Here is a 72,089-nt window from a genome sequence, read left to right as displayed (position 1 = left end):
ACAAAAACAAAATATGTTCTTTAGTCTCTAGACCAACCCCACAGCTTGGTCAAAGAGCCAAAACCGAGGGTGGACCAAGCTTCCAGGAGGGGGTGAAGGATCTCAACGGCAAACACCCAAATCGAAAATGAGCTTAAAGACTCCTTGCCTGCAGAGGCATACTATTATCCAGATAAGACTCAAAAGATTGCAAGAGTTTTGATTTTAAAAATTGGTTAGTTAAACACCCATTTGTCGTATTGACAAAAGTCTGCTCATGAACAAACTTCCAGTAATGAGATTTCATTGTATTCATATCAGCTTTGCTTATAGTGTCTGGTTCATCCCATAATCACTGTAAACCCAGTTTTCAGAACCAGTCAAAAACAAATTTAAACCAAGGTATCTGCAGGGCATTGGGCATAGCAACCAATTCTTCCAGTGAGTATTCCTGCAACTCAGGTGTGATCTGCAAATGGATCCAGTACCTCAAGGGATTTATTACTGATAAGTTTGAAAGGCGTTTCAAGGTCAGATCGTAAAAAAAAGTGCTACCAGGGGAGTAGTAGCTAGGCAGGCAAGGAGCAGTCTTTTGAAACAATTTTCGGCAGTAGCTAATTGTCTAGTGTTTACATAGCCCCAAATAAAGCAGCACTCTACGCTTTCGTGCAATATACCTCAATAGATGGTGGGACTGATAGCGAAAGGGTAGCCTTAAATAGGCACAAAATTGTCCCACTCTCATTCTCATTGAGTTGAGGATCCCATGTTAGGCTCTCGGAAATCCTTACCCAAAAAGTCAATGCAGTTGACTTTGTCCAGGAATTCTCACCCAACTTTCACATTATGGGCATGATTATGACCCTGGTGGAGGGGATTACTCTGTCGCAAATGTGACTGATATCCAGTCCGCCGTGTTACAAGTTCCATAGGATATAATAGAACTAGTAATATGGTGTCCAGTCACATTTGGGAGAGAGTAATCTCCTCCCCCAGGGTCGTAATCAGGCCCTATATGTTGTTTTGGTCCTCCTGAAAAATACCACAATTTCTTTTTTTTTTCGTATTCAGCTCCAGGCATCAGGACCTACAAAAACACTGAAATTTATCAACTAGGACCTGGCGTCCCATGGGGGTTTTAGATATTAATTGGGAGTCATCTGCAAATAATAGAATGGGGATCTGTCTATTATTTAGGGCAGAAGAGTCATTCTGGCACTCTAATAATTGATGTGCTACATCATTAATATAAAGGGTAAACAAGGTGGGAGCAGGAAGGCATCCCTGTCTTAGCCCCTGTTCAATTGGGATGCGATCTGTTAATTCCCTCTTGCTACCCCATCGAACCTGGTTATAACTTTCTGTGTGTAATTTGATTACTGAAGCTACCAGGTTTTCAGGGAACCCGATTTTCAATAAAACACTCCACAGTTTACTACGTGGGAGCACATCAAAGGCTGCACTGAGATCTACAAAGGCTACATACAGTTTCTCTTTACGTAGCAATACATACTTCCAATAAAGGGTAGCTAGCCTAAAAATTTGGCCTGAAGTGCCGGTCTTAGGTCTGAAACCAGCCTGGAGTGGTGACCAAATTTGCTTTCCCTCATCCCACAGCATAAGTTTTGCAAATGGTCAATAAAGCTAATTGGCCTGTAATTTGAAGGCAAATCAGGGTCACCCTCGTTTTAAACAGGAGTAACCTCTGCACCCCTCCAAGAATATGTGACCTGCCTCCTTCAGATGTTGCATTAGAAACAAGATTAGTATGACTAGCCGAAATTCGGGGTTCAGATTTATAAATTCACCAGGGACCTTATCAGGACCAGCTGCCTTCCCGGGCTTTAAGAGGGAAATTACATTAGGGGTGTCATCTAGTGTAAAGACCACTGTTTCCAGAGCCTCAGAAGCTACCACTAACACGTCATTGTTAAATGATTGAGGCCCCCGCCTTAAAGAATAGCAACATGAGTCAGACTCCCCATGGGCATAGAGTTTGAAGAAGTGACTTATCCAACAGTCAGGTTGAATATGATAGTGAAAAGAGCTAAACCTCTAACTGCTACCATGTCCGGAAGATCTACCATCATTCAGTTTGGCTGCCAACAGCATATCCTGCCAAATACTTTCATTCCAAGTTTTCTTAGCTTTTGAGAGGGTGAGTTTATAGTTCCTCCTAGCTTCAATTACCTCTGGTTGTCGTGGCGGCTGCCACTGAACAGAGGTGCCAGAGTGGGGGGCCGGGGGATAAAAAAGAAAGAAAGAGAAAGAACACTTACCTTTTTTCTATGGACAGAGACAGATTTGTCTCCTCTGTCCTCTTCCCGGAAGCACACAGGCTTCCAGACTCCCCTCCAGTCACGACGCTGCTGTCACCAGCATGACAGCAGCGTCATGATTGGTGTGAATGCCCTGCTTTGGCAATCACAAAGGGAGTGGCACCCTGTGCACTTTCTTCTCAAGGCTGCAAAATACAGCCGGGTGGTGAAATGCAAAATGCTCATGTCTTTTTTGCCGCTCGAACGCGGCCGGCCAAATACACATGCGCAGTTATGGTGCCCCAACAACTCCTCCCTCCAGCCCCCTCCAGCCCCACCCTGCCTTAACCTGGCTCACTGAAAAATAAAATGATAATAATGTTTTGTTATTTTATTTTTTTTCTTCCCCTTTTGCTGAAAGCAGGGGGGTGACACTCCTCTGCCTTAGCGGTCGAGCTGCCCCTGTCTGGTTGTGAGCAACATCTAACTGCAGGTCTCAGGCTTGCTTTAGCAGCTTTACTCTCTGCATTAAACCACTTAACCTCCCCAACTGGGACTGAATGTTGAAAAGTAACATCTTTGCAGAAGACCCATTGTAACACAGAAAAAATGATTTATGTATCTTTAAAATCGGAATATCTGTGCTGGGGACATTTACAAAATCAACTATTGAGGGCACAAATGCATCATAGATCTTTGCAAGCAGTGTAGAATTAGATATGACATACGGCCAAGAGACCCTTCTATGGTTGCTAGCTAATATGGGCTCAGGAACAGATGTAGATCTAATTCAACTAGTCCTACTTAGGTGTCTACCAGAAAGTTTTCAAAACTAGGGAATTATGACCACTGTCTGATTGAGTTTCCACCTTCATATCTTAGAAATAATGACAATAACCTTACATCCAAGAAGACATAATCAAGTATACTAGTATAAAAACCATGGTTGAAAGTAGGGATTCTAGGGGAATTAGAATGAGCCCAACCATTGCAGGCCCTAATACTCCGACCCATAACAATAGAAATCAGCTGTAGGGCCACATGTGTGATTCTATGTCTTATCTTCTCTTCTAACTGAGGAATGTTCCTTCTGTGAGATCAACTGTGTAAGAGAATGGTTTGAAATAGGTATTAAAATAACCTCCTACTTGGAGTTCTGCTGGTACAATCCAAGTACGCCATCTAAAAGGGCCATGGTGAGAGAATCTACTCCCAATGGGACTGGCCTAACATAGATGTTTAGGAGCGACAGCTGCACACCCATTGGAACCTTGAGCAAAACCAACCAACAGATCCTCTCAATCAATCTTTAAACCTTCATGACTACACAGTAAGCCATTCTTGATCAGAATAAGCAGCCCCCCACTTGCCCGTCCATTCTTCTTAGAGACCTTAGCTTCAGAACTATAGGTCGGGAAACCATTATTACACAACTTAGTCGTGGCCCATGTCTCCTGTAGCATACACACATCGAATTTTACAATATAGTTTAGCCATTCAAAATCCAATAATTTCATTTTTATGTCAGCCAGATTACAGAAAATTATGGTAAGAGTGAAATCATGCCTTACACTGGCTGGTGGTGGGTAAACTACAAGGAAATACATTCTTGAGCCATCAATACAGTCAGATAATTTACCTTCCAATCAGCCCAGCCCTTTTCTTAAGAGTGTATCATAAACACTCAGCCCCTGATTCATTTCCCCTCAGGTACTGGATCACCTGCAGTATATACAGCAAAGTATGTATTGCCATCATTCCTCCCCTCACTTAATAACGGACTGGTGTAGAAAGTGCAACTAATGTTGAAACACTGACACATGATTTACTGCTGGTCACCTGTGGTTCCTTTCCTGTGACTAGATCATTCTTTATCAATTCAGCTGCAATGTCACAGACCCCAATGCCAGATTCCAAACAGTTGGCTTCAGTTAAATGCTCTGAAGAATCATTAGGTCAATCAACAGCACTCATATTCAGAGTTGCACATTTTAGAACCTTGGAGGATTTCAAATAACTAACATTGCTATCAATTTTCTCCACAGGAGGGCCATCCCAAGGAGGGAATATTTGTATCCTGATAGCAGTCTGAGATGATTCAGCAAGATGCCTAGTGCTCACTTTAAAGTTAATACGGTTTTCTACCAGAACATCATCCATAAAAGTTACAGAGATAAAACCACAGCCAGAGGAGCCTATATAGTTTTGATTAACATACTCAATTTCCGATCTATCTATTGAGGGACAGCTCCATGTTGACTTCAAATAACAAATAACTTTGTTCATTAATGCAGCTGTAGTCTCATAGGATCGATCAGGTATCTTAGGCACATTTGTCAAAAACATGGTCAACCTGCTCCTGTTAATAGCACAGGGTCGATAGAGATGACCTGGCATTCCTAGGGATTGAAGGGGCTGCAAACTTGTGACCTGAGGCAACCACGTCCCTTGAAACAACCAAATAGATGACTAAGCCCAGACCGGAGGCCCATACCTGGAATTGTGAGAATGGACATGCTGTTTGATGTAAAATCTTCCCTGATAGAAACCATCTGAGGGTTTGTGAGCTGCCCGCCGAATCACCTGGCTGGTTATGCCCTCCTGGTTGGAGGTGGTGTTCATCCGCCCCTGCCCAACATGGAACCTACCCTGCAAGGTCTGGCCTGGACTAGGGGCACCCACAGGCCCACATCCCCCACCCGGATACCACCCCACCACGCGCAGGTATTACATTTTGAAACTGTACCCCTTGTGGCTACTGTGATGCCCTCAAGCGTCCATCCAGCTCCGGATAGGCCACCGCCAGTATGCGGGCCATCAGGGGGGTCAGGGTTCGACGGGCATCCCTTCCTCGTTGGGAGGCCATCCCCAGCTGGGCCTTCGCCGTCTTCCTTGCCCAGCGTCTCAGGTCCTCCCACCATTTGGGACAGTGGGTCCCCCGCCTATCATAGACCCCCAGGGTCCGCACGTCCTTGGTGATGGCATGCCACATACCCTTTTTCTGATGGGCATTGACCTGCAGAAAAAGATACATTGAAAAAGGTATCAGTCAAACCGTCCGGCATGTTACACTCATGGCCCACCATGGCCCTCACATCCCCTTACGCACAGACATTGCCCACCATACAGGCCTTCACACACAGCACCCCACGCAATCATGCCCCATGCATCATGCTCACAGTGTACTCACCTGTTGGTCTGGAGGCCCATACAGTATTGAGGTAGGACCCCATTCACCAGTCTCTACAACTCCACAGCGGTGAAGGCAGGGGCCCTTTCCCCAGTGGCACAAGACATGGTCGGTTCCAGACACAGGTCACAGCAGCACTTGCAGTGTAGGTCCTCTCCTGTTGAAGGTCAGGTAGCAAGTGAGTGAACAGATAGAAAATGGCGGTCACGTCTGCGGCGGTGCGTACCGTCACCACCGGCGTACATCACCATTGGCCACTGTAACTGCAATGCAGCGTAGTGTTTGGAAATGTGGAGTACTGACCAGCTGCTCCCTGTTTTGCCCCCTAGATTACAACCTCTGCAGATGAATAGTAGATGGAGACATCCCCCGTGTACAGACCACTGATGGACTTGTCAACAATGGAGGACAGGCACATTATCCTCACCTATAGACTTGACAGGGCCACAATCATAGAGCTGTGTGCCCAACTGGAGCCTGACCTGATATCTGCTATCCGTCACCCCACCGGGATCCCCCCTTGTGCAAGTCATATCTGTGCTCCATTTCTTGGCAACTGGCTCCTTCCAAGTGACAGTGGGCTTGGCAGCAGGAATGTCACAGCCAATGTTCTCAATAGTGCTGACCAGAGTGTTGTCTGCCCTGATTAAACACATGCGCAGCTACATCGTTTTCCCCCAGGTGGAGGATTTGGCCACAGTGAAAGCTGACTTCTATGCAATAGGACATATCCCCAACAGTACTGGGTCAATTGATGATACACATATTGCATTTGTCCCCCCCTCCGGAGAAATGAACAGGTGTTCAGAAATCGAAAGAGCTTTCACTCAATGAATGTGCAGATAATGTGCCTGGTGGACCAGTACATCTCCCGGGTCAATGCTAAGTATCCTGGCTCTATGCATGATGCCTATATCCTGAGGAATAGCAGCATCTCCTATGTGATGGCTCATGTCCAGAGGCACCGGGTGTGGCTAATAGGTGAGCCTTGGTTCTCACCCAGTGGATGTTGGTGTATGGGTATGGTGTGGACCCTAAGAGTTAGTGTGTGTCTAACAGGTGTCCCTCGATAATTGCAGGTGACTCTGGTTACCCCAACCTCTCATGGCTACTGACCCCTGTGAGGAATCCTAGGACAAGTGCAGAGGAACGTTACAATGAGGCACATGGTTGAACAAGGAGAATAACTGAGAGGACATTCGGCCTCCTGAAAGCCAGGTTTTGGTGCCTGCATCTAACAGGTGGATCCCTGTGCTCCTCACCCAAGAAGGTGTGCCAGATAATCGTGGCATGCTGCATGTTGAATACCCTTGCCTTGAGACACCAGGTGCCTTTTCTGCAGGAGGATGAGGCTGGAGATGGGTGCGGGGCAGTAGTGGACCCTGTGAACAGTGAAGATGAGGAGGCAGAGGATGAGGATGAGGACAACAGAACAGCTATTATACGACAGTACTTCCAGTGACACACAGGTAAGACGCTGTAACTTCACTTTGCATTGACAGTTTTGTATTTGACATTGTACATGGCAGGCAGATTCTCCCACTTATATGGCCACTTACTGTACCCTTTGACATCATAATTTTCAGATATCTGTGCCCCACTCTGGCACCTGGTGTGTTGACTGCAGCCAACTACAGGTCATTCCTATGTACACATTACTGTACAGTTGTATTGCAGTGTTAAAACCTTGTTAAACAAATACATAGTTCAATCATTTGACATACTCAATACTTGTATTTTTTCAAAGTGTGTTTATTTAAGTGCTAAGAGGTAGAAGGGGATGTGAAATGGGCTGGGTGATGATGGAGGAAAGTCCAGGATAGAGTCCAGTCTATTTGTATCACAGATACATTGTCCAAGGGGGCATAGGAAGGGGAGCAATGGCAGTTCAAGGTGGACAGGGTGACAGAGTGGGACACAAGGGTGACAATCAGGAGAGTCTTATTTCTTGGTGAGGGTCTTGGCAATGTTCTCTGGCTTCTGCCTGGATTGCAGGGACTGTTTGTGGGGTGGTTCTCCTTCTGCAGGGGGAGGGCTGCTGGTGGCCTGTTGGTCCTGTGGCGGGGACTCCTGTCCACTAGCGGCAGTGGAGTTGGAGGGCTGTTCATATGTGTGGTTAGTGTCAGGGGCCCGGTGGTGTGCCACTGCCTCCCTCATGGTGTTGGCCATGTCAGCCTGCACCCCTGCAATGGTGACCAGATTGGTGTGGATGTTCTTTGGGTCCTCCCTGATCCCCAGGTATTGTCCCTCCTGCAGCCGCTGGGTCTCCTGCAACTTGTCCAGTATCTGGCCCATTGTCTCCTCGGAATGGTGGTATGCTCCCGGGATGTTGGTGAGTGCCTCGTGGAGAGTAGTTTTCCTGGACCTGTTCTTCCCCTGTCGCACAGCAGTCCTCCCAGCTTCCCTGTTGTCCAGTGCCTCTGTCCCCTGAGCCGTGTGCCCACTGCCACTGACCCCAGGTCCCAGATCATCCTGTGTTTGTGGGGTGGCCTGGAGTCCCTGTAGTGGTGGACACACTGCTGATTGACTTGTCCTGGGGACAGAGGTATGGGCCCGCTGGGTGGGTGCTGTGCTGGTGTTTCCTGAGGGGAGAGGTTCTGTGGTGGTATGGGACTGTGCCTGGGTAACCGACTGTCCGGAGATCCCTGATGGGCCAGGTTGGTCATCCAGATCCAGGCGTCCAGAGCTGCTGTCATCACTGTGGGCCTCTTCTGTGGGGGGACTGGATGTTGCTGGCACCTCCTCTCTGGTGACACTGGGTGGGGGACCTGTGGGGATGTAAATGCAGTGTTATAGTTTCTGCGTGTGACATCTTGTGCGTGGGTGTGTTGCCCTGTATGGTTGTAATTGCCCTGTCAGCTTTTCCTTGTGTGAGTAGTGATTTTGTGGGCTAGGTGATTCTCTCTAATGTGCATGCTTTAGTGATGGGTGTCCATGCAGGCTGTGATGGGGGTCCATGCATTGGTGTTACATGGAGGGCTTGGTATTGGGATGGGTGGGTTGTGATGGTAGTGTATGTGGGAGGTGGTGCAGTAATGGGAGTGAAGGTAGGGGTGGGAGTTTGTGATGGCATGCAGGTAGGGGGGGTGAAAGTAGTAAAGAGTTGACTTACCAGAGTCCAGTCCTCCTGCTATTCCTGCCAGGCCCTCAGGATGCAGTACGGCCAAGAATTGCTCCTCCCATGTTGTTAGTTGTGGGGGAGGAGGTGGGGGTCCACCGCCAGTCCTCTGTACGGCTATCTGGTGTCTTGCAACCAGGGAACGTACCTTCCCCCATAGGTCGTTCCACTTCTTCTTGATGTCATCCCTTGTTCTGGGGTGCTTTCCCACGGCATTGACTCTGTCCACGATTCTCCGCCATAGCTCCATCTTCCTGGCAATGGATGTCTGTTGCACCTGTGATCCAAATAGCTGTGACTCTTCCCGGATGATTTCCTCCACCATGACTCTTAGCTCCTCCTCTGAGAACCTGGGGTGTCTTTGTGGTGTCATGGGTGTAGTGTGTTTGGTGTGTGTGAGGGTGTGTGCGGTGATGTGTTGGGGTGTGTGCTGTGAGATGCGTGTACGGTGTATGGGTGATGGTGTTCTGTGGTTCTGGTTCTGGATCTGTGGGTGCTCTTGGTGTGTCTCTCTCTCAGTTGTCAATTGTTTTGAGTCGTAAAGGGTTGTGGGTAATGTGTGTGTGTTTTGTAGTGGTGTGGGTGTGGTGTGTGTAGTTTGAATTGTCCAATGTGGTGTAGTTTTGTATGTGTGTGTGTATTTTGAGCGCAGCGGTATGTACCGACAATGGTTTACTGCGGTTGAATGTCCACCACAGTGATTTGTGGGTCATAATGCTGTGGGCGTTGTTCTGTTGGCGTAACGGTGTGAGTTTTGGTACCGCCAGTTTATCACTGACCTTTGGTCTGGCAGACTTGTGTGTGTGTCTGTATAGTGATAGATTGCTATGTGTGTGTCATAATATGTGTAGTGGTAAACCGCGGCGGTATGTTGGCGCTAGTCGGCATGGCAGTAAGCGGTATTTACCACCAATGTCATAATGAGGGCCTATGTTTAGCTTGTTTTGTTTGGTGATCTTGGCAAGCGGAGCCATGTAGATGTTGAAAAGCGTTGGGATGAGTGATCATCCTTTGGGCGCTCCGCAGCAAGTGTCTTTAGGTTCCGACATGAACGGCGGTAGTCTGACCCTCTGTATTCTTCTGGTGAAGAAGGACCTGTTCTAATCCAGGGCTTTGTCTCGGATGCTGGTGTCATGCAGTCTGTCACAGAGGGTGGAGTGGGAGATGGTGTCAAAAGCAGCGGAGACGTCGAGGAGGATGAGTGTGGCCGTGCCTCTGTGGTCCAGTATGATGTGTATGTCATCGGTGGTTACTAAGAGTGGGGTTTCAGTGCTGTGGTTGCTTCTGAATCCGGACTGGGATGGGTCTAGGATACGGTGTGTCTTGAGGAATTTGGTGAGTTGGTGGTTGATGGCTTTCTCCATTACCTTGGCTGGGGAAGGGAGCAGGGAGATGGGTCTGCAGTTCTTCAGCTCTCTAGGGTTAGCAGTGGGTTTCTTGAGTAGCGGGCTGATTTTGGCGTGCTTCCAGTCTGAGGGGAATGTGGCGGTCTCGAAGGATCGATTGATGGTTCGACAGAGCTCTTGTGCTATGGTGACGCTGGCCATGTTGAGGATGTGATGATGGCATGGATCTGAGGATGCTCCAGAGTGGATGGTGTTTATCAGTCTTTAGGTGTCCTCTATGGTGATGGGGGTCCAGGAGTTAAGTATCTGGTGAGTTGCTAGGTCCGTGGTGGTGAGTGGTGCTGGTGGGATTTGGGTCCCGAAGCCTTCGTAGATGTCCTGGATCTTACAGTGAAAGAAGGTGGCAAGGTGACTGCAGAGGTCTTGGGAGGAAGGGATGGAAAAGGTGTCAGTGCCAGGGTTCGTGAACTCTTTGACGATGGTGAAGAGCTCTTTGCTGGTGTGAGCGCTGGTGTTGAGGCGTGCTTGAAAGGCAGCTTTTTTAGCAGCTCTGATGTTCTGGTGCTGCATGGTGACTGCATTTTGTAGGCTGTGCGAACTTCGGTTGATTTGCTGATGCTCCATTTATGTTCCAGTCATCTGGAGGAGCATGAAACTGTGTTATATTGTGAACCCCAAGTCCTCCCTCAGTAGAAGGTCTATAGATCAATTTATGGTGCATTCATGGTCATTTCCCATTCCACACAAATCTCCTAAACTATGCTTGTAAGGCTCTTAGGGCCAGATGTAGTAAAGTAACATTTTGCGACTTGCAAATTGCGAGTCTAACCGACTCGCAATTTGCAACTCGCAAAATGGGATGCAGAAAGGTGTCTCAGACACCTTCTGCGACTCGCTATGGGGTCGCAAAGACCCACCTCATCAATATTCATGACGTGGGTCGCAGTTTGCGACCCCATAGCGAGTCCCTGCACTCACAGGGATGGTGGCCTGCTGTAGTCAGCAGACCTCCATGTCTGTGACTGCTTTTTCAATAAAGCAGTTTAAAAAAAAAAAATTGCAGCCCGTTTTCCTTAAAGGAAAACGAGTTGCAAAATGAAAAAACTTCTGAAACCATTTGGTTTCGTTTTTTTCGGCATTCACAAAGGGGAAGTGGTCCCGTGGGGACCCCTTCCCTTTTGCGAATGAGTTACCACCAGTGTGACACTGATGGTAACTGCGAGTTGGTTTGCGACCGCATTCGCGGTCACAAAACAACTCAGCATGGCGATGCGGTTGCAAATAGGAAGGGAACACCCCTTCCTATTTGCGAGTCGCATCCTCAAATTGCGAGTCGGTACTGACTCGCAATTTGAGGATGAGCATCGCGTTCGGCCTTTTGCATGCCGCAAACTGCGTTTTTCACAGTTTGCAACATGCAAAAGGCTTCCTACATCTGGCCCATGGAGTGTTGAAGGTGGCTGCAGTCTTGTGTTGTTTTTTTGAAATCCAACATATTGTTGTTGTTGGAACTTGCAGTTAGCCATTAAAGCAAAACATAAATCCCATACCTTTAGGAAGATAACAGTTAGTGAACACCTCACTTGTCGCCACACCTATAGGCAAGTAGAAATCAGGAGATGTCAGATGGGTTGGCTCTGGCAATGATCGAAAGGGGTATTCAAAGATAGCAGGATGACAGGTTGCGGAAGCAGGCCTCCCTATCTTTGCATTCTCCAGTAGGCAGTCCTGCTTGTCCCCTCACGTCTAATGAAGATTGATTATCTTGTGTGTTAAGGTCTCATCTTTCACCTAGTGTGGTAATTGCTGTTTGTTGAGCCCTATGGAGGTACTTGTTTTCATTTTTAATGTCGGTCTGCAGTTGTACAAGAAGCTTGCTATATCTATGTCCTATGGCATAGCTCTCTTATTTATTCAGCATATAAAGATTGCTGCTCTGCAGTTCAGCTTTGTATTAGATCACTCTGGGGGTGATTCTAACATCGGCGGGTTACTCAGTGAAGGGGTGTGATACTCATCCTCGTCAGGGTTATAATGTGGTGTGCCAGGAAAAGAGCTAGACCACCAAAGTCCTTACTCTATCTGTCTTAGATCTCTTATATAAGCCCAATAAACAGATCTCTGAGGTGGGCTTCCCGATAGCAATAGCTATTGTATCAGACACCTGATTGCAACTTGCTATTGTTAATGGCCGCTGTTTCGATAGAATTTACACCAACCTGTAAGCCTAGGTATGGGACTGATGCTTCAGTCTAGAAGATTGGGATTTTAGCACATAACCTTTGTTACTGGGTTTGGGGTTTGGGTATTGTAAGATTAAGAATTTGAAATTTCTGTAGGTTGATTTTAAACAATGATATACCTCTGAAGTACTGAAAAGCATCAATCAGGGCCTATAAGAAGTGAGTGGGGACCATAATTGCCATTATCATATAATCAGCGTATAAGTTAATGGTGCGAAATTCCTCACTGAATCTCACCCCAGTCATAAGTTGGTTAGACCTAATATATTGATCCATCAGTTCCCTACAGAGAGCAAACAGGAGTGGTGACAGTGGACACTTCTGTCTAGTTCCTCTCTGAATGGAAAATGTTTTGGAGGAGGCTCCATTCACTTGCTTAATTGCCCTGAGATATCATTAATCACAAAGGATCCAGCGGCAGAACCTTTCTCAAAAGCCAAAGTGTCTCATGGTGTGTAGTAGATATGGCTAGTGGACACTGTTGAATGGCTTTCCAGCATCAATTGCAAGTAGTAGAGCCTCCTTTCCAGGTGTGTAACCTTGTCTATGAGATGGAGTATGCGCTTGATGTTGTCTCTACAATTCCTATTCAGAATAAAACCTGCTTGATATGGGTCTACCAGGTAAGGCATGTAAGGGTTGAACGTAGTGGCAAAGAGACTGGTGTAGAGTCTATTGTCAGTGTTATTCAGAGAGACTGGTCTGTAAGACCTACAAAGCTTCCTATATTTCCCAGGTTTGGGAATGTCTGCTATAGATGCCATCATGATGGATTGAACACTTTCAACAAACAAATTAAAGAGTCTGGTAAGGATCGGGAATAAGGTCTGGCTTAAAGTCTTGTGGTCCATAGTGTAAAGCCATCCAGCAGAGGGATTGGAACAGTTTTAGATTAGGCATGGCCGAAAAGACTTCCTCTGGTTTAATACGTTTCTCTAGAGTCTCTGCTTGTCCTGGGGCTAGTTTAGTTATATGGGCACTCTCTAACTACGTGGGGATCTCTTCGACCTTATTTTGTTGTGATGAGCAGATGACCTGGTAGAAGACCCTAAAGGTGGCCATGATCTGGACCTCTCCAGTAATGTCAGTCCCATTTGAGCCTATAATGGAATTCACCATGTCTTTGGCAATTTTAGAATGCAGTCTTTGCGCAAGCAACTTTCTACATTTGGTCCTCTGGACATAAAAAGTATATTGTAGGTGAAGCAGTGCATATTTTGCCTTATCTAAGTCTAAGAGTTTGAGTTGGGTACGTGTATCATATAACTTTCCCCAATTTTCTGAGCTCCATTCCTTTTATGAATTATTTTTTACCCTTTACCTCGTCTTCTAGTTCCTGCCATCTTTCCATTGTTGTCTTGTTTTCTAGGGCAGATACAGCTATCAGTCGTCCTCTGACCAACATTTTTATTGTCACTCAGAATGTACCCATGATAATATCCTCTGTGCCCTTATTGTACACATAATGAATGATGATCACATTGACTGCTGAAATGTTAATGTTTTGTTAAATTCTGCTATCCCTTAACCTCCAAGGCCCAGGATCTCCCTCCCCTATCCCTCCGAACAGTAACAGACATCGCTGTATGGTCCAATAAAGGGCAATTTGCATGCCTAGTACACACCGCCCTTAATCAGTGCTGCTGAGTCTGGGGCTTCTGTGATATCTGTAACCACCTTTATCAAAAATGATTCCAGGTTCTCATCTGGGACATATACAGTTCCCACCGTAAAAGTTTGCCCAGCAAATTTGATATGACAAGCTCACATTGTGCTACTGATTTCACATACCTTGCCTAGCACTTCACTTTGAAAGTTTCAGAAAGAAAGTATGGCAACGTCTTTCTTTTTTTATGTCCCGACAAGAAGGATTGTTGAGGGAACCTACAGGATGTCATTCTAATCCTGAGAGAGTCAAGCAGACCATTGCCCCACCTCCTCCACCCCGTTTTCATTCAGCAAGAACCGTGCACTATCTTTTAGTCAGGCTGTTTAACTCTCTAACATTGAGGCTAATTATTCTGATATCATAAGCCCCGGGGCAAAGAATAGCATAAGCAATATGTATTGTCTCTCTACAGACTCTGAAGGAGCGGCAATATTGTTCCCTTTTCGTCAATGTATTTGGGTCATGTGGAGAATACTAATTGGTTGAGTGAGGTGTGACTAATAGGATATCCATGAGTGTAACATTTTTCAATCCCACAATATAAACTAGAAAAACATACCAATCGGATGTTTTATTCAATATAGGTGCAGAGCCTGTGTTTTGTGCTAAATGTGGAATATGGCACAGCCGATAGTCATTAGAGAAAGATATCCATTATCAATGCTCACCCTGCACCCTATCATGCTGTCTACTAGAGCAAGAAGTTCTGGGCTCCTGGGAGGTTCGGCCAGTCCACTTTAAACATCTGGTACCTAGGCTTTCATGTGTCCTGATGTTTTGAATTAGTCTGTCCAATACATTTCTGTGTCCCTCCTTCTCAGAGATTCAAAATGAGTTGTTCATTAGCTATTGAACTGCCCAGCAGCAGACAATGAGTCAGAATGAATGATCCCAGCCATATGTTATAGCTTTGCTTCTGAGATGGTCAGTGATTGGTTTAAACTTTCTCTGTCACTGTAAAGTGAGCAAGGAAAGGTCTTGAAACAAAAAAACTCCTGTAGCCTTGGAAGATAGGTAGATGCATGTCATGGGCCTTTCGAAATATCTCTTTCTTGATTTCTAAATTGTGAACACAGACTAAAGTTTCTGAGAGTATAGGGCCAATATTTATACTCTGTTAGCACCAGATTTGCGTCATTTATTTTGGCGCAAATTCTGCACAAACTTAATTCCATATTTATACTTTGGCGCTAGACCCATCTAAAGACCACCAGCCTCGTAATGAGGCCCTTAGTTTGGTTTTAAGATTAGATTTTTTAGGGGTCTCACATTATCTAATTCAAACTATTGCTGGCATGCCTGTGGAGGTCTTCTTCCAGTCTCGGGTTCAGAAAGATATAGACACCATTAATGCAAATCTCAGCCCCTGAGGTCGACTGGATCTTTGGACTTGACGAACAGTGAAGTAGTCAGAATCATTCAATCACAAATCAATAACATATAACCATAAACAATTGTTAAACGTCATGAACAATTCAACACTAAATCAAAACTCCAATCTGAATAAAGTTTCAAATCTTTATTACAATCCCAAAAGCAATGGCACATACATGGTGCGCAAGACTAAATTATACTCACACATGAAAACCATAGGCTAACCTAAACGTCTATTTACTAAACATCAATACTGTTAGACACTCCAAAAGAATGATATAGATTAGCAACAATAACATATGAACATTATAACCAGACTTCAAAGCAGATGATGGTGACATCAGTAAATTGTCAAAACACAGTTTTCACTAATAATTTCAGAGTTGGGCCATTCCTAACACTAACAGAATTGAGACTTGCATGTGTGGGAATGGTCTACCGCATGCTTACAAAAGCATAAATAAATGAAGACAAACAAATTTTGAAAAGCATCTACCTAAAATAACTCACTATAAAAATATGCCGGTGTAAGTGACTAAGCTAAAAAGAGAAACAAGAAACCATATTTATGACTCTCCCCATGGGACAGCATACAGGATTGTTCATTGAGACAGAGCGGTCACCATTTTCTGGTGTTGGTTGAAAAAAGCATCATGACGGTGCAGAACATGGGCTGCACACAAAGTTAATCAGCACTTCAGAATTAGTTGAACTTATTAGTACTGAAACTCCATTAGGCAATTAGGACTGTGATGAGAAAATTCATCAGAGAACTTAGAGAAGAGAATGGGACAGCAGACTTAAGCAGGCATAGAACTGATTTTCAGAAGAGCTGTCCATGGACTGACTAATAGGATGTCTCTAAAGGGAACTGCTCTGGATTTCAAAGTTCTTTACTAATTAAAATACGCAAAATTCATTCATTGGTTCATCAGGTGTGCAAATTCTGGACAATTCTGTAAATTTCAGCATCCAGTCATTTCAGATGGCACCACCAAGTTCTGATACATTCAGGAATTTTCTCAGCAAATGTGGGTTGTCATCTTCCTCCGGTTACAGGTTTCTGCCAAACTACTACATTTGCTAATATTTTTAAACTAACAGTTCCTTTCACACGATCCACAATAAGCTAATATTTTTTCATGAATATTAAAGATTTCCTATGCGATTCAGCAGCTAGAACAAATATTGTTACATTAGCTAAATTTGAAACATGCTCTTCTTCTGCAATATGATAAAACATTCAACATTACATTAGCTGCCTAGGAAAAGACTTTAGGTCAGAGGGGACAGAAGAAATGAGGAGTTTTCCATGACTGCTTGCAAAATAAACGTTCCAGGCCAAGTCATGTTAAGAAAGCCTAATGAACATTAATACAATTAATATATTAATAAAACCCTTTTGCACACTTTAATAATGAAATCAAATATGCAAAGCAAATTATTTTTTTTCAAATTTAATGTAGGTTTTGTAAAAGTAATTATAAACATTATTAGTTTTCTATGCATACAATTCATAATGAAATTCATTTATTTAAATGTGTGTTTCATTCATATTCATTTAATACTCAAAATACATTTTATTTCTACTGTTTATATCCTAAAATAATACTTTCAGGTTAATATTTATTAATAATTCACACATTTCTGAATGCAAAATATTTTCATTTTAAATGTGAAATCAAATACGATTGTTAAGCACAAATGTCCACCACAATTTAAACATGCATGTTTTCATTTCTACGTTTATTTTGTCTCAGACTTTTACAACTGCAGCATTGTTAGTTAGCATATGCTACGCCTATGCCACTAATTAATTAATAAAAACGTGATCTCTTTCACTAGGTTTTTATGTTAGCTCACGTCCACTTCAATGGGGCCCATGTGTGAATGTGGGGTGATGAGGAGCTGGCTTATGGGCTCCTGAAGGCCCAGTTCCAGTGGCTTTGGCATCAAAGGAGGGACCCTTCTGTACTCTGCTCTTAAGGTCTGCAAGATTGTTGTGTTTTATCGTAGCTTCACAACATTCCCGTGTGGAAGAACATTCCATTTATCCCTGATGAAGGTAACCAAGGAGAACCCCAGGGTCATGTTGGTGACATGCTTCACACAGTTAATAGTGATGAGGATGAAGCCACTGACCCCAGGCTCAGGGTTATCACTCCTGTCAAAGGAGTGATGTGAAGCATTGGCTCTCAACTTCCTCGAGAAGGCACAACATATCTATGGTGCCCTAGTTAAACCAAGTGGGTCGGGTATTAACCCAGCGGAGGACTTGATTTTCAATGTTTGTCATTCAGAATTTTCCATCTTCCCTCCATTGACTGTTGAGGAGGTTATGTTGGAGGCCAGTACAGTGAAATCAGGATCACCCTTGGACCCGGCCCCAGTAGGCATTCTGGGGAAAGGTGAGGATGTGGTTCTCACAGCCCTGACAGCTATATACATTTGTTCCCTGGAGAAGGGTAGAGTTCCAGACGACTAGAAGCATTCAATTATTCATCCTCTGCTTAAAAAACTTCACTGGATCTAGAGGTTCTCGGCAATTATAGCCCTATTTCCCTTCTTCCAGGAGCCAGCAAAATCTTGGAAAAGATTATAAACAGATGGCTTGTAGCTCATCTGGAAGCCAAGAACATCCTCCTCCCCACCCAAATGGGATTTTGCTCTGGCTGTAGTACAGAAGCTGCTTTGTTAACTGCTACTGAAGATCTGAGAACAATTATTGATCAAGAAAGCTCAGCTGCTTTGATCCTTTTGTACCTAAGTGCTGCCTGTGATACAGTGTAACATTCCACTCTTTTGCGACGCATGGAAAGAGCTGGAATTGGAGGGAGAGTTCTTGTCTGGTTGGCTACGTTTTTGGAAAAATGCAGCTTCCTGGCCAGTAAGGGTCCTTTTCTCTCGGACAAACATCAGTTGATGTGTGCAGTGCCTCAGGGCTCATCTTTGAGCCCTATGCTTTTCAATCCATAATTTTGCCCTCTTTCTGACATTATTGGCTCATTTGGCTTTAACATGGTATTGTACACTGTTAGACCTGACAGCCTTAGGGTGGTCACCCCTAACTTTTTGCCTGCCTCCCTCCCTCCACTTTTTGGACACTGTTTTTGCTGGTTGTAGGACTCTGCTACCCATTGCTAAAGTGCAGATTCTAGCTCCCTTAAAACATGATGAAATTGGATCCTACCCAATTGGCTTATTTAATTTACTTATAAGTCCCTAGTACAGTGCACTATATGTGCCCAGGGCCTGTAGATTACATGCTACTAGTGGGCCTGCAGCACTGCGTGTGCCACCCACTTAAGTAGCCTCTTAACCATGTCTCAAGCCTGCCATTGCAAGGTCTGTGTGCGCAGTTTCACTGCCAATTCGACTAGGCATATAAGAGCACTTGCCAAGCCTAAAACTCCCCTTTTTCTACATATAAGTCACCCCTACGGTAGGCCCTAGGTAACCCATGGGGCAGGTCCTGTGTAGAGAAAAGGCAGGACATGTACCTGTGTAGTTTACATGTCCTGGTAGTGTAAAACTCCTAAATTCGTTTTACACTGCTGTGAGGCTTGCTCCTTTCATAGCCTAACTTTAGGGCTACCCTCATATGCTGTTTGAGTTGTATCTTCTGATCTGAAAGGAGTAACAAGGTCATATTTAGTATGGCCAGAATGGTAATACAAACTCCTGCTGACTGGTGAAGTTGGATTTTATATTACTATTTTAGAAATGCTAGTTTTATAAAGTGAGCATTTCTCTACACTTAAATCCTTCTGCGCCTTCCAATCCACGTCTGACTAGGTTTAGTTGACAGCTCCCTTGTGCATTCACTCAGACAACCCCAAACACAGGATGCTCAGTCACACTTGCATACATCTGCATATTGAATGGGTCTTCCTGGGCTGTGAGGGTGAAGGGCCTGACACTTACATGTCAAAGGACAGTAGCCTGCCCTCACACAAAGGACTGCCACACCCCCTACTGGGACCCTGGCAGACAGGATGGAACTGAAAGGGGACCTTGTGCACTTCTAAGCCACTCTTTGAAGTCTCCCCCACTTCAAAGGCACATTTGGGTATTTAATCAGGGTCTCTGACCCTACCAACTCAGATTCTTCTGAGGTAGACATTCTACTTCATCAAGACACTTCCTGGAGAAGAAACCCTGAACCAGAACATGTAACCTGCCAAGAAGAACTGCCTGGCTGCCTAAAGGACTCACCTGACTGCTTTCTGAGAAGGACTGCTGCCTTTCTGTTGCCCTGTTGCCTTGCTGCTCTTTGGCTGTGCTGAGAAGTGCTCTCCAAGGGCTTGGATAGAGCTTGCCTCCTGTTCCCTGAAGTGTCAGGACCAAAAAGACTTCATCCCTGCAAGAAGGACTCCCTATGCAGCAAAAATGGACCCACAGCCTCCAAGAAACGACGCACAGCCTGAATCGTGTTGAGAAAATCACCGCACACTGAACCGGAACAACGCAGCCTGACTTCTCAAGGAGAAGATCAATGCAGCGCCAGCGTAGCGACCGGAAATTCGACACACAGGCCATTGGATCGACGCAAAGCTGAGCCAGAACGACACAGCCCGACTTCCTGAAGGAATCGACGCAGCACCTGCTGTATGGTAGAAATTTCTACGCAACGCCCACCAGATCGATGCAGCCCCTGTGACTTCGTCCTGCAAGCGCCGGATTTCAACGCATCATCCCCGGGCGTCTGAAAACCCTGCAACACGAAGAGGATCCCAGTCTACGTGCCGGAAATCGATGCAAAGTCTGCCCTGCGTGAAAACTCAACAACGCATCACCTGTCTGCGCCAGAAAAATCGATGCACACCTCCCCGTTTTCCATGCATCTCCTCCTCTGTGGTCCCTTGCGGAGAATTTGAACGCAAACCAGGTACTTTGTGCTTGCAAGAAACATTTGTTGCTTTTAAGAGATTAAAGACACTTTATATCATTCTTACAGTAATATTTCAACATATACTTATTGCATCTTAATCGTTTTGACCTGCATCTTACCAGATAAATATGATATATTTTTTAAAACACGCTGTGGTGTATTTTTGTGGTGTTCTACTGTGTTATTGCATGATTTATTGCACAAATACTTTACACATTGCCTTCTAAGTTAAGCCTGACTGCTCAGTGCCAAGCTACCAGAGGGTGGGCACAGGATAATTTGGATTGTGTGTGACTTACCCTGACTAGAGTGAGGGTCCTTGTTTGGACAGGGGGTAAGCTGACTGCCAACCAAACACCCCATTTCTAACATACGCTGACAATGTAAGCTATTAACTCAGCTGATTGTTTCATTATTCTCTGATGCTGACTCCACCTCTATAAGGTTAAATATCTGTTTGGAGAAAGTCTCCAGCTGGATAGCAGCCAGCTGCTTGAAACTTAACAGAGACAAAACATAGGTTATTATAGTGGGTAATAACCTCTCACTCTGGAACTTAATCAGCTGGCCTTCATCCCTAGGGGAACGTCCTTCCCCAGAATTAGAAGTAAAAAGTCTTGGCTTTATGGTGGACAGTCAGCTTGCCATGTGATCTCAAGTACAGAGGATGGCTGGCACCTGTTTTAGTTTGCTGCGAGCTTTGAGAAAAACCCTGAAGTGGCTTCTGGTAGTGGTACGAAGAATAGAGGTTCAGAGTTTGGTTCTCTCCCATCTTGATTATGGTAATTCTCCATAGATGGGAAGTCCACAATGCGTTACTGCAAGGTTACAAGTAATCCATAGCGCAGCTGCACAGCTCCTGATAGATGTTCCTAAAGTGCAATCAGCTCATCCAGTCCTTAAAGCTTTGCACTGGCTACCGATCAACTGCAGAATAGAGTCTAAGGATCTGTTCTTTGCTCACCAAGCCAAATATAACCTGGATCCACCCATTTTACAACAATTGATCACTCCCTATCAATTTAACAGAGATCTCAGGTCCAGCAGTCTCAACCTCCCAGTAGTTCCCAGAATCGGAAGAACTCGAGGGGGCTGTCGGTCATTTAGATTCTTGGGCCTAAATATCTGGACCTCTCTATCTAAGGACTTGAGAAAGAGAAGAACTATATTAGTTTTAGGAAGAAATTGTAAACGATTTCTTCTCCAAGTATGTGGAGCAGCTAGCTGTTTTTTTTTGTTGTATCACGTAGTGGTAGTAGTGCTGGGAAGCCCATTGCGTAGCCATGCACTTTATAAAATAAATAAATAGAAATAAATAGAAATAGATAAGCACTCATTGAAAACATCTTTGCCGGATGGTAAGTGAATGTAAAGAAAGTATAATTTGTCTGCATTCTCTATTGATATATATAATCTATTAGGCTGAACCTACTAATCAACTTTCCATTCAGTTTGTGGCTTGTTCAGTATTTACAAAGTAAACTTGAGTTCAATATTGTGTTTGAATGTAGGCTAGTATAGTTTCAAAGTCACAATTACAATGTTGAAATGTATGATGTGACGTTATGTTTAACAGCTGTTATTGTTTGTTTATACATGTTTAAGAATAGAATTGATAATAGAATGTCAGTCACAAAATTAATTATAGTTCTACCTAATCCTTCCGAGGTCATGTCACTTCCTTGGTCACTAAGTCATTGGTGAATAGTTTGGATTGTTGCACAGATACAAGTTTCAGAGCAATCTGCTGTGCATATTGCCTGACTGTTCGTGGAATACTGTTCTGAAATGAAAATAGTGCACACTTGCTCTCAGTCATAGAGTGATGCCAATGTACATGACTTTTATCAAACTTACCAGACACATGTGGCGTGTGTGCCAAAAGCTAAAACTCAGACCTGATATTATCAGCTGTAGCTGATATGTGGACGTTTTGGGGTGTTTATGATTGTGTCTGAGCATAATGTCAGTAGAAAACATGAGGACAGTCCAGTACTTGGCTGGAGACTACCATATGTGTTTCTAATACATTTAAAGGGACTTTTTTACTTGTATGTAACACTAAGTTCATATTGTCACAATAGTTATAATTACCATATCACTAACATTGGAACAGTCATATTCCAATTGTCATTTTGCCTCATAAAAGTTTATCCAGTTCGATTTGTACTTCCACATGTTGTGTCTTCTCTGCAGAATCTGTCTGAGGACGTTTTTGCACAAATTGTTGTGTATCCTTTTTACCTGCATGGAATTTTGGATGTCTAATAGTTTTATGTTATTTATTTTTTAATTTGTCAATGCACAATTAATGCAACTTTACGTATTAAACTTTCTTTAAATTTTATTTTATATAACAAAATGTGTTTTGTATGTATAAACAATGTGAGTAGCAAATGTAGTAACTTTGATATGAAGTATGTGTTTGATAGCAATTCAATTTTGTAATCCAAAATTATAATGGAAAGAGTTCATGTCACACATTATTTTTAGCCAACAATGTATTTATTTATGTTGCCAAAAATATTGTTAACAAATTTTTGCAGGCATTAATATTCCCAGAAAATTTGATGCAAAACTGTTCGATGCAAAACTAATGATGAACGAACAGGTGTTTATAGTACACTCAAAGAGTGGATGGAAAATGCTTGGACATTAGGTCACTGGACAGCACCTTTTGGATCGCTTGTTGGTAGGTTCTTTGGTGCTGTACTCAACAGGTTCAGATGAATCACCCCTCCTAAAGGCCAATGGAGCAGACTGGATGTCAACATAGGTGGGAGTGAAAGGTGGTTCCTTGAGCAGCAGTATCCCACTTTCTGTGGAGCTGCCAGCTCTAGATGTTTCTGTGAACATGCTGGCAGCAGATGGTGCTTTACCATGGAAAGCAGCAGCTAAATCACACACTTGCAGTCAGTAATTGAAGTCATCGTACAGCAGCCTACAATGCAGAGTAAACACTCATGTGACATCCAGATGTTTGTTCTGCACCATATGGATATCATGCTGGACCCTTGTGAGTTTGTTTAAGGCCCTTAGGTGGTAAATAACCTGGCCCACCAGATGCTACTGCCACTTAGCTGCACCCATCAGGTCCCTACTGAGCATAATGACATTTATAACTACTTTGTGAGTCTCCCTCTCCACAACAGGTCCTCCTCCATCTCTTTCGAAAATGCCCCGAGACTTTGATTGGATGGCCACAGTCTTAGTGTGTTCTGGCAGCCTGGCAGATGTTATAGTTGAGGTGGTCACAGGAGCCACAACAAGGGTGGGCACAGTTGTTGGGTTGAGGGTCACAGGAGGCTTGTTGGGGCACTGACATAGGTATTGAGGACGGCACTCTTCTGGATGATGCTGATTTTGATTCCTCAGGGAGATGTAAATTGCTTGAACATTGGCCACACAAATCTGACGTGCCTGGCTGGTCTTCAAAATCATCACCGTCAGCAAGGATACTGCTCCAACTGAAAGTTTGGGGCCTTGATTTCTCAGTGGACAATGCAATTGAAACTCATGACTGCGATCTGCCTTGATCAAATTTAAGAAAATAACAAATTAAAACTGCGAATTTTCAAAATGATAGTTGTTACTCTATAAATTGCTATAACATGCTAATCAACAGTTGTCCTTTATTGATAGAATGTCAGCCAGTTCATCAATGATTTGTCTCACCCTACTGATAAAATTCAGTGGCCAGATTTAAGTGATATAACTAAACAATATGTAAACTATCGATACAGAGTTAAGTGATTCAATTTTGGATTTTCACAGGACTTATCTTGGCTTGTGGCTCTCTGCTGTGGAACCTAGGTGAATTAGAATGTTCTGTCCCAAAGTCCATCATATTATGCATTAACAATACTGCGTGAAGAGCAACCCTCAAACACATGGCTGTCATTATTGGTAATGGTAATCAATCTTAGACTTCTTAGGGAGGTTAGTGTGGACATACAGCACACTAAGGCCCATATTTATACTTTTTGACGCAAACCAGCGCCGGCGCTGGTTTGCGTAATTTTTTTTACCACCGGCTAACGCCATTCCTACGCGCCATGCGGGGGCCTTATGGAATGACGTTAGCCGGCAGTCTGGTCAGATTGAAAAAAATTACTCAAACCAGGCCGCGCCGGCGTAGGGGAAAATGGGGGGTGTGCGTCAAAAAAATGGTGAAAGTCAGGTTTGAGGCAAAAATCATGCCTCAACCAGACTTGCACCATTTTTTGATGCACAACCCCCATTGAAATGACTCCTGTCTTAGCAAGGATAGGAGTCATGCCCCCTTGCCCAATGGACAAGCCCAGGGGACTTGGTCATTGGGCACAGTGGCATGTAGGGGGGCCCAAATTAGGCCCCCCCATGCCACTTTAAAAACAATACTTACCTCAACTTACCTGTACTTACCTGGGATGGATCCCCCCATCCATGGGTGTCCTCCAGGGGTGGGCGTGGGTGGCAGGGGGGTGACCCTGGGGGCAGGGAAGGGCACCTCTGGACTCCTTCCATGGTCAGAGACCATGGAAGTAAGCCCACAGGTCCCTTAACGCCTGCCCTCACCCAGGTGTTATAAAACAGCGCACATCAGGCTGTGTGCCATTTTTTAAGGCCCGCCCCCTCCTGTGCATCAAAATGACGCAGGAGTATAAATAAGGCTCACAGGCCTTAAAGTCATTTTTTGGGTGGAACGCTTACCTTGCATGTCATTAACGCATGGCAGTTTCCCGCATCCAAAAAATGATGCACACTGAGGAATTTTGACATCCGCGGGCTCGGGCGCCAAAGTTTAAGTGTGGTGCACGGTTCGCGTCGAATGTGTGTCAAAATTTTTGACGCAGATTCGGCACAAACAGAGTATAAATATGCCCCTCAGATTGTAAAATATTGGCAAGAATGCATTCAAAAATTTTGCTTTACAATGTTACCTTTTGACTTAAAACAAATCAATTGTGCAATATTGTAATATTTAAAAATCTCTAAAATTACAATCACTTTATGGTACGCAATATGGAGGTGTGAATCAAAGACATCTATGATTAGTGATTACCATTAACACAATCAACTCCCCCCAAATCTATGACAGAATTTTTCCCACAGAATGACAGTCTCTTGGCATCAGTTGGCAATGGTGTCTGATTCACTTAAAATCTACATTTGGCAGAGTTCTGTTGTGCAATAGTTGAGTAAGGCAGCTAAACAACTCTGGTCAGCAGTCACAGGCCACATTGCATTTCTCTTAAGTGGCTGATAATGCATCAATCTATTTCCAGTTAGTGTACTGTAGATGATCTGATGGACGTATATTGGTTTGCAGCATAAACTTGAGCACTTCTTGCATGTTTCAGGCCTCACCTGTTCAATTCTGTCGGTCAGGATAATGTGAGTCTCAGTAGTGTGTTACCTAGTTGCCAAAAAGGATCACCATTGCCATGACACCACTTTTCTATTAATTAGCAATTACTTATCATTTAAGTGATATGTGTTATTTCATTAGTTAAAATAAAATAATACAATTAAACTCCCAAAATGCACTGACATGGTATTTCAAAACCAAGAGCTGGATCATTTTTGTCCAGGTGGGATGAAATCATCACTTGTGTCTTCTACTATTGACAATTTGAAATATAATATTGTAGTGGATTGAGAAAGTTATTATATGTATGTGAAAACCATATAAGAGGCGCGTGGAGCTTACTTTGCTAGGACTAATTTAATAGATGTTGTTGTTACATGTGAGGTCATTTGTGATCCAAATGTGATGTCACATCTGTTTGATTGTGTTTTGAAACCGAGTTGTGTTAAGGGGAATGGTGTGGCGCAGTGAGTAAATGATAGTTTGTAGTTACAGAGGGAATGCAGTGCAATTTGACAGACATCAAACAGCATAACTTGTTTGAATAATTTGTCATTACTGGAGATATGTGTGTGTAAAAGAGCTAGTTTTTAAAAGTCTCCAAACCAAGTACAATCCTCTCAATGACTTTAGTGCAGCTTATGGACAACAGAGTTTCCTCTCAGGGCTTGACCATTAAGACTAATGCCTCTTGGAATGCCCTTCAAGTGAGGAAATAGAATATCCACCGCAGGCCATTCCACTTCTTGTGGATGTCCTTTAACCTCTTATGACCATCTGGTATAAGAGACAGCATTCCCCTTCTTCATAGTTCTGGCCCCATTTTCCTTCTCTGGCTCATGTTTGCTGTCAGGACCAGATCTCCAAAAACTTGGACTCAACCCTAATTATTGATCCTATTTTCAGTGAATCAGGGATGTCTTCTTCCAGACATCAACCTCAAGCTATATTTGTTCTGCAGCTCTGCTACTGGTGCTTCATGTTGCAAATGTTAAATAGTGTGGTTTGAGGAGTGTTTTTGTAGTGGGAGTTGCAGATGTTGTTAGTGAGTAGATTTTGATTAGGTGTCTGTTAAAGGACGGGTACGTCAACATTGACGGGCACAACAGCAGACAGAGACATTGTCCACCATTCATGTCCTCCATCAATGATGGAAGACAGGTGGATTAATGGCACAAGAGGGAAGACAGACCATCAGACCAAATCCTAAATATGGAGCACAGATAACTGTTGTCTGACAGATGGATCAGATCTGCAATGATGGAGGAATATCTGTTCATCCACCAAACTCTAAAGCAGGCCCTCTGGGCTCTATTTAGAGTCTGGTGGACACAGTAGGCCATATTAGAAGTGTCATAGGTGATAATGCAGTTATGATACAGTGGACAGAACATCCACCATGTTTGTGATGGAGTATCCTATCCCCTAAGCTCTGAATATGGCCTTTGGCTAGCAGCTCCCATTTGGTAAAAGCCAGGCACACTAGGAGAACTCCAAAATAGTCTAAATTACAGCAGCGTCTGAGCTAGCCTCAGAAGAGAATCTACACACTTTCTTAGAGGCTATCATCCAAGACTTACCTCGCAATCAACTCTGTCTCCTTCTTGCAGAACACACAGATAGACTGCATGCATCCTGTGGTGCTTATGAACTGTATGATTAATCCACAGACTTTACTGGCAAGTTTTGTTTTACAATATAGTGTAATACCCATCCTTGAAGAGAAAAATGCAGGAAACTATTTTTTTATGGATGGGCATCTCATTCACTTTCCACAAATAGAACAAGTAAAAGTACACATCAAAACCCGCAAGCTCAGTTAATAGAACATAACTTTGAGAGAGGCAAAACGCCACACCGCTTCAAAAGTTAAACAAAGGAAAACACACAGCAATAGAGAATGAATTCATAGTGTTTTAGTAACAGGGACAAGTGTTACTGAAATGTTCACAAATCTGAAATATTTAGAAGTTCAACAGATTTCAAAGCAACACACATTACAAACCCGACCCATGTGTGGTATGTGAAAGGATTTGTTAATTAAACACTTACGTTTCTCCGTCTGTGGGATTTACTTTTGAGCCCAACCTTTTCAACTTTGTGGTCACAAAGCATGTTCACTTAAGAAGTTACAGATGCTACAGTTTTGCTCTGGGACCACACAGTGTCAGAGCTGTACAGACAACCTAGAAATCAGCACGCCCCTTTGCCACAGTTGCAGAACAGAATCGCGTAGCAGAGGTATGCTTGAAGACAGATGAATGCCTAAATACAACCACTGTTACATCATTTTGCAAGACAGCTGTTTGTGAGCGTGTGTATTTAAGAATGCCTCTTCTCACATGACTCATAGTCGGAGTTACACCCAAAACTGAATCTGTGTGGTCCCAAAAATCGCTGTTATATGCCAAATATGATTTTCCCTTTTTTTCCTTGTTTTGGTCCAATAAAATGCCATTAACATATGCTTCACTTTAGAATAGCACGCCGCAAAAACGTAAACACTAATATTGGAATTACAAAATTTAAGAGAAACACTTAAGAGAAAAAGAACAAGTAAACAGAGGATTTCCCCTGATTATGAAGAACAGCCATTGTTGTAAACTTCCCACAGAATGAAGCAGGCACAGAAATGTTCAGTTAATACAGATAACCATTAATGCCTCTGAAAAGGTCTTCACGTCTGTTGTCATGTTACAAATAATGCTGGCCCATTAACCTGCTCTGTGTTCAGTCTGTGGAGGCATCTTCACTCTGTGGCGTTCCAGTAGTGCCGAGTTATCCCAGTGAGAGTTTTCATTTTTTTCTTGCTTCCTGCGTTATGCAAAGTAGAGCATTTCTGTCGGTACATTTAATAAGAGAACACTAACCCTACTCAAGAGGATAACTGTACTTTTACTGGCAGTACAATACTTTTCTGTGGAGCAGCTATGTCTTTCAGACAATACCAACATTTTTCCGCAGGGCTGCAATCCTGTTCTAAGGTTCCTCTAAAGTCCTCACCTGCTCCTGTGTTTTTTTTTATACAGTTTGTTAGGTAGATCAAAATGTTATACACTTGCTAGTGAATATTTTGGTGGTCTTAAGGTTGCACGCTTCATTCTTGATAGAGTCAACTGAACCTTTCACCGGCCTGAGGCACCATGAGCAGTTTATGGAGGTCTGTGGAGGTACAAGGCAATTATGCTTGGGTAAGTGTGATTTATCCTAGGCACCTCGTTTACCATAGTACCCCCCCCACACACACCCTTACCTGGGGCAGCAGATCAACATAAAGAAGGATAGAATGTCTGCATGGAAACACCACGGGTGCTATGATGAGTGGAAGTCTGGCCCATATTTATACTTTTCTAGTGCCGCATTTGCGTAATTTTTTGACGCAAAAGTGGCGCAAACTTACAAAATACCATTGTATTTTGTAAGTTTGCGCAACATTTACGTCAAAAAGCGGCGCAAATGTGGCGCAAATAAAGTATAAATATGGGCCTCTGTTTCATGAAGCCTGCCTAGTTGTTTTGAGAATCCACTGTCCTCAGCAGCACTACAGTAGGGGCAGCAATGAAATCTTGGGACTGATGAGTGATTGGCTGTAAACATATTGAGCAATGGGCTAATGCCTGGTAGTTGTGCCTCCTAGCCTCCCTCTCCTACTACCAGAGGTTTACCTTAGTATATATGCCAAATTAGTCACACACCCACATAACCATGCACCTGGCCAAAACAAACAACTTTTAAGACTGTTCTAAGGTTGAGTGACCCTCCTGTAAAAGATGAGATAAAAGGTAAACCATTTTGCTAGAGCTGGAGCCTACATTGCAGGCTCAAAAGTGTGAGTTTTTTTGCGCAGATGCCCTGGTGTAGACACTGCTGAACTACTAGAGGTTCCCCTCTGAAACTAACTTTCTTTTTTGGTGGAAGCCCAATGTAATTCACGCCAGGAAACCAGAGACCATTAGATCCCAAAAACTTTCAACACGTGATGTGTATTCAAAACACTTTAGTTTCAACATTATCATATATTGTCACCATCCGACTGACAGCGCTAAAGGCGGATCGACTAGGTGTAAAACAATACAAACTGAAATATACAAAGAATAAAGTAAAGAACTTTCCAAACCTGCTAAAGAGAGTTGCTGCCTCACAGGCCAATGCTTGGCAGCCAAGAGGAAGCCCAGGGGGTGTGCTAAAGGAGAAGTCCATATTTAAAGTGACCAGAAACTCTGCAAAAAGCCGCTCTTCCGATGGAGCCCATCGGAATGACCCCGAGGCCAGTCCATTTCAGGGCATGAATGCAACGGAATCTAATGTCCAGTCAGCGAGGCCATGGAAAGTACTACTCTCAATATCAGTAAATTCCACACCGGTTTACAATGCTGCCACCTTTCTCAAACCACCCCACTGTTCGATATTGCCAAAAAGCAAAATATTTGCAATAGATGGACTGCATTGATAGAGACATTTGAAGATTTCTGAAGATTTCGTAGCTGTACTTGAAGAGACTGATAACAGGAAGATTATCAAATACCTAAAAAATCTTGCTGGCGATGGTGTGAAAGAAGTTGTAAAAAAAATGCTAAGAACTGATTAAGTCACATACCATCAGATTAACAATGCATTGAATCTTATGGTCAAGCCAGCACCAAATGTCGATTATGAATAATATGTTTTTAGTCAAGAACTCCAAAGAGTTGGGGAAATAATCAACACATTTTTTAAAAGGCTCAACACACTCATGCAACACTGTAAGTTCAATGAATTTAAGCATGAGGAAGCCTTGAGGCTTAGAGTAATTGATGGATGCTTGTCCGATTTATTAGGACAACGAATGCTGAGAGAAACTCTTAGGGCCTGATTTAGATCTTGACAGAGGAGTTACTCTATCGCAACGGTGATGGATATCCCTTCTGCTGAAATCTAAATACCATGGAAAACAACCCTTCCACCGAGATCTAAATAAGGCCCTTAGTTTGAAGTGAATGCTGATGGCTGTTAGGGCTGAGGAACTTGCTGAGAGACAAGCTACTGACATGGATGCCAGAGGCACCCAGAGTGAGTCAGTCATGAGTGTGAAAAGTAATTAGAAACAAAGTGATGTCTACACACAAAAAGTTCATGTGAAGGAAAGTGCCCCTCCTTTGGTCTGATATGCAAAGGCAGTGGATAAGAGAACCATTTAGTGATGATGTGCAGAGTGCAGGGTGAAGGAAAAAGCAAGTGCACAACAGCGTGAAGAGAAAGCTGCTGCCAGAACATTCCAGAAGCAAGGTTCGACACGCGCCGTCAAGGCCAAGCATCAGTTGAGGCAAATAGAACCTGAACGAAGTCAATCGTCATCTAAATCATGATCAAACAGTTCTTCAGACTTAATAATAAGTGAAAGTGAATAAAGCAATTGTGCTATGTCAATGCTTACCTCTGAAAAATGTGTATATGTTGGACTAGGTGCCTGTGAGAAGAAAAGTCAGTCAAAGAAACATCAACATATCAAAATAACGAAATCATACAAATACTGTCCAAAAGATTAAACTAAAAATAAATGGATGGTCAATACCTTTCATCATCAATAGAGTTTCTTTGATAAATCTAATGTCTGAAGAAAAGTGCAATGAATTGTCTCAGGTACAGTGACTCACACCATCCAAGACCAAAGTATACACTTGGGTTGCATCAACACGCATGGAGAGCAAAGGTTCTTTTATGGCAACAGTGAAACATAAGAAAACAAAAATCAAAGCACCGATCCATGTACTTCAAGGTATAGCAGCAAGTGCCTATTTGCTTAGTTTCAACTCGGCTGCTAAAAATGGAACAGATTTCAGTGAATTACAATATGAATGCTCCTCACAAGGTAGCAAGTCAATTCTCTTCACTGTTTCATGGTTTGGGAAAGTTAAAGACTATGAAAGTTAAACTGCGTATTAATGAGGATGTCTATCCAGTGGTCAGAGATATAGAAGAGTTGCTTTTCACTTAAAAGAAGTTGTACAAAAATAACTTGAATCTTTGCTTAAGCATGACATTATTGAACATTCCACTGGTCCAACATCATCGGTTTCTCCCATAGTAGAAGTGTTAAAAAAGGACCATGAAGGAGTTATGCACACATGTGTTGACATGAACCAAGCGAACAAGGCAATTGAATGAGAGCGACATCCAGGGCCACACATTGTAGACATCATTACACAATTAAGTGGCGCCAGGATCTTTTCTCAACCTGATTTAAATAAAGGCTATCATTAGTTAGAACTACAAGAAAACTGCAGATATATTACACCTTTTTTTACCCATATTGGTTTGTTCAGATACAAGAGTCTTAGGGGCATAGTTATACTCTGTCTGTGCCGATTGTGCGTCAAAATATTTGACGCACAATCAGCGCAAACGTTGCCCCGTATTTAAACTTTGACACCCGAGCCCGCGGATGACAAAATTCCTCCGTGCGCGTCATTTTTTGGATGCAGCAACCCGCCTTGCGTTAATTATATGCAAGGTAGGCGTTCCCGTCAAAAAAATGGCTTAAAGGGCTGTGCGTCGTATTTATGCTTTCGGGCAAAAATGACGCAGGGCCGGGAGGCGGAGCCAGAAAATGACGCACAGCCCGATTTGCATCAAAAATTAACGCCTGAGCAGCAACAGGGAGCCATGGAGGTGATTCTCATCCAGCATGCACGCAGACGCAGAGCCCAGCAGCAACAACAGCAGCTACAACAACACCAGCAGGGGCCCCAAAAGCAGCGCAGAAGGCAGGAGAGGATATTCCGCCCAAGAACAACCCTTCAGGGCCTCAGGGAACACAACATCATACAGAGGTACCGGTTGAACTGGCAGGCCATTCAGCAGCTGCTGCGAAACATTGAACAGCAGTTGGCCCCCACTTTGGTGACACCCCGCACCATCCCTACAGAAACAAGCTGCTTGCCATACTTCACATGCTGGCAAGTGGCTCTTTTCAAACAACTGGTGCCCTGGTTGGCGGAATATCACAACCATCATTCTCCGCGTTTTTGCCCAAGCTACTGGACGCCATCATTCAACTGACACCCCGCCACATCTGCTTCCCTAACACACTGCAGAAGCAGCAGGAAACTAAACAGGGGTTCTAGGCAATCAGTGGCTTCCCACACGTCCTTGGTGCAATCGACTGCACACATGTACGCCTTGTGCCACCTGCTGCAACTGAACACCTCTACCGCAACAGGAAGCACACACATTCCATCAACGTGCAGGCCATTGTCGTTCACCAAGGATTGATCACCAACATCGTGGCTAAAAATCCTGGGAGTGTACATGACTCATACATCTTCCGTCACTGCACCATCAACGAACACTTCCAGGATGGACGGTATGGCAATGGACTACTTGTTGGTAAGTACAACAACCTACTTATTTACACACTGCACAGCAACCCTCTAGGACACACAACACATACACCACAACAGCAACATGTCGACAGGAACACACTGAGGTCGTGACATCGCTAGCCATGTTTCTTAAGTCACCATTGAACCTGTCACACATCAGAATTTACTGTACAACCTAATGTGAAGACGTCAATGAGTGTGGTTGCCTAAATGTCACCTTGCAAATTATAAGTGTCCCAATGACCTTTACATTAATACATTGCCTAAGTCTAAAGGTATGGGATGTCCAGGGTACTTTGATATGAACGTGTTAACAACACCTTCAATTTTAACTGTGCATGGAACTATCATCTCACCCCCAGTGAAGACACACGGACACCTGTATCACAAGTTACAATGCTAGGGAGGGCACACTGTACTAAAAATCCCAAAACATACTGCTGATAAACAGTTAGCAGACAAACACTCGTTCAGCCAAGGAAAGAACACAATGCAGATGGTATAGCCTATAGGCATAGGATGTCACATTAGTACACAAAAGAGTCACAGACAACACAAGACATCTACTGCCATTAAAGGTCTTTTCAATAGTGCCAGCTACATTAACATGATCCCATTCATTTTCTCTTGCAGCTGATCAGGGGTATGGCATCCAGCCATGGATTATGAAACCATTTGGCAACCCGAGTACAGCTGCAAAGCATGCATACAACGAGGCCCAGAGGAGGACACGCAGCATTGTCGAGCGGACCTTCGGCATCCTCAAGTCAAGGTTCCGCTGCCTCAACATCACTGGTGGTAGCCTCCTATATTCCCCCGAGATGGTCTGTAGGATCATCCTCACATGTGCAATATTGCACAACATTTGTATCAGAAGAAACATTCCCCTCCTGGAACCAGAGCCACACATGCCTGAAGAGGAGGAAGAGGAGGATGCTGGCCTGCAACAGGAGGGGGAACTACAGAACACAGCTGCTGGTATACGCAGGCGGCAACAGATTGTAAATAATTTCTTCTGAATATGATCACCTTCACCACTTTAGTTAACTAATGTAAATAAACATCTATTATAATCACCATATCATGGTCTGGCTATTCCTTTTAACACACCTTCATCTCTACTTATCAGAATAAGAGTGTTGCCTCATGGAGCATTGCTGAGATACTGAGTAGGACACAGAACATCCCAGAGCTAATGTGAAGCTTAACATACAATGGTCACATACACACACACTCTTAATGACATATATCATGTACATATCTCCTTTGAAAGCCTATAGCAGAGGACCACAACTATTTCACACATACATGTTGAAATTAAGGTCCAACGCAGCATATGGCACACAACTATGACACCATCACTCAATAAGGGGAAAACAAGCCTCATACATGAGGATGTCAATGTGCTTTGGCATCACTAACATGAATGTCTGACAAGACCCTTGACAGCAGTTATACCAACTGCATCCAATATTTGCAAGGAATATCTGTGACTAGAGTTCCATAGCAGCAGAACAGAGACAGCACAAGTGCCACACATATGACATGCATTGCGCACATGACATTCCATGTACATGTCAGCCCATTTCCTAACTCCTGACACACCCATGCACCTGGTCACAACCCACCTGTCCGAAGAGGTCCCTGGAATACTAAGATGTGTACCCTGATAATACCTCCTCTACAAACACAGACCAACATTAGCAAACCAGTGTGCTACACCCTTTCCTAAGGTATGCCATTGTCAAAGAACATCTGACTACATGGACGTCAGGTCAATTTATACACTGTCTTCTAGTTTCAAAACCCTGTTAGCACATGTAGATTGCTTCCCCTTGTGAAAATGTCTGTTGGCCCTTAGAATGCAAGTCTCACCTACAGGACTGGTGAGAAACAGATGCAGCCCACACCTGTGATCACCTCCATGCACACCACCCATTACAAAAAGCACTTCCCCTGATGATGCCTGGAACAGCATAGGAGTTGCCATTATGTCAAATACATAGTCAACCATTGATAGTAATTATGCCGTGTAACACAGCCCTTGGGCTCATTTGTCACCTTCAAAAACACAGGACATACACAGATTGACATGTCAACTGTCTAGCTTGTCCTCCAAACAGTCTCAGTCCGACCACTGATTATGTAACTTGTCCAGTAGCTGGCTCCTGAATCAACTTGCATTCTGTCAGCCTGACTGGCAACTGTCTGTGCGTCACACTAAAGTATCCCTGTGTCTACATATGTACCACACTTAGCGTTAGCAAACCTGCCATTCATCAGGGGGCATTGGGCATGGGCTTCTACCATGCATACACAAATACATTGTATAGCATCATCTGCCTTTTAACTGTACCATTTGAGTTAAATCCTCTTGGAAATGCAAAATTCATGGCCCATCCCTTTTCTGGGTTGCATTTATGCATGAATGACAAAGTGTGACAGTGTACCAGGGTCATAGGCAGGGATTGGGTAAGGGGCTTTCAGCACAACCAGCAACCTCTGATAATGTACATGACTAATACACAAATGTCAGAACCATGACAGTTCACACACAGCATCCCAGTGCGCACAACATAGTGATGGGCTGTGTGTGGTGAATATCTGCGAGAATAAACAGCACAGAGGTTATGATGTTCCCAGATGCAGTGGGAAGTGCAGAAGCCAACCTGTGTACAAATGTTGTAATGACACCTGCCGGAACATGACAATTGAGACATTATCTCACTCAGCACACCAAGGTTGCCCTGTTGACTGTCTCATTACACGTCTTTAGTGACAGGGTGGGACCATCCACATGTTGGTTCACATGTCCACCTCTACTTTACTCACATTGATCAACAAAGGATACTCAGTAGTTACAGGAATAGCTGCCACTGACTCATGATGAGTCCTGGTCCGAACTGTGACAAATTAAATCCCCAAAAATCTACAGGATCATCATTGGACCACACACATGAACAAGACACCTATGTGCAATTGATCACTGGAAATATGTGGACACGTGCTGTCTTGTATGCTGGTCCACCACAGCCACTTGATAGTTGGGGCTTACTTCTATGGCCTCAACTGTGGTGTCATCATACATATGAGATTGACCCTTGTCTGTATGTGCAAACAACATGGTACCCACTTCCTCAATGCATGTGTATGACTCACTGTTGGATTCATCAACTAGTGCCTAGGAAGCTCTTACCAATACTCTAGGATATAGTATGTAGAAATTGTGGACCTTTGACATGAACATGTGTCTGCCATCCATCTGGTGCATGCTATATCACATGTGGTGTCTACGTGACCCTAAAACTTGGAAGTATACTTTGCGGGTGTTGTTACATGTATGACTAACACATGCCCTTGCTCATTCCAATTTTTACTTGCATCTTAGGGTTGGACACATGGACGTCACATTCATACAACCAAATGTACAATAATGCTTCATGTGATGTACACACACACCTGGTCAACCAACAAATTAGTTGTCAAAGCACACACTTTGAGCCAAAGGCAATTAGATATTGTACATATGTGCGTCACATTGCTATCCTCTCCTTATGGCAAACATGCACAATTTGTGCCACACATATATGTAGGCCACACTTATGACCATCTATGACGTCAGCCAACTGTAAACATACTGTGAAGGATGTAGTGGATGATGTTCCTCTGCAGTATGATGTCACACATGTGAACATACACCATCAACACCATACTGTCTTCAATTAGACAATCTCTGATGTGTTCCAAATGTAAAATAACCAAAAAACAAGTAAAAATGCCCCAAACCAGTTAGTGCACTATAATTTTGACATCCCTAGCGGTGTGCGTCATTTTTTGTTTACCAAAACTGTATTTGCGTCATTTTTTTTGACGCACAGCAGTGAAATATAGCCCGCATCCAGATATTTGTACAGTCCATGTATCATTATGTGGATGCAGGTTTATATTCACGTCTGTGCGTCAAAAAAAATGACGCAAATACAGTTTTGTGCAACAAAAAATGACGCATAACGTGAAAAAGGCAGGACTTTTCATTCAGGAAGTGATGTAATAGGATATCCTGTTTACAGATCATGTACAGTGGTTGTACTTTCACTTTCACTTTGCAGTCTATGATCCTTCTAGATTGTGTGGCTGTGTAGAGAGTGTTGTCCAGAGATTTTGTGCTGTTTTTGTCCAGTGTGCTATCTGTAAAGTCCTTTTGTGAAATAAATTTTGTTTGTGTATACTGTAGTACTGTGTTTTGTCTACATTTGTCCATTTATCTTGTGTATTCTTGTTTGTGGGAGTCTGTTGTGGGTAGTGTTAAGTTGGGGATAGTTGGGCTCTTTTAGTGTTTAGGTTTACTTTTTTCTGTCTTTTTACCCCTACTTTCACCCATTTCCCCTTTCTATTTCTTTTACCCCTATTCCTTCTCTTCAATTAGAAGTATGTCTGGTAGGCTACGTCTTGGCAGGATGGGGGAAGAGGAGTTGGGGGGCTTCATCTGGCTGGTGACACATTTCTTGCCGCTCATGATCCAGGCAGGGGGCAGGGTCATACATGGGTACCCTACAGAGGCGCGCAGAATCCGGTGGGGAAAGGTGCTGCATCACCTGTAGCGTGTGTATGCCAGCCAGAGGAGTGACCACCAGCTTAAGCACCGGTGGGCTGACCTCATCACCAGGGAGCAGGATCTCTTGGACCACCTGGGAATCATGATTGGTGGCACTGTTGGTGAGTACGACTATTGTTATTGTGCACAAATGAATGCTCTGTAGTGACATCAGTGGATTAGTGCAATGTTTGCCAGCTAACTTGATGACTGTGTGTATTTTTGGGGACATATAAGGGGATCATTGATGCACTATGGCAAGGATCACAATTGCTAGCTGTCAGGTAGCACGTGCTCAGCAAACTTACAGGTAACTTTACCATGTAGGAAACTGGTGGGGCCTTTCAGTCAGCACAGCTAACAAAATAGGAGCCAATCATGTCTATATAGGGTACTATTGACAGAGAAGTACAGATGTACCAACATTTAGGCCAACTATGTTGACGCAATTGCTAGACTGACTTTAGAATCACTACATGATGCTGAAAATGAGTGCTACCTTCACGACAATTTATAATAGCAAAGTGGCTCAAACATTAGTACAGAAGTACTATGAATGTGTGGGATTATTGTGTTTCTTAATCTTTTTGGATAAATGTCAGTTCATGATTTGAATACATCGTGTAAAGGTGTAAGGCGCCCTCAGCTAACATCGTAAGATGTTTGTTGGAATCGGTTGAGCCACAATCCAAATATGGATGGCAGTCCAAGTGTATGCACATGGCTTTACATCTCCATGGTTGGTGCAAATCACCATAGCTGGCCCACATCAATTGACTATACTGTAACAACAGGATGGCTTACAGGAGTCCCTGCCCCCCCCCCCCTTCTGTACATTGGGCCTATGTGCACTAAATGTGTCATGGCCACAAGACATGTTTGACTGGTAATGCAGTCCTCAAGTAACCAGGCGTTGGATGTTCCACTTAGATGCACATGATGAGACGATTACACTCAATATTTTTTAGTGCTCACCAAGTATGGGGCAAGTTTGCAACCACATGTTAGTTAGGGCCAATGTATGTGTGCAGATTTGTGTGTAACTGTCACAGGAGACCCTGCTATGTACAAGTTGGCCGTGAAATATCAGATGCAGTACCATCATGTCTGAATGGCTGCCATTTACTTATTCAGCCTACACATTGTAAATGATACTGAAAATGTTGCACTGTGCACAGATTTTGAGCACATTTATTCCTTCCATACCTTACAGGTGGACCGGCGCCCTACACTGTGGTAGAGGTGGCGACATTTGAGGACCCCGACCACTACAGTAAGTGTTGATATGTCTGTTATGTGTTGTGTTTGCTGGTTATGGACTCGTGTGATTTGGACGCATAGCAAGGTGTGATGTTGTGGGCAAGTTTTTCACTTGTTCCATGAGTGGGAATGCAGTTTCACATGTTTTGAGTTAGGCAATGCGTATCCAATGGTATCATGTAGGGATTGTAGGACATCCCTGTAGGCCCCACTGTGAGTACAGGGGATAGTCATGTCTCTGACACTTGTATCACCAAGAGTCGCAATGGAAGTCAGCCCCTATTTAGCCTGTCAGACCCACATTCTCTAAGATTGGTGGAGCTAATAGCTTCCCAATAGACATCTGCTTCACTATTTACCTACGTAATTTTGAAACAGTTGGTAGAACTTCCTAGCATCATGTACTTCCACGTGTAGTGCATCAAGTCTGTGGAACCTGAGTGTAATGGCCTAGGTGTGCATGCAATTCATGATCATGGGTGTTCTAGCAACTCTGTGTCTGATGTAAGTCAGGCCTCACTGGAAGTATATGTTGTGTACTAAGTTCTGATTTTCCTGACATGTCTGACCCTATGAGTGCTCGAGGGTTTGCTGACTCCAAAATGTAGATAGACCTTACCTGTGGTGTGTCTGTAGAGACAAACATGTGTGGATTAGCCTATATACTCCTCGGTGTACATGTTGTTGGCAAATTATAGTTGTGTATCGACCGCCCCCCTCAAACACGGCCATGGGTTTGTGAATGGGGTACCTAGTATTGATGCTACCAGTATGTTACACATACCTGTGAAGAAGTGACGGTTTGGTTGCATACTAGTATACACACTCAGGTTTGGCACTTGGTACCATACTGAAAAGTCCAGTTACAACTTGCAGACCATGTGGCTTTAGTTTTGCTTTCCGTACACTGACATTTGTTGCCCAGCTCTTGGTGGAGGATATGCAGCACGATTCTTAGATGTTAACTGTCAGAACTCAGATTGCAAGCCAAGGCCAGTTGTTACCCATCTTGTGGGTTATGAATGTGCTTTGTGTGATGTGACCTTTGTTGTCTGGCCTGCCATGTACTTCCTCAGGGACATTCGATGCTCTGTATCGTGATATGAGCTGTTAGAAGTACAGTAGATGTATTGTCTGATTACCTTGCTGTGCTGTTTCACACAATGCAGTTACTAATGTGGCATATCTGCATTTGTCTTCACAGCAGCTAACATGACTCCAGACCAGGTCCGTGAATTTCAGCGTCGGGCCATGCGATACCAGCACATCCTGCTGGTGGAGTCAGGGTCCCGGAGGATGGCCCGGCGATATCGTCATGAACGTGCCTCCGGGGCGTGGTGAGCCTTCCCACAGGGTGGGCCTACTGTGCCCACCACAGACACCACAGAAACAACCACCAATCTGAGCCAGGTGGCCCCACCCACAGCTGCCTCTGTTCAATCTACATCTGCTGGACTTCCTGGCCCCAGCATTGCCACTGGTGCAGGACAGCCCACACAGACCTCCTCCACTGGTACCCAGACTGCCACTGCTCCAGCTGTTGACCCTGCAGCCTTCAATAGACTTGAAAACAAGATGGACAAAGTGCTGCGCAAGGTGAGCCACCTGAGCCGGGACGTGCAGCACATTAAACGGCGGGTCAAGGATATCAAGAGGACCCTCCGGAGGGCCAACCTCTAGACAGTTGAATAGATGGACATGATACCCTCCCCTCCCTCCTCTTTCCTTGTTCTTATACTTAGTGGGCTTAGGGGGCTTAGTGTTAGGTTAGTATAGGCTGTTAGTTTAGTCAGTGTTAGTGGGTGGGGGGTACGGGGTCCTGCTTCTTTCTTTTTTGATTTATTACATGTGTGGGTTGGTGGGTGGGGGGCTATGTTGGGGTTCTTGTGTGTAAAAAAAAAAAGCAAAAAACATAAAAAAAAAAAATATATATATATATATATTTATTTAGGATAGTATAGTATGTGTTTAGGTTAGTATGTGTTGTCCTCAATGTGTCCCATCTCATAAGGGGGGTGGGGGGTAGATGTTTAGTACGTTTCGTTACATGTGATAAGTAAGTGTAGCTTAGGTTAGTTAGGGACAGTTGTGGGTAATGAGTAGTCAGGGTAGATTAGGGTAGGTAAGAATTTTCCCTCAGTTTCCTCATCTATGGTTAGCTTTTAATAAATATTTGGTTACCCCTTAATAGTATGTGTTGAATGGTACTTGATCGTGGGTTTGGATTCCGTGTACATCTCTTTTGTACTATAACATCTGTGTCCAATGCTACACACAAAACCCAACTGAGCTGTACGATTGGCAGCTAACCCAGAGCTACCTTGCAAAGTGTCTACCCTTTGTTGCAACCACCAATCACAGTTAATATGGATGACAATCTGTTTCTGTTGATAAGTGTGTTTTCAAAGTCACTAACAGTGCTTCCAGACTTGATATTGGGGAAACAGGTTTAGGTCTGACTGCAGTGTGATGATCATGCACACCCTTATAAGATGAGTTCACATTGGCAATCTTGTATTCTTGTCTTCATGACCCTCATACATCATTTGTGACACAGTTCGGCATGATTACCTATTTGTATGTTAACTCAGGCACCTTCATTTGTGCAGTTTTTTTAGTGTTTACTTAGATTAGTGTGGCATGTTTCTTGTGTTATTTTTGCACGTTGACAACATTTAGCGGGCACTATTTGATTACTTAGTTATCCCCTGAGGAAGCATTCTTCTGTCCAACACAGCATGGTGGTGTATGGTTTCTCACTTCATCAGATTATTCCCTCAGGATGGGCAGAGTATGATGCAATCATGGTCACTGTGCAGATTTCTCTAACTACATAATTTCTTGACAGTTGTATTGACAAGCTACGTTATTTGACAGTAGGGACATTTCAATTATCTACTGCGCAGTTGATATGTCACATTATACAGATTTGTTGTGTGAGTGCTATTTATTGTCAAGTGCTGTAGTGCTATATGTACATTGTCCACGATTGTGAGTCCATTATAGTGATATCTTCCATTGTGATCCAACACAAGGGTTTACCAAAATACTTTTGTCATGCTTTGGTTGCTGTTTCAGACAGTGCAGAGGGGCAGACTTAGCCAATGAGTAGGAGAGAGACAATCACTGGGCTGGGTGACAAGTTATACAGTGGTTAGCAGAACAGTGCTTGAGTGCAGTTGTTGTAAGACTGTCATGTTTCAAAACGCAGGACTTTGTTAATAGTTGGCCATGTGGCAGGGACTAGTGCTTCCGGGTACTTTTCCTTGTGAATGTGATCTGTTCCATGTCTTCTTCTTCTGATGTGTGTGTTGCCTGCTTTGTCCTTGTTGTTGTTGGTTGTGAAGGGGCAACACACACCTCAGTGTTATAAGACGTGGAGTCAGACATCCCGGTCGCTGCTCCCTGTGAAGGTCTTAAGGGCAGTACTGCTGCAAGGAGGGCCTGCTGGTTCTTGAGAATAGCAGCCACATCACGATGGCAGGCAGCCAGGTCTGCCCTGAGGGGTTCAATGTTGCATTTGTGCACGCGTTGACAGGATTGCTGTTGTAGGTGTTGGGTCAAATGTATTACAGCTGTGCTGATTTCCTTCTGGGTTTTCTGCAGTTCCTGCAAGATAGATGTTAGGGATTGCATAGCTGCTGCCTGATCTGCAGATGACATCATGCACGAACGCACCCCCTCAAGGCTGGCTGCCATAGTTTGCATCCCCACCCGCACCTCCTTGGCCAGCTCCCGCTGTACTCCAACTACAGTTCTCTCAAAGCTAGTGCCTGTGTCGTGTGAGTCCTCAGCTGTATTGGAGCTGGCAGGTCTTACAATTGGGGTGGTGGGTGGATCCTCTGCGATGGCTGTTTGTTCTGTGCTCCTCCTTGTGACTGAAGGTGGGGTCTGGAGGGTTTCAAGGACCTTTTGGATAGTCTCCTGGGGAATGTTTATCGGCTCGTCATCCATGTCATCAGGGAAATCTGGGACAGGCATATCGGCAGGAGATCCATCTTCCTCTGCAATGAAACAGGGTACAATTAGTGTGTCTGTGTTGTGACAATGTTGACGTGACATGCCTGCCTTTTGATAAATTCACTTTGTGATCTTGTTTTGTATTAATATCTGCAGTCCTTCAGATGGGCATTGTTTCAGGCCTATGGCCCACCTGTGTGTCACATGTATGTTATTGAGTTATCAGACTTGTCAGCCTCATTGCCTCTAGGTGTTGGTTTATGCCAAATAGAGAATTGTCACCTTCTTTTCCTACTCGACCCTCCGTGTATATCCATTCTCATGGTGAGACCTTTCAATGGCTGTGGGTGTTCTGATGGCACTAGCAGCACACTTAACTATCAGGACCTGCCCCAATCCCTGATCGTTCACATTGACTTAAATGTAATTGACATGTTGCATATCCTATGCATGGCATAGTTATGATCTGATATGGATGTTGACATTGTTAATGTGTCCTGCTGATGTTAGGTGATGTGTGTTACATTGGATTGCCCTGATAGTCGTATCAGTTTCCTATTTCGTCCTCTGACTGTGCAGGTGTATTTCAGTGACCAGTTACATGTGTCCCCTCCTCAATGCTGTTGTCTGAGCAGTATAACTTTTGTGATGTTGCCTTGTTACCCAGGCACAGGATGGACCCTGACATATGCAGCATGGGTGTGTCCTTAGTGCTGTGTTGCTCCTATTGTTGTTTACTTTGGCTGATGTTTGTGACAACTATGGGCATTGACATTTGAGTGTACTGGGGCCTTTGTCTTGTTTCAGGAGATTGTTGCAGATGTCATCCTCACCCCCTAATTTAGGTATGTATGTTCCATGGGGAGGTTACTGCCATTGGCTACTTGAGCTGCACAGAGATCAGAGGTGGTAGTGGCAACTGTTGTCGCAGTTACATTGCAGTTGTCGGTTTGGCTAGAGGATTGCTAATAGGGCCCTAGTTAATGTAGGAGGTATGTTGGCTAACGAGTGCCAGGATGTCAGTTTGACGTAGTGGCCTTCCCTCCTGTCGTGGCTTTCCCTTTGCTCCATCGTTGGTATGACAGCATGCCCCCATGGGACTGTTGTTGGTGTTGTGTAATGGTGTGCCCCAGGTCTTCTCAAAACAGGCCATGCCCCCGTGCCGTGCCCCTTTACCCATGGTACTCCATGTATTAGATGACTTCCATGCAATGTGTAGTAGGTATTTCCCCCCCCCGGTTGCAGTTGACATTAGTGCATTTCAATTCCCCATGTGACTTACCCTGCATGTGCGTTGTGTCCTGGTAGTCTGCGCTGTCCTGTCCTTGAATCCCTGTGACGATCTCCTCAGGGATGACGGCTGCGACCATCTCCTCCATGTGGTCCAGGGCCTCCTGGTTTGCTGGACTCCCACCTCCAGTCTGCAGTACTGCCTTCCGGTTCCTAGCCATCTTTTCCTTGGTCCTGCGTTTGCAGTCATGCCAGCGTTTCTTGCATTCGATGACTGTTCTGCGTACTTCAGCCACACTGTTAATCTTGTCGACAATTTGTTGCCATATAGCCTCTCTCCTACTGATTGGCAACTTTGAGGTGACAAACAGTTGGTGCTGGTGTTCCGTCACTTCTTTAACCAGGATTTCCTGCTCCTCTGCACTGAAGCGACACTTTCTTTTCTTCTTAAAAGTGTCCTGGTTCTTGTGTGGGTCCTCCTGGCTGGTTCCTGGTCTGCTGTCATCTTCCTGGGGTCTGTAGTGGCATATGGGATCCATTTTGGCTCTCCTCTGGTGAAATGGCTGTGTTCGCTGTGTTTTTTGACGCTATTGCGTCAAAAAAAACGGCGCATATCCGGTTTGCAGTGTCGTAAATCGACCCACAGTCATTTCCGCCACGTTAACGTCGTTTTCCTTTACGACTTGACGCCACGGTGTGCGTCAAAAATAATGACTCCCACCTGTTGTTTGCACCTGCCGTGCGTCAAAGTATAAATATGACGCCCGCACGGCGCACCAAAATGGCATTAGCCGGTAGTAATATTTTTGACGCAAAACTGCGCCGGCACAGTTTTGTGTCAAAAAGTATAAATATGGGCCTTAGGTTCTCATTATGACATTGGCGGTGAGTGATAAAGTGGCGGTAATACTGCCAACAGGCTGGCGGTAAATAACGCCAGATTATGACCATGGGGGTGACAACTCCCATAGACAGCCAATGTGCCACACCAACCGTCAGGGCGTTAACACCACTCACCACAGCGGTAGCCGTCAACAGCCAGGCTGAAGACAAAGTACCGCCTACCATATCATGACCCAGGAAGCCGCCACGATTTCATAGAGTTTCCGTCAAAAAGTGATAGAAGTGACTCTCGAAAGACTTTGTGGTATTGTGACTACCAAGATGGCTTTTCGAGACTGAATTTGGTTTCCATACCCAGATGAAAGAGTTGAAAAAGGAGCTCAAAGCATGTCACAAATGCAATTGCCTGTCAACCAAAGTCACTCAACATAAGCTAGGCATGTCATAACTCCCTAAACATGCCTGGGAGAAAGTAGACATTGATCTCTTTGGTCCACTTGACAACATTTAATGGTGTTAATAGATTAATATTTACGTTTTCCATTGGTCGAAGATCTTTTATCCATGGTACCTGAACGAGTGATCAAGAAACTTGATGGCATAATTTCAACATGGGTTTTGCCTCCATTGTGAAGTCAGACAATGGTCCATACTTTAATAGCAAAGACTTTAAGGAATTTCTGAAGCATTTGAATGTCAAACATCAAAAGCTCACCCCCTTATGGCCACAGGCCAGTGGTATTATTGAGCATGTTATGGGTATGCTAGAGAAATCAGTGCAGCATGCAGAAGCTCAGTTTAAAAACAGTGCTGGACCCTACCCTATAAGCTAATCATATGACACCCCACTTGACCACAGGTGAAAGTCCTGCAACTTTAATGTTCCGGACAGAAATTGCAACTGGGGTACCCCAATTGACCACAGAAAGACATACTTAGGACAATATGATTTGTATAAAGGACTTGGTTTAAAATCAGAATATTAAAATTATGCAGACAAGAGGTGACATGTGAAAGACCTCTTGTTCCAAAAGCGAAATGTGGTGATCACTCAACAGCTACGGAAAAGAAAATCTGATGCTCCTTACGATGTTATACCTGTCTTCCAAATGACACATGGTGGTTGCCTTCAAACCAGAGAAGTCCCTTACTGGAGATTCTATTCACCTCAGGCCTCTGTTTCATCAGTCTTCTGATAGAGATGGTGAAAGAAAGACTGATTGTGAATGTTCAATGACTGTTGCTGATCCCTTACCATCATTGCCAATTTCAGACACTGAAGATGACAATTCATAGCTTCCAGTCACAAACTGGGATGACAGATCAAAGCGCCAAGAAGATTAACTGAAAAGGTATAGTTGTACATGTTTCAGTATAGATAGATTTTGTGTCTATCTAATGCTTTTTTTTTAAATTGTAATTTTTTATTTACGAGAGAGCGGGAGATGTAGTGTCTTGTATGATTTAGAACAGAACCTTTATGGCTCCCTCAAGGACTCAGTATCAGTGTGTGACATAATCGCTAGACCAGAATGTTTAAGAGTTTGCTTTAGCATGTGGAGGTTCACAGTTACACGCAAAGGATTAAAGACGTGAGAGTTACAGCTGTGTGTGGCCTAGTCATTCAGCAGGTACAATCCTGGGGGAAGACGTTACAGCAGAGTCACTCCTGACCTTTGCTAGAGTAAATCTTTGATCATTTCCAGGGTGGCTAAGGGCTTGAGAGGACTTTTTGAATATACCCAAATTCACCTTGGGCTTCACACTTTCCAACCCATGCTTAAGGTTCATGACTGCACAGCTGTACGCAGTTATGGTGTACAATTACCTCTATGTCCCGCAACCTTGACACAGTCATTATGACATGTGTGACTCCACCTCTCCAGGCAGAAAGAAACACAGGAGAATACTAAGTAAGCCCTACTCACTCTTCTGGGTGCTATATAGATGTCAGCTTACCCAGAATATTCCTGTTATATTTTTCTGTCCTCTGGGACAATGGACACAGGACGCACAAAGTGACAGCCTGTTTGCTGGACTGTGGCCTATTTTTCGCTGCATCGTGGGACTTTTCTTCTGAAAGTCTTACCACACTGGCAGTGGTATTTGACTTCTCCGTGGCTATTTCTGTTGGGAGGGCCAGACCCTGAGAGGCATGACAGCAAGTCCTGGCCACAGCATCTCTGTCTCCAGACTCATTCAGGTATGAGGAGCAGAGCAGGAGGTACTGTGCATGCATGTAGAGTCTGTCGGTTTCTCTCATGCGCGTCCTTTTGTTTTCACCAAGACCAGTAGGTGTGCCCATTCACAACCTTTTTAAGGGCTTGCGGCTTCAGGTAAGCATTTCTAGCATTTATTGATGTTTTCAGTGCTGCTTTCTTATTTGCTCTGGTTAATCAAGTGGTTCACTGTTACTCTGTTAATTTGATGAGATGGGTAAACAGTCATCCAATAGAAGGAATTTTTCTCCCTCCAGATTCAGATAATTCTCTTCTTTTTATAGAGGATCTTCCTCTTCTCGAAGGAAGTGCAAAAGCAGTGGAAAGGGGGATGAGGAGGAAAAAAGTTTAAGGGCAGTTTTAGAGACTCTTAAGGCGTGGTGGATGAGAATGTCCTGAAGGATCCAGCAGACAAAAAGATGGATGTCTCCTGATAAAAGGTTTTTGCAGGATCACATGTGGCTCTGATAGCGAGTGTCTAAGGTGCCTATACAACGCAATCTCTTATTGCTCACTTCAAGTCTCTCTTCCAGGCTGTTCAAGAGGAGAAAAATTGTCTTCCTTTACTTGAATACATTGAACAACTAATTGATCTGTTGTCAGACATTTCCAGGCATATTTAAAAGCCCCTTGCTCTGCCTTAACACCACCTTAGTAATTTCTATGATGGGCCCCATCACGTAGGTATGTGAATTAAAAATGTTTGGGGCATTCATACTTTGCTGATAGTGATTTATTTGCTGTAAAAGGCATATTATTTGGTATACCTCATAACATAATGACCGGGATGAGGCTGGGGAATGTAGAGGTACTGGCCCGATTACTTAATGGCAAGCTTCATCACTCTTAGTCCTACTCATTGGGCCACAGTCATTACAGGATTCTGGGTATGCTGCCATCTATATAGCAGACATACTTAGAATTTTCCAGTTTTTTCTTTCCATAGCGATGATTTCAGCTCCTGATGTAATGATTGTGATGAGGACAAGTAAGACTAAGAGTAATGCCCTGGTTACTGACCATGATATTAATTACTCTGAGCCCAGGTCTTCCTGTCAAGGTCTTCCTGTCAAGGTCCTTACAGAATGAACAGTCTTTCTGCAGGGACAGAACAATCACCTAGCCCACAAACAAAACACTTCCTCCAATATCGTGGGAGCTTACCCATAATGCAGACAAGGAGGCACCACATATCCTGAAATAACAAGCACAAATCAGAAAAGAAGTATGCACCAATCACCTCAAACTTTGGGACAGGAGTGTATCGGAACCAGAGCTGTGACAATAAGACCTGGACTTGGAGCAATTAAGATTACTGGTAGGTAACCAGGGCACTTTCCCCTCGTCCATCTTCCTGTCCCATCCAGTCCTAACAGAATGAGCCCAATTTTCAGGTGAGAGGTGTTTGGTGGACAAATAATAGATAAAGGGCCACAAAAAATGAGCTGCACAACAAAAGGTGTGACACCAGAATAAATTTTAATGGAAAGAAAATTAAGAAATGACATGCAATTGTCAAGAAAATATGACAAAACATGGGAGTCAAAGCCTGAAGGAAAACCTCCACCAAGAGCAATGTATACTTATTCATGAAAGTGTAGGGCGAAGCCCAGGTGGCTGCACAGTAAGGGGCATATTTATACTCTGTTTTCACCGAATTAGTGTAATTTGTTTTTACTCTAATTTGGTGCAAAACTAACTCTATATTTATACTTTGGTGCTAGACTCGTCTAGCGCCACATTTGTGGAGTTAAAGTCATTTTTTGGAAGTGGAGACCAACCTTGCCTTAATGAGATGCAAGGTAGGCGTTCCTGTGCAAAAAATGACTCTATGGCCTAAACGACATATTTAGGGGCTGTTGGACTTTTTTGCTGATGCAGGGTCATACCCAATCATTTTGCCTCCTGCCTCCTATTTTTTTCTGACCTGTTGCTGTTGGCTTTTGAACTCTGAGCACTTTACCACTGCTAATCAGTGCTAAAGTGCATATGCTCTCTGTGTAAATTGTATGTAATTGGTTTATCCATGATTGGCATATTTGTTTTACTGTTAAGTCCCTTGTAAAGTGCACTACAGGTGCCTAGGGCCTGTAAATCAAATGTTACTAGTGGGCCTGCAGCACTGGTTGTGCCACCCACACAAGTAACCCTGTAATCATGTCTCAGACCTGCCGCTGCAGTCTCTGTAAGTGTATTTTTACACTGTAAATTCGACTTGGCAAGTGTACCCACTTGCCTGGCCTAAACCTTCCCTTTTCTTACATGTAAGGCACCCCTAAGGTAGGCCCTAGGTAGCCCCAAGGGCAGGGTGCAGTGTATGGATAAGGTAGGACATATAGTAATGTGGTTTATATGTCCTGACAATGAAATACTGCCAATTTCGTTTTTCACTAATGCAAGGCCTGTCTCTCTCATAGGATAATATGGAGGCTACCTTTAAATATGATTAAAGTGTAGATTCCCCTAGAGAGTAGATGGACATGTGGAGTTTGGGGTCCCTGAACTCACAATTAAAAAATACATCTTTTAGTAAAGTTGATTTTAAGATTGTGCGTTTGAAAATGCCACTTTTAGAAAGTGAGCATTTTCTTGCTTAAACCATTCTGTGACTCTGCCTTGTTTGTGGATTCCCTGTCTGGGTCAGTTTGACAGTTGGGTTGTTTTTCACCTCGCACTAGACAGTGACACAAAGGGGGCTGGGGTGTAACCTGCATTTCCTGATTAGCCATCTCTGCTAGGAGGGAGGGGTGGAGTGGTCACTCTTATCTGAAAGGACTGTGCCTGCCTCTGACAATGCCGGCTCCAACCTCCTGCTGTGTGTCTGATGCCTTACCTGGGCAAGGCAGGATTTCACAAGTAGGTGTGAGTCCCCTTTGAAGAAAGGTGACTTCAAGGACTAAAATGGGTATAAGAAGGGCACCCAAATCTACAGACTTGAGAAACACATCTGGAACCAAGAGGAACCTCTGCCTGGAGAAGAGCTGATAGCTGAGGAAGAAGTGCTACCCTGCCTGTGACTGTGCTTGGTGGAGCTTTCCTGCAGTGCTGCTTCTGCCAGAGTAAGAGGTCAAAGACTGGACTTTGTGTGCCTTCCATCTTGTGAAGAAATCTCCAAGGGCTTGAGTTAGAGCTTGCATTCTGTTGTTTGAAGTCTCAGGGACAGAAAAGACTTCTCTCTGCCAGCACCTGGAGTCTCTGGAGAGACTCCTGCCCCGACAAGTGGTGCCCTATCCAGTCCCTGGGCCCTTGAAAGGAAAGCTGGTGGAATCCAAGGAAATCGACTTCGGACCGACGTCGCTGCTGAATCCGGTAACGCCGCCTGCACCTGACGCCGTGACCTTCGCTGGAACGCGACGCTCTTCGCAGGCCCGACGCCACAGCAGCCCCGCTGAAGTCCACGACTCCGTGGAAGTCGCCGCACCACGTCGTGACCGACGCCGCTCGAAGTGCACGGATTCAACGTTTCGCACAGACGCCGCGATTCCCGACTTCGCGCATCGGCTTGTTTTCACGCTTCACCAAAGGTACTGTACTTGGGGGTCTACACGACTCCGCGTCCGGCGCCACTGGTGTCGGCTTGTTGGGAACGACTCCGTCCCGACGCCGTGTTAACATCTCATAGAAGCATTTTTGTTTCTAAGCGCTATTTTTTTGTTTAATCTTTAAAAATTCATAACTTGACTTGTGTATGTTGGATTTTTGTCGTTTTGGTCTTGTTTTGTTTAGATAAATATTTCTTATTTTTCTAAACCAGTGTTGTGTCATTTTGTAGTGTTTTCATTAAGTTACTGTGTGTGTTGGTACAAATACTTTACACCTGGCACTCTGAAGTTAAGCCTACTGCTCTGCCAAGCTACCAAGGGGATAAACAGGGGTTAGCTGAGGGTGATTCTCTTTTACCCTGACTAGAGTGAGGGTCCTTGCTTGAACAGGGGGTAACCTGACTGTCAACCAAAGACCCCATTTCTAACATTGGTGATCAGCGGTTGGGATTTGGACTTGTATTTGTACTTGACATACAGTAATTAAGTGTACACTACTGTTTGAGTTCAGACCACTACGTGACCACATACTACTTGTTTGGTGATCTTCGATTTTTCCTCTTTGGGACTCTTTTTATTCTACTTCCATGATTTTGCTGATCCCTTGACTGATTCTTTTTACTTCATTGGGAACTTATTTTCTGCCTTTGGAACTTTGCACTTGTGACCATCATGGAGCTGTGTTTGAAATAGAGAAACTGAAGGAGTACTCAGTTGCTCAATTGAAACAATTCCTTAAAGATCTTGACTGTCCCACTGAGAGCTCCACCAGGGAGGGGGAGCTGCAAAAGGCACAGAGGGCCTGGGTGACAATCAAGAAGGCTGGAGGGCACACAGAGGAGAAGAATGTGGGTGGGGAAGTGCAGAGGATACACTGGTGTAGTGGAGGTACCTGTTACGCCTGGGGGGAGGGTCCCCAGGAGGGATAGCAGGGTGTCATCCAAGGGTCTGACTCCTGAAGAGTTACAGGACAGACAGGCAGAGAGGGCTCGCCGGTTCAAGGAGTTGAGGATGCAAAGGGAGAAGGAGTTGGAAGAAAGGAGGAGGGACTTAGAGATCAAAAAGAGGATTTGGGCTTATGAGCTCAAAATGAAGGAGCTGGAAGTCATGAGGGCTGAATCCAGCTGGAATGGCGGCAGCAACAATTTTATATCTAGTGCTGCTGAAGAAGTGCACATGCCCAGAGATGTGGTGCCCTACACCACACACCAGGAGGTTCAGGGGTATGAGGTAGCTCCAGTGATGTACAGGGTCCCTGAGGTGGATTGGGGAACTGGCATGGGGAGTCATATTCCTACTGGTGGGAGGGACACTCTACTGACTCTAGGTGAGAGTGACAGGGAGAGGGGTTCCCCCCAGGTAGAAGCCCTGGTTATGGAGTGTGAAGAAATCCCAGAAGAGTGTGGGTTGAGTATAAGGGACAGTCAGGTACTGTCTCACCAGTCTCAGGAGGGTGATGTGGGGTGCTTTTTCAAAGCAGAGTCACTGGATGGTTGGGTGAAGGGTACTTTGGTTAATTCATGTGAGGGGCTGAGTGATGTAATTGCTGGAGAGCATATGTCTAGTCCTTATTTTCCAGAGCTATGCCAACACCAGGTGGAGTGTGAGTTCCCTGACCCCAGGGAGCTTACAATGGAGGCAGACTTCTGGGTGAGTACCAGAGAGTCTGAAGAGGCATTTGGGGGTGCTCCTGAGAGGAGTGGTCTAGGTAGTTCCCAACCAGGTGAGGTAGGGAAGGATTGTAGTGTCCCAGGTAGGTCCCAGTGTAGTGGGATGGGTGAGGGACCCCATGTCCAGTCTCAGAGGAAAGGGAATGGGGATGGGTTGAGGCCCAAGGTGCCCGAGATCCGGTCCCAGGTCCTGGAGGGTTCCATGAGGGAACACCAGGAGGGGAGCCTAGCCTGTACCATAGGGCCATCTGTTGAGGGAGACCCCACAGTGTCAGGAGAACTTGGGGGGGCAGCTGTAGCCAGCGTCCTACCAGTTCTGGTGTCTGGCAGTATCACTCCTAGTGAGGGGGTGCAGAAGTCCAGACAGAGGGTTGAGAGGGGGTTGCGGACCCCAGTGGAGAATCTGGAGGGTCAGGGGTCAGCTCTGAGAGCAGAGCCCCACAGGAATGACCTTGGTGAGACCATTTCTGGGTTGGGGGGAATCCAGACTCTGTCAGATGGGCAGAGGTCAGGGGACCTGCGCCAGCCAGACTCTTGTGTGGCCCTTGGGGACAGTGTGTCCCTAGAGGGGGGTAAGTGTGCCCCCCTGGAAGTCCTGGTGTGCCAGGCAATGGTTCAACCGCAGGGTGGTGACTCTGGGTTGAATGATCAGGTTCAGGGGGTAAACTCTGACCTGGTGGGGGGTAGGTATTCCCCCCAGGAAGTCCTGGGTTGCCAGGCGGTGGTCCAGTCTGTGGGTACAGACCCTGGACTGGAGGATCAGGTTCAGGGCGTCCCCCCTGACCTGGAGGAAGGGGCTACTGCTAACAGTGCCCATCCCATGTTGCCTTCTGAGGGGGCCACTCCTAGTTGGGGTGTGCAGGACCCCAGAAGGGAGGGCAGGGGGAGGGAAGCCTCACCCCTGGCCCTGGTCCAACCTGAAGGTACAGACCCCAGGTTGGCGGACCAGTTGCAGGTTACCAGCCCTACACTGGTGGAAGAATTGTGCAGGACTGCTTCTACAAGCACCCTGACAGTTTTTGACTCTGGGGGTGCCGCTTCTGCAGGGAGGGTACAGAGCCCCAGAGTGGAGGACCAGGGTCAGGTTGTTATCCCTGACCTGGTGGAAGAGAGAGTGGTCAAAGGGTGCCAGGCACCTGGGGCTACCGCCACCCACTCTCCGCAGTCACAGTGGTTGGAGAGGCCTGAGGTCCGGCTCTCATCCCTGACAGTTGTCCGGGGCCACTGTGGCTTGCTGTCCTGGTGGACAGAGTTGCCCCTGGAGGGGGGACGAGAGTCACACCCCTGGGGTGGAGTGGGCAACACCACTGTGTTGGCCCTGGTGGTACTATCTGCCCATTGGGATACATCTGTGAACAAAGTAAAGTTAGGTGCTGCACAGATGGTGTCTGCAGATGTGGAGAAGGGTTCCCCATGGGTTAGCTTAGTGGGCCCTGAGAGTATGGACAGAGGGATCCAACTGGAGTCAGGAAGACGTAGAACTGGAACATGCCCCTGCTGTTGTGGGCCTGGGTCCTTGTTCTATCGCCCCAATCAGGGAAGTACATCAAGGTATTGATTGTTCTCCCCTGGCTTTAGGCTGGTAGGGGGTCGTGTTGGACTTTTTTGCTTATGCAGGGTCATCCCCAATCTTTTTGCCTCCTGCCTCCTATGTTTTTCTGACCTGTTGCTGTTGGCTTTTGAACTCTGAGCACTTTACCACTGCTAATCAGTGCTAAAGTGCATATGCTCTCTGTGTAAATTGTATGTAATTGGTTTATCCATGATTGGCATATAAATCAAATGTTACTAGTGGGCCTGCATCACTGGTTGTGCCACCCACACAAGTAACCCTGTAATCATGTCTCAGACCTGCTGCTGCAGTGTCTGTAAGTGTATTTTTACACTGTAAATTCGACTTGGCAAGTGTACCCACTTGCCAGGCCAAAACCTTCCCTTTTCTTACATGTAAGGCACCCCTAAGGTAGGCCCTAGGTAGCCCCAAGGGCAGGGTGCAGTGTATGGATAAGGTAGGACATATAGTAATGTGGTTTATATGTCCTGGCAAAAACAAGTGATGGACGGAATGCTGAACATTGTCAAACACTCACCCCCAGTCATAGATCTTGGTTTAATCCATCGTTCTTTTGCTCACCATGCCACCCCAGTTTGGACCCAGCCATATGCAAATCAGTCTTGACCCTGTTCCTCATGGGAACAGTCCAGACCGAACTGCCAAGCCAGGTCCTCACTGGACCGGAAACAAGCATCCTGGGACCAGTTTCGGGGTTTCACCCCTCATCAGCCAGGCTAGCTTGAATCCAGTGGCATGGGAAGCACGGGACCCACGTCTGGGCATACCCTTCCCACTTAGGGCGACAAAGAAAATACAACAAGTGATGGACAGAATGCTGAACATTGTCAAACACTCACCCCCAGTCATAGATCTGGTTTTAATCCATTGTTCTTTTGCTCACCATGCCACCCCAGTTTGGACCCAGCCAGGGGGAACAGGGTCAAGACTGATTTGCATATGGCTGGGTCTAGCACCAAAGTATAAATATGGAGTTCGTTTTGCACCGAATTAGAGTAAAAAAAATTACGCTAATTCAGTGCAAACAGAGTATAAATATGCCCCTTAGCGTCAAAAAATGACGCTAATCTGGTTAGAGTCATTTATTTTGACTCTAACCTGCCTAACGTCATTTTTTTAATGTTAGCCTACCCTTTGCACCAGCTTGCACCATTCCATAAATATGGTGCCCAGCTGGTGCTAACAAATGGCGCAAGCCGGTGCAAAACTTTTTGGTGCAGAACTGCGTTAGTGCAGTTTTGCACCAAAAAGTATAAATAAGACCCTAAATGTCTTTGAGAGAATTCCCTTTTAACATTGTCCAAGCGGAAGACATACCCTTGTTCATTTGCCCTGAACTGAAGAAGGACAAGCTACACCAGAAGCCTTATAAGCCAGCTCAATAGCTAGATCAAGCCAACTAGAAAGAGTAGAAGATGAGAGAGAGAGACCCCTCCCCGCTATGATATAAGTAACAAAGAGGGAGTCCACTCCCCAAAATAAAGAGATAAACTGAAAGAGCAAGAACATCATATGTGTGAAAATGTTCTTCTTCCAATTTATTAAATTAGATTAAAAGACTGGCACCACAATTTCGTTTTCACAATTAAATTTAAAGGTAAACTCTGTGAGAAACTGGGGCCAGGTCGAAACACAACCCTGTTGGACAAAATCAGAGGAAAGGAGGGGAAGAGAAAGTGGGGGTCATTCTGACCCTAGAGGTCATCGACCGCCAGGGTCGACGACCACCGAAGCACCGCCAACAGGCTGGCGGTGCTTCCTTAGCTATTCCGACCGCGGCTGTAAAGCCGCGGTCGCCCAGCCGGGTCCGGCGGTTTGCCGCCGGATTTCCCCCGGCTGGGAGAATCCTCCATGGCGGCGCCGCCATGGGGATTCCGACCCCCTTCCCGCCAGCCTGTTTCTGGCGGTTTTCACCGCCAGGAAGAGGCTGGTGGGAACGGGTGTCGTGGGGCCCCTGGTGGCCCCTGCACTGCCCATGCCACTGGCATGGGCAGTGCAGGGGCCCCCTAACAGGGCCCCAGCAGGATTTTCACTGTCTGCTTTGCAGACAGTGAAAATTGCGACGGGTGCAACTGCACCCGTCGCACCTCTGCATTCGGAGCCGGCTTCATTGTTGCAGGGCCTTTCCCGCTGGGCCGGCGGGCGCTCCTTTGGCGGGCGCCTGCCGGCCCAGCGGGAAAGTCAGATTGTCCTCCGCGGTCTTTTGACCGCGGAGCGGCCAAGTGGCGGTTCCCGCTTGGCGGGCGGCAACCGCCGCCTGCCAAAGTAGGAATGACCCCCAGTGTCCCTAACTCATCAATCCTTCTATCATAACAAAATAGCAACCAAAAATAGGGTCTTAATAAAAAGACATTTGAGTTCTGTGGACTGCATTAGATCAAAAGGCAGATTCACCAAGGCACGTAAAACCAAGGGAAGATCCTAGGCAAGGACACAACAATGATCCTTTGGTCACTGAAGTTAAAAACTCCAAAGAAGACGAGATGCCAAAGGGGCAATGACACAAACATTTTCCCCATGAAAGGCCTCAATAGTTGCTAACTGAGATTTTAAGGTGGAAACCACAAACTCAGGCAAAAGCCGTTGTTCAGAATGTCCAAAGTCCTGAATGGATCACATGAAGATGGAGAAAGATTTCTGTCTTCCACCATGAGGAAAAATGTTTCCAGTGACAGTCTTATGACTTCAAGGTAGAAGGTTTGCTTGACAACTGAATATTGTCAGCTACTTCAGAAGAACAACCTTGGGCTACCAGAGCTAACCTCTCAAGTGCCAAACCACCAGTTTGAGAAGTTTGAGGGTGGCTGGGCTGACATGAGGAGAGGTCAGAAGAGGAAATTCCCAGTGAGGGTAGATCTCCAATCTGAGCAGAAGAGGGAACTAAAATGTCCTCAACCATTTTGGGAGTACTAACAGCACCTCTACCTTGTACTCCTGAATATTCCACGACCCCTTGGGAATGAGGGGAAATTGAAAAAATGCATAAAGATGACCCCTAGGCCAATGGATTGAAAAGGCATTGACCACAAAGACTCTCCTTGAAGGAATCAAGCTGCCGAAGTGAGGAAGAAGAGAGTTCTCTTCTGTCAAAAATAGGTCAGCCAAGAATACTGAACCTGAGAACAATCTCCTGGAACACAACTTGAGAAAGACAGAGAGTTACAGAGGAAGGGAATATTCTGCTCAGGAGGTCAGCAAACCCTTTGTTTCTCCCTGGCAGATAAATTGCCCTCAGAGAATGGAGATTGACTTCTGCCCAGAGACCTATCTCCCTGTAGAGAGAAAATAAAGAAGAGGATGCACCTCTCCCTCCAGGTGATTGATGTAAGAGCAGACAACCATGTTGCCAGTCTGAACATAAACTGCACGATGCTGAAGGAAGAGAAGGAACTACAGAGCTTGCTGTACAGCCACCAGATCTCTCCAATTGGAAGATCAGCTCCAAGATTCTCCAAGACTGACCAGCTGCCTTGAGCCTGAGAGGATTGCCAAACTACACTCCACCCCACTTTGCTGGCATCTGTGGTGACAACTGTGAAACTGTGACAGGAAGGGGACAAAGACGAAAACTCCTTGCATAGATGCTCATGAAAATATTCCACTGCTGCAAATTCTGAAAAATCTGATGTGTCACCAGGATCCCAGTTATGGATACAGGTGGAGACAGCCCCAAAGAGCAAGGGCCAGAGTTGCTACCATGTCCCTCTGGCTCCTTAACCAAAGTCTTGCTGATGCTAGAATTTGGGAACGTAGGTCCATGAGATGACATATCAGCTTCATACTTCACATACAGACATACTTCACCTAAATCTGTTTGAAACAGGGCTCTGATAAACTGGAGTGACGGGTGTAGATTTGACTTTATGAGATTGAGAAGAATACCATATTTCATTTGCAGGGAGCAGACCTGGCAGATGTGGTCCTGAGCATGAAAGAAAGAAGAAGCAAGTTATTAGCCAGTCATTGAGGCAATGGTATACATGATTCCCATTAGCATGCAGAATACCCACCAAAAGAGCCAAAAGCTTGGTAAAGACTCTTGGGTCTGAAGAGAGACTAAACAGAAGCACTTGACAATGATTGTCTCCAACCGCAAAATAGTGATACTTATGATGGTCCTTGTGGATGGGAATATGAGCATCCAGCATATCCATGAATGCTAGAACGTCTCTCAGCTTGTTGAGAGGGAGGATGCTTTGCACAGTCACTATCTGGAAAGGCACTTGAGGTATGTACTCTTTACTCCCTTTAGATTCAATTCTGGCATGAAATCTCCCATTGTCTTTTAGACTAGAAACAGAAAGGAATTGTAACCAGTCTGCAGTGCACTTGGTGGTACTGGACAGGCGGCTCATTTGATAAGCAAGGTTTGAATTCCGTCTAGAAGGGCCTGATGTCGAGCAGGGTTGTTTGTGAGAGGAGTTTGGCAGAAACAAGGAGGTGGTATGGCAGAAAAGTCTAAGTAATCCTCTGGAGTTGTTTGTCTGACCTAGGTGTCTGTCACTGTTGACAGCTATTCTTGTTGAAAAAACAGTTGATGGCTTCTCACCAGCTTGTTGGCATAGTCATGCTTTGTGGGGGGCAGGAGAGGAAGCAAATTGGGCCTAGAACAGGGATTTATCAGAGAAATGTTTCCCTGCCATGACCCCTTCCATGAAAGGGCTGATTATTAATCCTTGGGTTCCCAAGAATGAAGGCTCTTTTAAATCCATATTCTCTCTGTTAGAGAAAGGGAAAACTGGTTTCATGAGTTTTTTTTATCTCTATAGACTTATTAACCACTTCCTCAAGTGCTGGACTAAAGATCTTGGAACCAGTGAAGGGCATTTTGGGCAAAGTTGCCTTCTGAATAGCATCCACCTTCCATTAGCAGAGCCAGATATGCCACCGGGCAGCAATAGCAGTCCCTGAGGCTGCAGCAGATGCACAGAGGTTATCAAATGTCACATCAGATAAAAAATGCACCTGCAGCTCCATCACAGCCAAAGAAGATGGGTCTGCACCCTCATCCAACAGTGAGGTTAGAGAGTGGAAATCCTTTAAAAGAGACTGAACAGCATATGTGACATATATTTTTGCCTGAACAGAAAAATTAGAAGCTAAATATGCTCTTTTCACTGCCCCCTCAACATTTTTATCAATCTAGTCCGGTGCGCAGTGCATCTTTGAAAACAACCATGGCCTGCAACGATAGCCCAGCAATCAAATTGTCCACTTTCACAGAAGGAGAGTACTCCTCTGAAAAACCCTCCAAAGGATAGAGGTTGGCGAGAAAGCAAGGGAAAGAAACCTTTTCCACTTCCTTCCACTCAGGTGAAAGGACCATTCGAACCTCTGAGTGAAGAGGCAAGGACTCTGGATTCAGGAAGTGATACTGAGTAAAAAAGTGTTCCTTATCTCCCCCAGAAAGTGGGACACTGAATTTCAGATTGTCCCTTAAATGTTGGAAAAACTGAGCTAGGTCTGCCCTTGCACAAAGTGGCCCTTCAACTCCTCATCCACAAATTCAATTGAGGCATCAACCTCTTGGTCCAATCTGGGATCTTTAGGAGGAGGAGGAGGAGGAGGAGGTAGCCCCTCCCGAGCATGAAATGCAGACTCCACAGCAGCATGGATCATTATTACAGTGTTGACAATGAAGAAGTGTTTCAGAAGAAGGACCTGGCTGGTAATCCTGATTCAACGCATTCTCAGCATTCTGAGTGGTCCACATAGTGAAACAAGCCATTTCCTTGAGGTGGTTGCCATATCTAGCAACCAAGTAATGTGGCTCCCAAACTCTGACGGGAGCCACCATCTTAAAATTAGGCAAACTCACGAGCGCTCAGTGCTAGAAGAAAACACCTGATTAGGACTCATGGACCCACTCAGGGGTCTCAATAGTAGGAATTTGGAGCATTCTGGCAGTCTTGTGCAAAAAGAATAATTCAGGGTTCAGGGTGAACCATCCTTGACACAGAGCTGCTAGAGCAAGCCCCGTACAAGGAGGAAAAAAACATCATAAATATATAAATAAATAAATAGTTGATAAAGCAAAATTAAAATGTAATGCTTATTTTACAGACAGTAGGCTAGGTAGACGTCCATGTCATACGTAGAAAGAAGGAAGAAAATGAGTTCATTCCTAGTTCCTCCATTTCAGGTCTTGGCTCTGAACAGTGCATGTGCTGTCTCAAAGAGACATGTTGTGTTTATTTTGTTGGCTTCAGTCCACCCATAAGCTTCTTATTTGTTGCCTCCATCTTTGCTCTCCTAATCTTTCTCCCCATTTTCCCATGGCATGCATATGCCATGCCTCTTGCTGCATTAAGCCCTCCCAAGAGCAGGGATTTATTACTATATTAATTCAATGGTCACCACTTTACCATCTGTTCTAAGAACTGCCTTTTTTTTTTTATGGAGGTCCTAACACAAGCATTCGTGTTTTCAGTTGTTCCGAGCACGTTCTCCTGCCCTCCTTCCAGTTCCTGAGAGAAGCATTTTAAGTTTCTAGAGAACACATTCTCCATCTTTCGTCTGATGTGCGTTTAGGGTTTTTGAATGTTTGCCAAACCCTGAGTTTTGGGGCTTTTAAAAACAAAAAATGCTTAATGTTATGACATATGCAAGAGTAAAGACTGGTTCTCTTCTGCTGTTTTGACCTCGGACATTTGTAAAATCGGGGTTCTTTGAACAGAAAAACAAAGGAATCAAGAGAGAAGCAGCTAACATCAAGATCTCTGGTGAGTTGCCCTATAAACAAAAATTACTTTCCACTCCTCCACCCTCTCTGAGAAGCAGTACAGCACTTTGTGCGGGGATCCCATGTTTTTACAACAATGTTTCAAAATGAAAACGGCAGTCCTTTTCCTTGCCCCTGTTTTAAATGTATGCATATGCACTAAATAAGTTTGCAACTTTTTTTAGGGGTGCTTCATTTTTCCTGTTGTTGCAGTCATCCCTCCCAACTCTCTCCATTGCTTGTTGCTGCCGTCCCTCCCGACAAGTTTCTTGTTGCCCCTGTCTCATTGCTTGTTTGTTCAGCTTTTCCAGAAAAGCTCACACACACAAAGCACCAGCCCCCTTCGCCATCCCTACACTCCTCAAGTCTTTGTAACATGATACAGTAGGCTCACTTGGCGTCTGAGGAATTTGGGTAGCCCCATTACGGTGGGTAGGCACCCCTTTTCTAACCCTCACCTGGCCTATTGGTAAACAAAGAAGGTTTGGTGCCAAAGTATTTTAAACTGTATGTTGGAAATGGCCCTTTCTGCATGTTTTCCCCTGACTTTTTGGGTTCTGACCTCCTGTTTTTGATCCTCACCTTCGTTTCGTTTTTTGCTGGCTTCAGGACTCTGGGCACTTTGCCTCTGCTGACCAGTGCTACTGTGCAAGTGTTCTCTGTCTAAATGATATTGCTGATTGGTTTATCCATGACTGGCATATCCGATTTACTAGTAAGACCATAGTACAGTGCACAGATTGCCCCCAGGGTCTGTAATCAAATGTTACTAGTAGGTCTGCCACACTGATTGTGCCACGCACAAGAGCAGCAGTGTAAATATGTCTCAAACCTGCCACTGCAGTGTCTGTGTGTGCAGTTTTAACCGCCAGTTCAACCTGGTAAATGTGCCCACTTGCCAGGCCCATACCTTCCCTTCTACTACATGTAAGTCACCCTAAGGTGGGCCCAAGGCAGGCCCATGGGCAGGGTGCAGTGTATTTAAAAGATAGGACATGTATTAGTGTGTTTTACATGTCCTGATAGTAGAATACTGCTGAATTAGGTTTTCACTATTGCAAAGACTATTTCTCCCATAGGGTAACATGGGGATTGCCTTGAAATATCCTTCAAGTGTAATGTCCCATTGGGAGCAGATAGAGATATGGAGCTTGTGGTCTCTGAACTCACAATTTAAAAATACATCTTTTGGTGAAGTTGGTTTTTCAATTGTAAGTTTGAAAATGCCCTATTTAGAAACTGGGGCCCATGTTTATACTTTATTAGCGCCGCATTTGCAGCGCTTTTTGATGCAAAAATGGCGCAAACTTACAAAATACCATTGTGGCCCATACTTATACTTTTTTAGCGCCGCATTTGCATCGCTTTTTGATACAATGGTATTTTGTACGTTTGCGCCGTTTTTGCATCAAAAAGCTGTGCAAATGCGGCGCTAAAAAAGTATAAATATGGGCCCCAATGGTATTTTGTAAGTTTGAGCTGTTTTTGCATCAAAAAGCGGTGCAAATGTGGTGCTAAAAAAGTATAAATATGGGCCTGGGCATTTTCTTGCTTAACCATTCTGCGTCTCTGCATGACTGTGAAATACACATCAGTATGACAGTTGGGCTGGTTTTGAATTCACTCTAGACAGTAACACATAGGGAGATGAGGTTTGCCCTGCATATCTTGAGGAGCGTTCCTGGGCTAGAGTGGTGGGAGGAGCTGGCACTTGCACCTGAATAGGACTGTGCCTGTGCTTAGGCAAAGTAGTCTTCAACCCCCTGACGTGTGTCTGGTACCAGGGCAGGAAAGGCAGGGTCTTGTGTACTATAAAGACTTTCCTTTGAAGTTTGCCCACTTCAAAGGCAGAAATGAGGATATGTATTGAACCTCTGAGACCACAACTTTAGAATCCTTCTGGACTGAGGACATTCTGCCAGGAAGAAGAGCTAGGTGCTATAGGAGGTGCTGCCACTGTGCCTGTTGCTTTGCTGTGCTGGGCTGCTGCTTGCTCCTTCTGTCCTGGGAGTGAAAGGACTGGACTTTGCTTGCTAAATCCTACTTCCAAAGGTTCTTCAAGGGCTTAGACTGAGCTTGCCTCCTGTTAGACAGCTCAGGGACATCAAAGATTTCATCTGCCAGAACCTGGGCTCCCTTACTGAGAGTTCTAACTCACCAAGTGGTGCCAAATCCAGTCCCAGTGCCCTTGGGAGCGTGTTCTGGTGCAACCAAGAAGAAACCAAGGGCCTTATTTATACTTTTTGGTGCAAAACTGCACTAACGCAGTTTTTCACCAAAAAGTTTTGCACCGGCTTGCACCATTTTTTAGCACCTGCTGGGGACCATATTTATGGAATGGTGCAAGCTGGTGCAAAGGGTAGGCTAACGTAAAAAAAATGACGTTAGGCAGGTTAGAGTCAAAATAAATGACTAACCAGATTAGCGTCATTTTTTTACACTAAGGAGCATATTTATACTCTGTTTGCACTGAATTAGCATCATTTTTTTTGTACTCTAATGCGGTGCAAAACTAACTCCATATTTATACTTTGGTGCTAGACCCGTCTAGCGGCAAATTTATGGAGTTATAGTCATTTTTTGGAAGTGGAGACCTACCTTGCCCTAATGAGATGCAAGGTAGGCGTTCCCGTGCAAAAAATGACTCTATGGCCTTAACGCCATATTTAGGGGCATATTTATACTCTGCCGCATATTTATACTCTCTTTGCACCAAATTAGCATCAATTGTTTTTACTCTAATTCGGTGCAAAACTAACTCCATATTTATGCCACCCCAATGGCCAGCACAGAGGACAAGGGTCCCCTGGGCATGGCCATTTCACCCTGTGCCATGTACGGGGGCCCATTTCAGGGCCCCCTATGACACTTTCAAAAATAAAATGCAATCTTATTGGTTACACAAAGGAGTAATAGCATATCAGCTGTGGTTGCTTGGGTGCTACACAAAAGGGAACACTTATCATCTGGCTATGCAATGCTAAAACACATTGACATTGACAAAGCCAATTGCCTGTCTGCATTATGGGTAAGCTCCTGCAATACTGGAGAAACTTTTTTGTTTGTAGGCTAGATGATCATGGATGTCATTTAGGTGGTGCCAGGAGTCGCAGTTCCGACCCCTGGCATGTCCCTTGCAACCCCTGGCACTGACTTTGCTACCCCTGGCCTGAAAGTAAACTTAGGGGCATATTTAAGAAAAGTGGCGCTGCACACTGGGCAGCCCCACTTTTCTAGCACCCCTTAGCACCCCACTAACACCACCATGTGTGCGCCGTATTTAAAATATGGCACACCATGGTGGTGTTTAGGGTATTAGCATCAAAACTTTTGACATTAGTCTTGCACTTTGCAAGATTAGTGTCAAAGAATGTTATGCTAATCCTGAAAAGCACCCAGGGACCCATTGTAACTAATGGAAGCCTACTTTTAACACATGCTGTGAGTAGGTGTAAAAGTGTCGGAAAACAATGATGCAAAGAAATCTGTTAGATATCTTAGTGCCATTGTTTTGGCCCCCCTAATGGGGGAACTCCCCATTTGCATACATTATGCCTGGCGCAGGAATAATGTAGCACAAAGGGTTACAAAGTGGCACAATGCATGCATTGCGCCACTTTGCAAATATGGCACAGCGTTTTTAACCTTCCAATGCCATGTTAGCAGAAAAAAAATGACACTAATGTGGCATTGGAATGGTGCTAGGGTCTCTTAAAAATGCCCCTTAGTGTCTGAAACACAGGGGCAGCTCATCCTAATGGATGTGGATTGGGGCTCCCGTACCTGGATTTCTGCCAGTTTTTTATACACAAATAGTGACTAATGTTATTCATTATTGGTCAGGGACGGCTCTCCGTAATACCGGGAGAGCATTGTAATTATTTGTCACTGTCTGACTGAGCCATGGAGTCTAGGGTGGCGTGGGGCAACAGCAGGGAGGAGGAGTGGTGGGCACTTGTAGGTACACGTCAGTTTGTCCGGCTGTCTTAGGCCAGCCAAACTGACAAGCACACTTACATTTCTCCAACCCAGCTGTGTTACATAACCGGGTCGGAGAAATGGCAAAGGATCCCTGTGCCTGAGCGAGCATTAATTCAGCCTGCTTATGCCAATCGTGGCACTTCTCTCATGCTTGCTTTACCATGAGAGCAGCGTCTGGATTGGGAGCCTGTGCTTTATGTCCCAGTGCCGGGAAGAGAGGAGCGTCATGGAGGTGGCTGGCAGTGGGAGCGTCCAGCAGGTACATTTTAAAAAAAAATGTTTAACCTCTCCCACCGACAGACCTCCCCTTTCCCCCCTCTCCACCCCATTCATGCTACCCTTGATTGGCAGCAGCTGCTTCTGCTATTGGTGTAATAAAAAATTGAGTACTATTTGCTGAAATATGAAAATATATGGCAGCTAAGGCAACTAAGAATGCTTTTAACAGTACGTTGTTGAGTCATGCTTGTAGTGTTTGCGTGGACCAGGCTGCACTCTGGGGTCCCCCAGCACTGTCCCGGCCTGCGCACATTACATGCAGCGCAGGGCTGGGGTCCAACATTGCTCTGACCCAGTATTGGTGTTTTATGGTTCTAAGCTCCAAGGCATGGGTCCTTACTGACTCCACCCTCTCAGATCTCACCTTTATTTTTTCTCCTACACATGATCTCAAGCTAAGCCATGGGGCCACGAATATGGGTGAGGTGGGCTGGCCACCCCTCCAAGTGACCCCTCCTTCCCCTGCACCCACAACGAGAGGGATTGGAGCCTTGCACCACCCGCCCATCAGAAGGTGTGTCGAGGCTTGTTGAGTGGTGGAATGAGGCATCTGGCAGTACTCATTCGATAACACAATGGCCTAGTCATAGGGTTGCTGATTGGTATGAGCGATTCAGATTACCTTGTTTAGCGTCCTCATAAATGTTCAACATGCCTGTTAGCTTGTGGCCATCTTGGGGTACTTCATTGCAGGATGTTCCAGCACTTGAGGTACTCGGCAATCTCCTGGCCTTGAATCCATTGTTAGATTTTAGTTCTCAGAGCAGTCCACGTGTGGCTATTATCTTTTCCAGCTTTGGAAACACATTGTGAGCCCCTTGCAACAATAGGATTTCGACTTCTTGGTATTTGGAATTGTCATTGTTGATGACTATGGTGTACCTTCCATCGGGTAGTCTGTCGAAATCCATACTAGCACAGACACAGGGTTGCCGTGGCCCCTTTCAGTTATCACAGGGACAGGGGAGGGACTGGCACCAGCGGCCTGACATCTGGAGCATGCCCTCACCAGGGCCTCTACCTGCTCATCCATGAGTGGAAACCAGACTTTGGTGCACAGTCGACTTTTGGTCTTAACGATTGTCTTGGTGGCCGGCATGTGCAAGTTGGATTACCTGACTTTGGAGGCTGGTGGGAATAATTAGTCTGTGTCTGTGAACCAGGCATCCCTCCGAATCAGCGACTAGTTCTTCGCAGACAAGATGCACTGTGCCTCGGGTGTTTTCTGCACCCACCTCTCCTTGAACTAGTGCCACTGTTTGTTCTTCACTGCTTCCAGGGCCTGCTGCAGACACTCATCATGGGCTGTAGATCTTTGGATTTGGTCCATTGAGATTGCAAGGGGCGGGACCTGTCAACCGCATACCTGTCGTACCCTTCCATATCCTGCGCTTCATCTTCCTCCCTCTGAGTAGCTGCCCTGGGGTGTCTGGACAGGCAGTCGGCAGGGTTGGTGGACCCTGGTCAGTACTCCTGCAGTTACAGCATCCATTTTTCTATTCTTGGTGGTGGCTTTGATGCAGTCCCTCAGAACAAGGGAATGAGGGATTTGTGGCCGGTAGTGACCACGAATGGCCAACAATACTGGTACAGATCGAAGTGCTGACACTCCAGTGGATGGTGATGGCCTCCTTTTCTATCTGCGAGTATCGCTGTTTCGTGTCTGTCACAGATCGGCTTGCGAAGGCCACAGGGGGCCCAATCTCCTCCTTTGGGTCGTTGCATCACCACTGCCCCAGGCCCTTGGGTCCTGCATAGACAGCAATCAGCAATGGTGGTTTCTTTCCGTGGTTTGTAGTACACTCTTGGGTCTCTCCCCATTGACAAGGTGTAGGAAACTAGCCTCTTTCTTGCTTGGTTACCCCCACTTTTGACCTGTTTGTCAGTGTGCTTGACTGTGTCTACTGGGATCCTGCTAACCAGGACCCCAGTAGTTAAACTCTCTCCTCTGAATGTAGTTGTTGGTAACTGTTATCTCTGTATTTCACCCACAATTGGCACACTGATGTCCCATTATAAGTCCCTAGTATATGTTACCTAGGTACCCAGGGCATTGGGGTTCCAGGGGATCCCTATGGGCTGCAGCATATATTTTGCCCCCATAGGGAGCCCAAACTAAGGGTTCTGCAGGACTGCCATTGCAGCCTGCATGAAAAGGTGCAAGCACCCTTTCATTGCCACTATTCACTGCACCAGGTCACTTATAAGTCACCCCTATGGCAGGCCTACTAGCCCAGAGGGCAGGGTGCAGATTACCTGTGTGTGAGGGCACCCTTGCACTAGCAGAGGTGCCGCCATTAACTCCAGGCCCTTTTCCCAGACTTTATGAGTTTGGGGATGGCATTTTATGTGTGTACTGGACATAGGTCAATACCTATGTCCAGCTACATAATGGTAACTCCGAACATAGGCATGTTTGGTATCAAACATGTTGGAATCATACCCCAATACTTTTGCAAGCATTGGTTGTATGATTCCATGCCCTCTGGGGACTCCTTAGAGGACCCCCAGTATTGCCATAACAGTCTTCTGAGAGTTTCCAGGCAGCCCAAACTACTGCCACCTCCCAGACAGGTTCTGCCCTCCAGTTGTTTGAGAAGCTCCAACCCAGGAAGGCAGAACAAAGGATTCCCTTTGGGAGAGGGGTGTTACACCCTCTTTTTTTGGAAATAGGTGTTACAGGTTTGGGAGGGCTGGCCGCCCCAAGCCACTGGTAATGCTTTGAAGGGCACATTTGGTGCCTTCCTTGCATAAACCAGTCTACTCTGGTTCAGGGACCCCCAGTCCCTGCTCTAGCTTGAAACTGGACAAAGGAAAGGGGAGTGACCACTCCCCTGTCCATCACCACCACAGGGGTGGTGCTCAGAGCTCCTCCAGAGGGTCCCTGGGTTTTGCCATCTTGGATTCAAGGTTGGCAGGGAACTCTGACATCAGAGCCCCCTCCTGATAGGTGGACACCCAGCTAGGTGACCAATCCCCCTTCCAGGGCTATTTAGGGTCTGTCTCTCTTGGGTGGTTCCTCAGATTTGGAATGCAAGACTCCAGCAGGAATCCTTTGCAACCTCCACTTCGACTTCTGACCGAAGGAACTGCACCTGGAGTCTTCATGACCCTCAAGCTGCAACAAAGAAGCAAGACGCCTCCTGCAACATTGTATCTCCAGCTCCTTCCAGTAACTGCAACATTTCCCCAGTTATGCATCCTCTGAGGGTAGCCCACCTTCAGCCTGCATCAAATGGAAGAAAGAATCTCCATTGGGGTGAGGGAGTCACTCCCCTGCTTCTGCAGGCACCATCTGCGACGACAACCGGCTGAGCAGATCCCCTCTCCTACTGAGTTGTGTGGATCCTGCATCAAGGTGGTGGTGGATTGAAGTGGTCCCAATGGTCCTCTCTTCCAGCTGTCCAACTTGGGTAGAGGTAAGCCCTTTCCTGCCCACGCAGGACAGTACCCCCATGCACTGAGTCCTTTGCAGCTGCCAAGGCTTGTTGGCATCCTTTCCACAAGTTCTTCAGGCATCTTGAAGCTCCAGCCCCCAGTACTCCTTCCTGCGATACACAGCTCCCTGAGTGGTTCTCCGGCGGTGTGGAAGCCTTTCTCGTGGTGCTGCATGGGCCTCTTCTGCGACTTTCTTTTCCTCATCCTGTGGGTCTCCTGTAGGCACTGCCTGGGTTTTTATGGGCTCTCTGTGTTGCTGAGGGCCCCTTCTGACTCTCCCTCCTGGGTAGAGTCCACCTGGTCCTTCCTGGTCCCTGGCAGCTCCACTTTCCACTAATCAGGACCTTTGCGTGTGCCAAGGTTTGTTGGCGGAACCTGAAGACGCAAACCTGACTGCAATCCTCCTTCTGGCGTGGGACATCACCTGCATCCTCCAGGAGCATGACTTTATCTTCTTGGGTGCAATGCTGACTCTTCTTCTTCACCTGTGGTTCACTTCTTGCACCTTCATCCTGGTGAGTAAGGTCTCCTGCCCTTTCTGGACTCTGCTGTGCTTCTTGGACTTGGTCCCCTTCTTCCACAGGCCCTCTTGTCCAGGAATCCACTGTTGGGGTCTTGCAGTCTCTTCTGGGCTTTACATAATTTGGGGTATTTGTGTCACCAAAATAAAGTACCTTTATTTTTGTAACACTGAGTGTTTTCTTTCATATGGGTAACTACAGTATGACTACAGTGGTATTGCATGAGCTTTGGATGTCTCCTAGATAAGCCTTGGCTGCCCATCCACAGCTACCTTCAGAGAGCCTGGCTTCTAGACACTGACTACACAACATTAATGAGGGATACCTGGACCTGGTATAAGGTGTAAGTACCATAGGTACCCACCACACACCAGGCTAGCCTCCTACACAAGGCATGGACAATTTCATCAGGTCCCGAAGGGGTTGGGTCACAGTTGTCAGGCTAAGGATGAATCTGCCACAGTAATTCACCATCCCTAAAAAGCTGCATACGTCTGAGAAGGTGATAGGGGATGCAGCTTCTTTAATGTTGTATACTTTTTCGGGGTCAGGGGCTATGCCTTCCAAAGAGAATGTGTATCAAAGAAGAAGATCCTTTGGGTTAGGAACTCACACTTGCCCTGGTGGAGAATGAGTCCAGTGACTTTGATTCTTTTGAGCACACCCCTAACTCTGCTGTTGTGCTCTGGGATAGACTTGGCGTAGATTAGGATGTCACCGCTGACGTTTATTGCACCCGGGAGGTCCCCTAGGATTTCTCATATGGTATTTTGGAAGACCTCTGCTGCACTGCAGATGATGAAGTTGAGTCTGCGATATCGCCGAAGGCCGACATGGGTGGAAAAAGTGGTTATGCACCATGACTCCTCCTTCAGGGTGAGCTGGTGGTATCACGATCGTAGGTCAACTTTGAAGAACCAGCATGCTCTGCTAAAATCATCTAGGGTGTCATCCACTGTGGGGGGTGAGGTGTTGGTAGCATTTTATAGCAATGTTGGGCAGATCCATGTCCATGCATATGCATACCTCCCTCGGTTGCTTTGGTTTTTGAGTCACTACGATCGGGGATACCCACGGGGTGGGCCCCAATACTCTTTTGATCATTCCTTCTACTTCCAGCTTGGCCAGTTCCCTCTCTACTTGAGGCCTCAAGTGGAATGCGATTTTGCGGTGTCTCAAGGTTACCGACTTCACCATCGGGTCACTGTGGAGTGTTAGTTCCTTCCCTTTTAGGAACCCGATCCCTTTGAACACGTTCTGAAATTAGTCTAGTATTTGGGTCACTCCTTCTTGGTGGATGCCAAGGGCGGAGGTGATGATCTTTAATGCTTCAGCTGACTGGCATCCTAGCAGCATGCGTGGCCCTCTTCTGTGAAGTAGACAATCGAGTTGCAGGACTCTGCCAGAGGTTGGTGTTGTTTCTATGCAAAGACTATGACCTGTGTTTTCTGGAGAGTCGGTGGTTGCAGCTTGAGGTACATCTCTTTGGATAGTAGATTGATGGAGGCACCAGTGTCTACTGTGGCAAGTACCGGAAGGGTACCTACCCGGACATGACATTGAGGGAGGTGGTGCTGATTTGGTGTGGCTGTCTCCATGGTAAACACAGTGTTAATCGTGTGATCAGCCTCTTCATCGCTGTCCATGTCATTATGGGGGTTGGCTAGGGTGCTGACTGTGGTGGCTTGAGTTGGTCCTATCTTGCTGGAGTGGCATACTTTTGTGCAGTGACTGTATTTGCCACAAATTGCATAACTCTTTTCTTTCACTGGACAGTCGATGGGGTGGTGTTTGGGTCCACCGCAGTATCCACACGCCTTTGGTGGTGGTCCTTTCACTGGGGGTTTTCTAGGGCAAAGGATTGACATGATGCGTTAAAAGTTTCTCCCTTTATGGCTTCCTGCATAGCTGCCTCCATGTGCACTGCCCACGCTTTGGATAGCTCTTTGTTTCTGCCCATCATTAGGATGTCTGCTAGGGATTTTCCAAGTTCTTCCAGGATGTACTCTCTCAGTTTGACTGAAGTGCAGACCTGAATGATTTGGCCTCGGATCTCTTTGCCTTTATCGGTTAAGCCACAGGTGCTTGCCATTTCTTTGAGTCTTGTGTAGAATGTGTCAAGGGATTAGTTTTCTTGTTGCCTGGCTTGTCTGAAGATGAATCGCTCATAATCTCGATTGGCTATGGGCGCGAAATACACTTTGAGCAAGGTTACCAGTGTTGCATGGGTTTTGAGGGTCGCTTCTGGTAGCGTCTTGGAGATTCAGTGTAGTTCTTTGCCCCATAGGTGAAGGATCATGGCATGCTTTCTCTTGTGCTCTATCTTCATTGCGTCAAAGTAGAGGCCCACCCATTCTACATAGTCTTTCCATCTGGATTCAGACGGGTCTCCTTCAATGATGAATTGTTCTATGGGAGGTATGTTGGACATGTTGGTTTCACTTTTGGTGACGTGTGTCGTGCTCCCTCCCCTTCCTTTCCTGGGTGCTTCCTTGTGTCGATCTGGTGCCTTGGGATACCTTACTGTTGGTGGGTTACTTGCCACTTGGTCAGCTGATGGGGCACTTGTCCACAGTTGCTGTGCCTTGCCAGGTTTGCTGTGTGCTGTCGGTCTTCTGGCCCCTAACGGGTGGTGTCTCTTGTGTCTTGTTAGTCTTTTCTGTGTGGGTGTTTGCCATGTGGGAGGCCTTGCTGAGATATGGTTGATTGTCCTCCAGTGGACGGAAATAGGGAATTCACCTTCCCTTACTGTAGCAAACGTGGGAAGGGTCCTTGAGCCTTGTCTTGCTCTGTATGTGTGCCTTAAGCCCATAGCCAGTGCTCTTGGGAGTAGTCTGGTCGGAGCGCTCCTTATGCTGAGTCCTTGCGTAGCCTGGGCGTGACCTGCCCAGCACGAGTACTGGACTTCTCACGTCTTTCATGGCACACACATAGCCTCCGTGAGCAGGTGCCATGGGGTGTGGAGTAGTCTCTGTATGTGGGCCGTCCTGTCCTCATGACCAGTTTGTAGTGTTTGCGGGGACTGGGCTGCACTCTGGGGTCCATCAGCACTGTCCCGGCCTGCACACGTTAAATTCAGCGCAGTGCCGGGGTCCAATAATGCTCAGAAGCAGCAATGGTGTTTTATGGTTCCGAGCTCTGAGGCGTGGGTCCTTACTGACTCCACCCTCTCAGATCTCACCTTTATTTTCTCCTGCACGTGACCCGGGCTAAACCACAGGGGCCACAAATATAGGTTAGGCGGACTGGCCACTCATCTGGATGGGGGCCAATCGACCCCTCCGTCCACCAGCCCACTTGTTACCTACGACTCGACTCTACAGGGCTTCCAGGTGAGAGTGTGCTTTTATGAGAGAGTGTGTGTGAATGTGTGTGTATGTGTAAGCATATGTGGATCAGATAAAGTACAAATGGCGTGTGATTTCCGCTGCTACTGGCATTTTGGTGAATTGACGCCCATGAAAGTGATTGTTTTGTCC

The sequence above is a fragment of the Pleurodeles waltl genome, chromosome 5 (assembly GCF_031143425.1).
Source record: "Pleurodeles waltl isolate 20211129_DDA chromosome 5, aPleWal1.hap1.20221129, whole genome shotgun sequence".
NCBI classification, from domain to species: Eukaryota; Metazoa; Chordata; class Amphibia; order Caudata; family Salamandridae; genus Pleurodeles; species Pleurodeles waltl.
The sequence above is the reverse complement of the archived record's forward strand: the minus strand, read 5'-3'. Positions refer to the sequence as shown.